The following is a 72089-nucleotide window of genomic DNA, read 5'->3' as shown; positions in this document are numbered from 1 at the left end:
TGTGCCTGCACGGGTGTGTTAGAGAGCCGCAACCTGGGGGCTGCCATGCAGCACAACATCCACCCCTCCAGTGGCTCTGGTGAAGACCGGATGCCCCCTTAGATCCTGCGACTCTTGTGTGCGGTCACACTGCTCCTGTATATGTGAGGACCGGTACCCAGCTACACCTGTTTAGTTGTTTCCACTGGCCCACTATAGATCCTGAGTTTACAGTCCCAGGTGGTCTTCTCCTCTGATCGTGACAATACTGCTCTCTGATTGGTCCAGAGTAGAGTAACCACTGCAATATCAGCACATGGGACACAATTTATGTATCTAGACTGGATTTATATCGATTCTGGGGTTCAGCTGGCAGCAAAGTGTTCATCTTCTTCATAGGTGTTGCGCTACCTAGGCACTTGGGGCATGTGTCTTGGGGTTCTTACCAATGGCCGGATCTAGCAAGATCTGTTGTCTGCTGGCTGTGCCGGGTGGAGGGATATGTCTGTATAGTCTCAGACCCAAGTCACTGAGTGCAGTCTCAGGAGATGGGAGGCAGCGGTGTGGGATCTCTGCAACTTGTCTACAGTAAACATTTAAACTTCCTCTAAATACCCATAATTTGAGTCCTGACCCTTATACTGTATATTATATAGTATATTGCATGTTACATATACCTGACCCTGCACTATATACTCTATGTTGTACATTACATACTCCTGACCCCTGCACTATATACTCTGTTGTACATTACATAATCCTGACCCCTGCACTATATACTGTATGTTGTACATTACATAATCCTGACCCCTGCACTATATACTCTATGTTGTACATTACATACTCCTGACCCCTGCACTATATACTCTGTTGTACATTACATAATCCTGACCCCTGCACTATATACTCTATGTTGTACATTACATACTCCTGACCCCTGCACTATATACTCTATGTTGTACATTACATACTCCTGACCCCTGCACTATATACTCTATGTTGTACATTACATACTCCTGACCCCTGCACTGTATACTCCATGTTGTACATTACATACTCCTGACCCCTGCACTGTATACTCCATGTTGTACATTACATACTCCTGACCCCTGCACTATATACTCTATGTTGTACATTACATACTCCTGACCCCTGCACTATATACTCTATGTTGTACATTACATACTCCTGACCCCTGCACTATATACTCTATGTTGTACATTACATACTCCTGACCCCTGCACTGTATACTCCATGTTGTACATTACATACTCCTGACCCCTGCACTGTATACTCCATGTTGTACATTACATACTCCTGACCCCTGCACTATATACTCTATGTTGTACATTACATACTCCTGACCCCTGCACTATATACTCTATGTTGTACATTACATACTCCTGACCCCTGCACTATATACTCTATGTTGTACATTACATACTGCTGACCCCTGCACTATATACTCTATGTTGTACATTACATACTCCTGACTTCTGCTCCCCCTCCCCCCACTGCTATATATACACATAATATGGACTCTCTTTTGTTACACCCATTTCCTCCCAGCTGGACATTTTATATCGGATGATGTGATTGGAGCACAGACTTTTACATGGTGATAATAATGTGATAACATCCTCCAACTTTGGAGCCTTAAACAGAAAGTGATAATGAGGGAGGAGTCAATACCCCAATGATGGTGGTCTTCAGGATCAGTCCAGTCTTCATCTTGGTTGTTCTCCCCCCATCCTCACTCTCTGACCTCTGGTGGGGCTCAGCCCCGCTGTTCTTCATGACTAAATCATGGACTAAATAAGGAAGTGCAGTACTTCTTGTGTTGGGAAGATGGCGATGAGTGATAGAGGGGGTGGGGACCCTCATCCTATAATCCCCTCATCACTGTCCCTCCTATAAAAGACAGTTCTGTTTGTTTCCTCACTCTCTGACTAAGGTCCATGAATAAAGAAATGATCTGGTAGGAGATCAGAGGAGCCATTTCCTAGTTCCCTTGAGGGTGGAATTGTAAGCTCCTCAGAGACCAAGCTGCCTGATGTGGGCGGAGTCCTGGTTTGGGGGAACCAATCAGCTCCTGTCTAGTAATCCTCTTTGTCTTTGTATTTTAGTCCATGGCCGGGAGATGAGGAAAACCTCCGAGGATTGTCTCACTTTGTCTCCAGACTGGAAAGTAGAAGATGAGGACATCACACAGTATAGTCCAGGAGAAAACCCGGCTCCCTCCAATGTCCATCCGGCACCACCCAGTGTAGATGGACCATCGGATTCCTCGTATCCTGAGGAACCTCAGACTGTGCGGGACCGGGCCGGCCTTCCAACGGAGAAGAGGTTCTCCTGTACTGAGTGCGGGAAGGGATTTAATTTTAAATGCCATCTTAATGTGCATAAAAGATCTCACACAGGGGAGAAGCCGTATTCCTGTCCTGAGTGCGGGAAATGTTTTTCAGTGAAGTCCAATCTTTACACACATCAGAGATCTCACACGGGGGAGAAACCATATTCCTGTCCTGAGTGCGGGAAATGTTTTTCAGAGAAGTCCACTCTTTACACACATCAAAGATCTCACACAGGAGAAAAGCCGTATTCCTGTCATGAGTGTGGGAAATGTTTTTCAGATAGGTCTATTCTTTACACACATCAGAGATCTCATACAGGAGAGAAGCCGTATTCATGTCCTGAGTGTGGGGAATGTTTTTCACAGAAGACCAATCTTTACACACATCAGAGATCTCACACGGGGGAAAAACCATATTCCTGTTCTGAGTGTGGGAACTTTTTTTCATTGAAATCCCATTTTCACAAGCATCAGAGATATCACACAGGGGAGAAGCCGTATTCCTGTCCTGAGTGCGAGAAATGTTTCTCAGAGAAGTCCAGTCTTTACAGACATCAGAGATCTCACACGGGGGAGAAGTTGTATTCCTGTCCTGAGTGTGGGAAATGTTTTTCACAGAAGTCCCATCTTTATACACATCAGAGATCTCACACGGGGGAGAAGCCGTATTCCTGTCCTGAGTGCGGGAAATGTTTTTCACAGATATCCCATCTTTACACACATCAGAGATCTCACACGGGGGAGAAGCCGTATTCCTGTCCTAAGTGCGGGAAATGTTTTTCAGTGAAGTCACATCTTTCCAGACATCAGAGATCTCACACGGGGGAGAAGCCACTTTCCTGTCCTGAGTGAGGGAAATGTTCCTCTCTGAAGTCCTGTCTTCCTGTACATCAGGGGTCCCACAGAACCCTGGAGGTGTATTAGTACCTTGAGTGCGGGAAATGTCTTCTAGATGAATGTTGCTGGACATCCCAGCTCTCATGTGGGGAAGAAGCCCCCCCTGATATACACCTCAGATATACTCCATGGCTGATCTTCATCATGGAAGGAACAGTTCATAAGGAGATCAGAGGTCCCCAAAGATATGTATGAAGTTTCTCTATTCCTAGTTCAGATTTGTAGCAGAAATCCCCAACATGTAGCAATACACGGACAATTGATATCAGACAATGAGGCAGAGGAAGGCCAATCATGAAGCTTTGGGTGGTGCAGCATAGACTGTAACAGGGTCCTCCAGGAGTGCAGCTCACACTGCGGGCAGAACTCCTCCTACTGGGACATTCAGGCTTCACACAGCCACAGCTGCACTCCCGGGACTGCCACGCCTGGACTGTATATGGGGCGGGTGTGGAGGGATGAGGAGCAGGTCTTGGCTAATGGAAAGTGGGAGCATCTCTGAGTTACTGATGGATATACAGTATATGGAGATCAAGGAGAGTTCATCTTCTTCCGGCTATAGATGGGGCCCTTCAACAGTTGGGGTATAGGGGGTGATAATGACTGGGTCAAATCTGCAGAGAAGATGGAGCAATGGGATCTCCTTGGATAAAGTGGGGTAGAGGTGTCTGCTAGCAGTGTCCACATGTGAGAAGTAGAGCGGAAGAGGGGGAGGGTAAAGGTGTCTGCTAGCTGTGTCCACGTGTGAGAAGTAGAGCTTAAGTGGGGGAGGGTAAAGATGTCTGCTAGCGGTGTCCACGTGTGAGAAGTAGAGTGGGGGAGGGTAGAGGTATCTGCTAGCTGTGTCCACGTGTGGGAAGTAGAGTGGAGGTGGGGGAAGGTAGAGGTGTCTGCTAGTGGTGTCCACGTGTGAGAAGCAGAGCGAAAGTGGGGGAGGGTAGAGGTGTCTGCTAGCGGTGTCCACCTGTGAGAAGTAGAGCGGAATTGGGGGAGGGTAAAGGTGTCTGCCAGCGGTGTCCACGTGTGAGAAGTAGAGTGGAAGTGGGGGAGGGTAAAGGTGTCTGCCAGCGGTGTCCACGTGTGAGAAGTAGAGTGGAAGTGGGGGAGGGTAAAGGTGTCTGCTAGCAGTGTCCACATGTGAGAAGTAGAGGGTAGAAGTGTCCGCTAGCAGTGTCCACGTGTGAGAAGTAGATGGGAAGTGGGGGAGGGTAAAGGTGTCTGCTAGCCATGTGGGTGGGTCTGCTCCTCAAGCTCCTGGGGAGATCTCATCTTTTTAAAATGGCGACTTTCCTAAAACTACTTTATCCACTTCAATCCATTCCTCTACTACTCCGGCATGGAGACGTAACCAAACTAAACACAGCTCTCTCACAATTTCTCTGGAGGGGTCGCCGTCCACGCATAGCTTTGCAAAACCTCTATCTCCCGAGGAGCGAGGGGGGATCGGGCCTTCCCAACATTCACATACCGGAGGAGCGAGGGGGGATCGGGCCTTCCCAACATTCACATACCGGAGGAGCGAGGGGGGATCGGGCCTTCCCAACATTCACATACCGGAGGAGCGAGGGGGGATCGGGCCTTCCCAACATTCACATACCGGAGGAGCGAGGGGGGATCGGGCCTTCCCAACATTCACATACCGGAGGAGCGAGGGGGGATCGGGCCTTCCCAACATTCACATACCGGAGGAGCGAGGGGGGATCGGGCCTTCCCAACATTCACATACCGGAGGAGCGAGGGGGGATCGGGCCTTCCCAACATTCACATACCGGAGGAGCGAGGGGGGATCGGGCCTTCCCAACATTCACATACCGGAGGAGCGAGGGGGGATCGGGCCTTCCCAACATTCACATATATTACCTTGCATGTCTCTTACACATCAGTCTAGACTGGCTATCCAAGTCGTCTATTTACTCCACCAGCTAGAATCTGACATGGTAACCCGCACAATGTAGCTGCTATTTTACACGGCAATATAAACCAGCTTCCAACTCCCCTAAAAAACAACCCTCTTTTACGTGACACTTTGGTGGCCTGGAGAGAAATCAGATGCAAATTGGGAGTGTCCCCATGGGTTTCCCTCTACCTCCCTATTCATGGTAATCCATCTTTCCCTCATCCACAACAATACGCGGCCTACACTAATGGCACACCCAAGACCTTACACTTGTTTCACAATCTTTGACTCTTCCTCCGGTAAACCTCCACCAATCCTGCGGACATTAGGGAGCCTGGACTTGCCCTCACACCATTTTATATATGCAATGAAAGTAATAAACTTTGTTAAATCACCAGCTCCTGACAAGCCTTCTCTTTTTCAAACCACATTGGTTGACACTCTGTTGAGCAGAGGCAGGTTCAAGATTTCAGATATTTACTCCCCACTTAACCTTTGCTTTACTAAACCTTTAGGCCCTGATTTACTAAGACGTGAGTCTACCAGCAGACTCTGACCATTCAGGCAGACTCAGTGAAATCAATGAGGACCTGTCAGTCTTCTGAGTGGCGTCTAGCAATCTCATTGACGAACGTCTACTTTGCTATTAGTAAATGTGGAATCGCGTCTGGCACATTTTTAGATGCAATACCGGATATGTTCGCTAGATGGCGCACAAGCGCGGGCTTTATAGTGTTGGCGTTTTTCTGTTAGCAAAAGAGAATACTTAGAATGTAACATAATTAGTACTCCTGTATTAGAATTGTTTTGTTTTTTTTGCTGTTTCTCCAAAATGATCAGACAACTAATGCATTTACTAATGAATGTCATACAGTCTATTTTCAAATGTTAAACATTTTCACACTTATATCTCAAATAATTTGGATAGTTCTAATTTCCCAATATAATGAGATATCTTCCTTCTCTGTAATCATGTAACTATTCTATGTTAAAGTCAAGTGCAGCGCTATAAATGCATGTGATCAATAATGAACGCATGGAAAAACCAAAAAGTGCAAATAATTGCAATAATGATGTAAACTGGTAAATCGTGCTAAAATAAGTTCCTATAATCATTCCTGAATAATGGAATGTCCTTGGTGTGAGAGTACCAACTCAGAGAGTGCCTATGAATGGCACGTGTGGTCTCTCCGTGACGGACAGTAGTGCATGAGCTCGTGAAAGGTAAACCACCCTTGGGACTGGTCTACACTCACCAGAACAAAAGCATTAATGTGCATGGGTTATACACATCACACATCTGGGGGTGCAGCGGTATGCTGGCAGCTATGGGTTAGTCATCCAGCTCCAGCCATCCATCCATCAGGGTGGGTGCCCAAATGGTCCTGGGGAGGAATTAGCTCAGCCACAGGAGCCAGAAAGGTGCTCAATAGTGTAGTACACTGTCACAGGGGTGGATGATCTTTCACGAGTTCATGCACTACTGCTCGTGGTTATATTTATCTTGTGTAATACCATTTTAGTAGTCTATATCATTTGACCAGCGCTCGCTCTATCATTTTTAAACAATATAACTATTCTACATTGTAGCTCAAACTGTGTCTCCCACAATGGTTTAGTGGTTAGAGCTCAGAACTTGGGTCATGGGTTCTAATCCCAGTCATGGCTGCATCCCAGTTTGCATGCTTTCCCTGTATGGATGTGTTTCTGCCAACACTCAAAAGACATGTTGTTAGGTTCATTGGGCCTGCATAAATGTTAAAAAATAACATTTATGAATGTTAACAAAATGGAGATCAATTTTCTGGGTTGTGTCAGCGCCAGGAATATTGATCAATCAATTATGATTTTGCCTAATGACTAGAAAGTGGATGAATGTTACCTGCGTCCTGTTCTTCCACCAATTTGGAAATGTGCAAGTTTCATGCTGTGTATATTTCATTGTAACTTTTTTATCTTCTTTTAAATCTGTCTCCTTATACAACTTAACCCCCTCCCCCACCCCATCATCACCTGTCCCATATGCAAATCTATGGATCACCGCCCCACTCTTTTTAACTATTTACTGATTAAGTGAATGTGTCTCATTTTCTATCAGCTACAGCTCAGATCTCACATTATTATACGATTGCTGATTGTATATCACCACTAGTCTGTTTGAATTCACAATTCCTGGTCAGTCCCGTTCCCTTACCTCTAATAATCTTTAGGACCAGTTCACCCTACATGTGTTTCAGTTGCTTTTTCGGCATCACAAACGCACAGAAAGAAGGTTATATGGTTGTCAATGTCATAGTTCACATCAGTGCTTGCATTTTCAGTGCATTGCAGGTGCTGTAAACAAAGTTGACCACGCTGCATTGTTTCTGCACAGAACTGTACTGGAACACATTGAAACGTCCTTGAATGCACTAAAACGCACACGTCCCTAATTAAATTGAATAAAACAAAAGTAGAAAAAACTAACTGGAAGGGATACAAAAATGCAATGCAACGTGTCCAAAACGCATCCAAAATGTACTGGAACACACTAAACATGCATGCCAAAAGGGCATGAAAAAAAATGCATCAGGAACGCATCTAGACTGTTTCTATAGTGTGAACTGGCCCTTGGGACTTGTTCACACCATTGGTGGTGCAGAAATGCATTCAAGAACACACATTTTCCAGCACAGCAAAGAAATGCAATGCCCTCTGTAGATGTGCACAGGTACTATAATGAAAACGTTATTGCACCTCCACACATCTATTAAAAACAGCCCCATTCACAGCCACAAAAACACATGGCACCACACTACTGTGCGGTTAGGTGTAACAGACTTTGAAAATAACATGCCTGCAGTATTTTGGCATGTTTCCACATGTTAAGCAGCCCATTGAATTCAATGGGCTGAGGACAAAAAAAACACAAAATGCCCCATTCACACAGGTTCCTTGGCCTGTACAACACTGTTTATGTGGCTGGAGCCACCTATTACACTATGGGGACACAGCAGCTGTATGAACACAGGTTGTCATCTGACAGGTGTGAAGGCGTGGGGAAGTGGCCCTGAATGCTCACTGTCTGTGTTCAGGGCTGTACACCTGCAACCATATGCTTGTCAAATTAGGATCTGCAGCATTCACATAGTGTAACATAGGTTGCATGCTAATGGCGACAGCCACAAAAACCAACCACTGATTCACACTCTACAGGCCACAGCACCCATGTGAATGAGCCCTCAATTACACAACGTTTGATTTATTAACTCAGTACAGTTTTATCATTTGGATTGAACAGGAATTTATTTGTGAATGTGTCCATGAAGAAAATGCTGTGTATTTTTACCATATATATAATTTGGATATTTTCTCTGGTGGTGGGGGCCTGTCAGGTATGCTGTATGGGGCCCCGTGATATCTAACAGTGGCCCTGGGTGTATGCTTGTGTCTGTGCCACCTGTATAGTTAGGAAGAACAATAAGTTCTTCTATGGAGTATCTTGAACCTCTGCTATGTTCCTCAATGCATCTAGGGATCGGCCACGTTTTCCTATGAAAAATAACAAAATTGGTTGTAATGTTTCCCCTGAAGCAAGCGTGAACTGACCCCTTCATATTATAAAACAGACCGAATCGGCATTTCCCACAATTATGCATAGGCCAGATCTGTGTGCCCAGATAGGACCTCCCAGTGGCCATTCTATGGACAAGGTACACTTTTCTGTATGCCTGATCTTTATTGAGCTGCAATAGTCAATACGCTGCAATGGGCAGAAATATTTGGAAACAAACCACATGAGCTCAAGTATCCAAACGTGAATGTTCCTTCATAGCAAGCCTCCATGATGTACTGTATGGGCCTGGCCCACTCCAAATGAATGCATTGTTCTGGTAGGTCCTCCTATGACAGACTTTAGCTACATGTGGAGGACATTGCACTGACTTTTCCTCACATTGCATATTATCTGGCCATCTGAAGTCTCGGGAATACAATCAAGAGGATCTGACACTTTTTTAAGGTAACAAAACGTAGTCTTTAATTGACTGAACATAAAAATAAGCCAACATGGCTAAAACATATCTTGAAAATATGGGGACTCTGATATCCGGCGACAGTCCGTTCACCAACAAGAAGCAATTCTGCACCCTAAAACCAACATAGAGGAAAGGGATGGTCAAATTGCTGTGCTGCTTCCAAACCACCTCTGGCATGCCAGGGTCTTCATGCAGGTCCTCGATGCCAGTTCTTGCCTGGGGCCACAAAATATCCACTGGCCACAAGTGAAGGTGAGTGGAGGACGTGAAGGTGGATTTCTACCAGCTTCAACCGCAAGCAGTACCACTCCTGAACAATGAGAGCAAATAATCATTGACACATCATCATGGCAGTCAATTCTCAGTGCAGGCTATCTAGAGGGTCTTTCCTTTTTAACCATTTCAAGAGTTCAAGGAAACATTCTTGGATCATCTACTGTGTTTGGAAAGGCCCAAGGTCCCCCCCTCCCCCAGGCACACTAATGCTTACTTGAAGTGGAGCCCCATCCTGATTTCATGATGTGCTTGAAAAGCTTGCCTCTCTGGTCTACGTGGCTCATGAAGGAGTGTTCTTGGGATCACACCAAAACAAGGTGCTTGTTCGGGGAGCAATGGACAGGAGAGAGGGGCCAAGGAATGCTGGCATAGGAGCAGCTAAATGAATGATTTTGGCTGCTCTGTGGCAAGCGGCTGTTCAGAGCAGATAAAGCAGTCCTTAGACGGGTCGAAAATTGGCTGATCTTCAAAATAAAAAACCCAAAAAGAAAAATTGATTGTTCGATGGGCCGACGTCATCTTGAAATCTATTTTCAGCTCTTTGTGACCTGGATGCCACAGATGACAGAAAATACGTCAACGCGTTTCGCCCCACCCACAGGGCGTTCTCAAGACGCTCCTTTCCTCTGCCAAGCCGTTTATAAAGCAGTGGGAGATCCCTCCCCCTCATCACCCTGGAAACAAAACACCGCCCACCACTCTATCACCGTTATCCCTCTGTATACACATCGTGAGGTCCCCTCACAAGCTGAAACACATACATTAAAACATACTCCTATCCATAACCTCATATTTTCTACCCCTTAAACATAAGGGTGAGGACAGGAAATTAAAATAACATTAAGTTCAAATGAATTAAAAAAATATTATTTTATTTTATATAAAATTAAGAAATACAAAAAAAAAATTTTTTAATTTTAAATAATAAAAATAAATAAAAATTTGTATTTTAATTTATTTTTATTTCTTTTTATTTTTATTATTTAACCACTTCCTGTCCGGACACTTTTACCCCCTTCCTGTCCAGGCCAATTTTCAGCTTTCGGCGCTCTCACATTGTGAATGACAATTACTCAGGCATACAACACTGTATCTAAATGAAATTATTATCATTTTTTTCAAACAAATAGAGCTTTAATTTGGTGGTATTTAATCATCACTGGGGTTTTTATTTTTTGCTAGAAAAATGAAAAAAGGCTGAAAATTTTGAAAAAAAAACATGTTTTTCTTAGTATTTGATACTAAATTTTGCAAATAAATATACTTTCTTCATAAATTTAGGCCAAAATCCATTGTGCTACATTTTGTTGGTAGACATAACCCAAATCAGTGTGTATTATTTAGTCTTTGTGAAAGTTATAGAGTCCACAGACCACGGTATATATATTTGATATATTTTAAAATGTATCAATCCTGATGCACGGACTACCTATATAATTTCTTGGGGCCCTAAAATGCCAGGACAGTACAAATACCCCCCAATGACCCCTTTTTGGAAAGTAGACAGTCTGAGGTATTTAATGAGAGGCATGGGGAGTTTTTTGAAGTTGTCATTTTTTGCCAATTTTTTAAGGAAATGATGAAAGTAAAAAAAATTCTTTTTTTTTTCCCACAAAGTTGTCATTTAACAAGTTCTTTCTCTCACACGGCATAGGCATACTTGCAATTACACCCCAAAACACATTCTGCTACTCATCCTGAGTATGGCGATACCACATGTGTAAAACTTTTTCACAGCCTAACCACATAGAAGGGCCCCACATCCAATAAGCACCCTTAGGCGTTCTAGGGGCAAAAATTACACATCTAATTTCTTGACTGTCTATCACAGTTTTGGAGGTCCTGGAGCACCAGGACAATTGAATTACCCACAAAATGACCCCATTTTCAAAAGAAAACACCTCAAGGTATGTTTTAAGAGGCATGGGGAGTCCTCTAAAGACTTCATTTTTTGCCACATGTTTTTGGAAAATGTGAAAAGAAAATGAAAATGTATTTTTTTTTACGCAAAGGTGTCAATCTATGAGATATTTCTATTACACAGCATAGGCATACTTAAAATGATACCTCAAAACGCATTCTTTAACTCCTGCTGAATATGGCGATACCAAATGTGTGAGACTTTTTCACAGTCTGGCCACATAGAGGGGTTCCACATCCAATAAGCACCTGTTAGTGTTCTAAGGGCAAAAATTACACATCTAATTTCTTGACTACCTATTGCCGTTTTGGAGGTCCTGGAGCATCAGGGCAATGGAATTATCCACAAAATGACCCCATTATGGAAAGCAAACACCCCAAGGTATGTTTTAAGAGGCATGCAGAGTCTTCTGAAGACTTCATTTTTTGCCACAAGTTTTTGGAAAATGCGAAAAGAAAATGAAAATGTATTTTTTTCTACACAAAGTTGTCAATCTATGAGATATTTCTAATACACTGCATAGGCATACTTAAAATTACACCCCAAAACACATTCTCTAACTCTTCCTGAATATGGTGATACCAAATGTGTGAGACTTTTTCACAGTCTGGCCACATAGAGGGGTTCCACATCCAATAAGCACCTGTTAGCGTTCTAAGGGCAAAAATCACACATCTAACTTCTTACCTACCTATTGCTGTTTTGGAGGTCCTGGAGCATCAGGACAATGAAATTATCCACAAAAAGACCCCATTTTGGAAAGCAAACACCCCAAGGTATGTTTTAAGATGCATGGGGAGTCTTCTGAAGACTTCATTTTTTGCCATATGTTTTTGGAAAATGTGAAAAGAAAATGAAAATATATTTTTTTTTATGCAAAGTTGTCAATCTATGAGATATTTCTATTACACAGCATAGGCATACTTAAAATTACACCTCAAAATGCATTCTTTAACTCCTGCTGAATATGGCGATACCAAATGTGTGAGACTTTTTCACAGTCTGGCCACATAGAAGGGTTCCACATCCAATAAGCACCTGTTAGCGTTCTAAGGGCAAAAATTACACATCTAATTTCTTGACTACCTATTGCCGTTTTGGAGGTCCTGGAGCATCAGGGCAATGGAATTATCCACAAAATGACCCCATTTTGGAAAGCAAACACCCCAAGGTATGTTTTAAGAGGCATGGGGAGTCTTCTGAAGACTTCATTTTTTGCCAAAAGTTTTTGGAATATGTTAAAAGAAAATGAAAATGTATTTTTTTCTATGCAAAGTTGTCAATATAGAAGATATTTCTAATACACTGCATAGGTATACTTAAAATTACACCCCAAAACACATTCTCTAACTCTTCCTGAGTATAACGATACCACACGTGCAAGACTTTTTCACAGCCTAGCCAAATAGAGGGGCCCCACATGCAATAAGCACCGTTAGGCATACTAAGGGCAAAAATTACACATCTAATTTATTGACTACGTATCACAATTTTGGAGGTCCTGGAGCAGCAAAGTCTTCTGAAGACTTAATTTTTTTACACAGATTTTTATAAAATGTGAAAAAAAGTAGTTTTTTAATGCAATGTTACCAATAATAACATATTTCTAACACACTGCATAGGCATTCTTAGAATAACACATCAAAACACATTCTGCTACTTTTCCTGAGTATGGGGATACCACATGTGTAAGACATTTTCAGTGTTTGGACTGATTACTGGTCATTGCAACCTGTTTATCACAAAAATTAGCAAACATTATATATCAATAAAGCATAGTGTAGCTTCACCTACGGCCTGTTCCTAAAAGCCTAACCTACTAGTACGTGGCTGTCCACATAGCACTATGTTCATTCACCAAGAAGTTGAACAAAAGATAAACCAAAGAGTACCTGTGGTTTCAGTGCAGAGGATGGGTGGCACCAGTGTCTTGCAGGAAGGTAGCCAGTGGGATGTGCAGATGGGTCAGTACCGGTGTCATGCATAGATGTGGTGAGCAAACAGGCAAAGCAGTGGTCCAGGAAGAAGACAGGAACATGGTCCATAAAAAGGCCACAGTCAATACAGACAGCAAGCAAAGACGTGGTAAAAGGATTGGTCCAGGCAGAAACATTAAGCTTAGGGCCTTGGTTAGGTAAGACTGGACAAAGGGGTAGAGGCTTCATCCCACCCAAATCTCTTCAAAGCCTCTGGTCTCCAGACCCTGATCCAGGAATTAAAAAACCCAAAGAAAACAAAAAAGTTTTCTCTTCTCGGAAACACTACTCTGGATCCCCTCACATACGTGAGACCCCTGTGTTGTCTTGAATTCCACTACTAAAGTGGGAGGGCAAAAGATCAGTCCAGGAGGCAGGCAGAGGCATGGTCAATTAACAGGCCGAGGTCAGTTCAGGCAGCAGGCAAAGGCATGGTCGATTAACAGGCCGAGGTCAGTTCAGGCAGCAAGCAGAGGCATGGCCGATTAACAGGCCGAGGTCAGTTCAGGCAGCAAGCAGAGGCATGGTCCATTAACAGGCCGAGGTCAGTTCAGGCAGCAAGCAGAGGCATGGCCGATTAACAGGCCGAGGTCAGTTCAGGCAGCAAGCAGAGGCATGGTCCATTAACAGGCCGAGGTCAGTTCAAGCAGCAAGCAGAGGCATGGTCAATAAACAGGCCGAGGTCAGTTCAGGCAGCAAGCAGAGGCATGATCGAGTAACAGGCTGAGGTCAGTTCAGGCAGCAAACAGAGGCATGGTCCATTAACAGGCCGAGGTCAGTTCAGATGGAAGGCAGGAAAATGAATTCAGGCAACAGGCAGAAACGTGGCAGGGAAATAGCAAACAGAGGACAAAGAGATATATCTTCACCGTACTTCACTAATAATGCAGTGCGGTATGGTAGATACGGAAGCACTCTTCTATACAGAGACCAGACTTTGAGGGACACTTGGGACAGTAGTATCGGGTGTCAGATCGAATTCTATGTTTGGAGCATACCCAACATCTCTTTTGAGGATTGCGGTCTGTTTCGGTAGGGGGGACGATATCGGGGAAATGTCTTTCATGCAATCGGCTCACTGCATCAGACCGAATTTGTTCAGGTATGGGTCTTCCTTGATAGATGGGGGATGTGATAATCTCTTCCTGATATTGTAAGAAGGTGACAGGTCTTTGTGTGGACTTCTGGAAAACGATGTAGGAATTGTACAGGGCCTTATGGAAAGGTAGAAGGATACTTTTTTATACCAGTAGATTGATCTTCTGTTGGGTATGTAGGAGTGTAACATTTGATCATTTAAATCCACTCCCCCCATGAACAGGTTGTATTCGTGTATGCATTGGGGTTTTCAGATGGGACCGCGACTTCCTTGAATTTCCAATGAGCTGCTGTTATGGATAGATGAAAGGACATACACATCCCGTTTGTCTCGCCACTTAAGGGCCAGGATCTCTTTATTTCTCAAGCTAGCTGACTCCCCCCTGTTTAGCCTGGTGGCAACCAATTGTTGTGGAAAGCCCTTCCGATTGGGTCGAACTGTGCCACAGGCTACAGTGTCCTTGAGATAAAGGTGGCGGAAACGGGGCAGGCTTGTGTAGAAATTGTCCACATAAAGGTGGTACCCCTGATTGAAGAGGGGTATACCAGGTCCCAGACAACTTTTCCGCTACTCCCCATATAGGCTGGGCATTCAGGGGGCTCTAGCTGACTGTCCTTTCCCTCGTAGATACGGAACTTGTACACATACCCTGTGGCCCTTTCGCAGAGTTTGTTCATCTTCACCCCGTATCTGGCCCGTTTACTTGGAATGTACTGTTTTATGATCAGCCTCCCAGTGAAATGGATTAGGGATTCATCGACACAGATGTTTTTTTCAGGACAATATATTTCTGAAAATTTTTGGTTGAAATAATTGATTAGTGGACGAATTTTATAAAGTTTGTCGTACTCGGGGTGATCTCTGGGGAGGCACAGGGAATTAACGTTGAAATGTAGAAAGTGCAGAATTGTTTTATAGCTGGTCCTGGACATAGTGGCAGAAAAGAGCGGCATGTGTTGAATGCGATTTGTCGACCAATAAGCATGCAGGTCTTTTTTTTTGTTAGTCCCATATTAAATGTAAGGCCAAGAAACACTTTAAATTCTTCAACTGTGAGGCATTTCCACTCAAATGTTTCAGCATAACAGGAGTTGGGATATTGGGTGATGAATTGCTGGGTGAACATATTGCATTGTGCACAACTGAATTCAAAAAATCTTCAGTGAAAAATAAATGGAAATAATCAATGGCTGTAAAATTTTGGGTTTCTGCCTGAATGCCTGGTTGGGCTATGAATGGGGGAATTATAGGTGCTCCTGATCCTGAAGGTAGCCACACAGGGTTTAAAAGAGCATCTGGGACAGCAGTATGGGCCCTAATCCTTGGTGGCTGATGTGACACCCGAGTACTAGAACTTGCACTTACAGTGCTGGTAGTAGCCATGTCAGAGGAACGTATTGAGCTGCTGGTGGTTGCTTGCTGCTCCTTGGAGTTCCTCATTCTTTTTGTTGGAACACCTTCTTCTGATTCAGAGAGTGAACTGCTGCTGTGTACTGGTTGATATACAGAATCTGAGTCTGACAGTGAGAGTTCTCCGTCACTCTCATCTGTCATACTCAGAATTTGAAATGCCTCCTCGCTTCTATATGATCTTTTGGCCATATGTTTGACACGGATCAGGACCCACTGGTATGGCAGTGATCAGGATGATGGTGTTGCAGTGAGGGACAGATATCTGACTGAAGTCACTGTTGGGCAAAAATCAGAGATACCGTGAGCTGGCTGGCAATGTTTTATGAGTGTGTGTAAACTGTGTGCCAAGGGTGAAATCTACTCACAGTTAGCTGTACTGGATCTCTCTCCTCACAGACGATGGCAGTGAACAGGATCCACTGGTGTGGCGGAGATCAGGGACACTGTATGAACAGGGACAATGTAAGGTTATCAGGGACACTGATTGGGCCACTGTATGGTGATCAGGGACACTGCTGGACCACTTGTGCGGTGATCAGGGACACTGCTGGGCCACTGTGGTGATCAGGGACACTGCTGGGCCACTTGTGTGGCAATCAGGGACACTGCTGGGCCACTGCGGTGATCAGGGACACTGCTGGGCCACTGCGGTGATCAGGGACACTGCTGGGCCACTTGTGTGGTGATCAGGAGCACTGCGGCAATCAGGGACACTGTGGCGATCAGGGAAACTGCTGGACCACTTGTGCGGCGATCATGGACATTGCTGGGCCACTGTGATAATCAGGACACTGCTGAGCCACTTGTGTGGCGATCAGAAACACTGCTAGGAACTGCGGTGATCAGGGACACTGCGGTGATGAGGGGCATTGCTGGACCACTTGTCCGGTGATCAGGAACACTGCTGGCCACTTGTGTGGTGATCAGGGACACTGCTGGGCCACTGCAGCAATCAGGGACACTGCGGTGATCAGGGACACTGCGGCATTCAGGGACACTGTGGCGATCAGGGACACTGCTGGACCACTTGTGCGGCGATCATGGGCACTGCTGGGACACTGTGGCAATCAGGGACACTGCTGGGCCACTTGTGTGGTGATCAGAAACACTGCTGGACTACTGCAGTGATCAGGGACACTGCGGTGATCAGGGGCACTGCTAAACCACTTGTACGGCGATCAGGGACACTGCTGGGCCACTTGTGTGGTGATCAGGAACACTGCTGGGCCACTTGTGTGGTGATCAGGAACACTTCTGGGCCAATGCGGTGATCAGGGACACTGCTGGGCCACTTGTGTGGTGGTCAGGGACACTGCTGGGCCACTGCAGCAATCAGGGCCACTGCAGCGATCAGGGACACTGCTGGACCACTTGTGCTGCAATCAGGGACACTGCAGTGATCAGGGACACTGCTGGGCCACTGCGGCGATCAGGGACACTGCTGGGCAACTGCGGCAATCAGGGATACTGCGGTGATCAGGGACACTGCTGGACCACTTGTGTGGCAATCAGGGGCACTGTGGTGATCAGGGACACTGCTGGACCACTTGTGCGGCAATCAGGGACACTGCAGCGATCAGGGACACTGCTGGACCACTTGTGCGGCAATCAGGGACACTGCGGTGATCAGGGACACTGCTGGACCACTTGTGCGGCAATCAGGGACACTGCGGCGATCAGGGACACTGCTGGGCCACTGCGGCAATCAGGGACACTGCTGGGACACTTGTCTGGCAATCAGGTACACTGCTTGGCCACTGCGGCGATCAGGGACACTGCTGGGCAACTGCGGCAATCAGGGACACTGCGGTGATCAGGGACACTGCTGGACCACTTGTGTGGCAATCAGGGGCACTGTGGTGATCAGGGACACTGCTGGACCACTTGTCCGGCAATCAGGGACACTGCGGCGATCAGGGACACTGCTGGACCACTTGTGCGGCAATCAGGGACACTGCGGCGATCAGGGACACTGCTGGACCACTTGTGCGGCAATCAGGGACACTGCGGCGATCAGGGACACTGCTGGGCCACTGCGGCAATCAGGGACACTGCTGGGACACTTGTGTGGCAATCAGGTACACTGCTTGGCCACTGCGGCGATCACGGACACTGTGGCAATCAGGGACACTGCTGGGCCACTTTTGTGGCGATCAGGGACACTGCGAGACCACTTGTGTGGCAATCAGGGACACTGCGGCGATCAGGGACACTGCTGGACCACTTGTGCGGCAATCAGGGACACTGCAGCGATCAGGGACACTGCTGGGCCACTGCGGCAACCAGGGACACTGCTGGGACACTTGTGTGGCGATCAGGGACACTGCTGGGCCACTTGTGTGGCGATCAGGGACACTGCTTGGCCACTGCGGCGATCAGGGACACTGCGATGATCAGGGACACTGTGGTGATCAGGAACACTGCTGGGCCACTATGTGGCGATCAGGGACACTGACAATCAGGGAAACTGCTGGGCCACTTGGGCGATCAGGGCCACTTGTGGGCAATCAGGACCACTTGTGGGCAATCAGGACCACTTTTGGGCAATCAAGGCCACTTGTGGGCAATCAAGGCCACTTGTGGGCAATCAGGGCCACTTGTGGGTGATCAGGGACACATGGGGCAATCAGGGACACTTGTGGGCAATCAAGGCCACTTGTGGGCAATCAGGGCCACTTGTGGGTGATCAGGGACACATGGGGCAATCAGGGACACTTGTGGGCGATCAGGGACACTTGTGGGTGATCAGGGACACTTGTGGGGGCGATCAGGGCTACTTGTGGGCGATCAGGGACACTTGTGGGGGTGATCAGGTGTCACTGAGGTGGAGGGCAGTTAGCTACTGCCTCTTCTTTGCTCTTCTCCTCTCACAGACAACTCCGTGTGAGGAGAAGGAGGCAGAAGCCGCACCATGTGGCTTTTGTTTACACTTAAGACTGTGTCCTTATTGGACACAGCTGATCACATGGTATGGGACCTATTTCATTGGTCCTATACCATGTCACGTAATCCACCGTGTCCATCGGACTCGGCGATCATCGGGTTCGCGGGTGTGCGCTCTAGGAGCCGCGCACGAGCCTCAGATACAAGCTGCCGTTTAGAAACAGCAATCCGCTCCTGGAGGTGTCCCGTCCTGCCGTTCATAAACAGCAATCCGCTCCTGGAGGTGTCCCATCCTGCCGTTCATAAACAGCGGCTGGACGGGACGTGGTTAAGGAAAAGAATAAGAAGCATGAAGGCTATTTCCTGGCACTAGTACTAGATTATAATAAAGAATGTAAAATAATACAGAGACATTGGACAAGTTTAAAAGCAGATAAATATTTGTGCAATACTGCAGACACATGACTAGAGCACCAGAGATAGGTCATCCAGATCCCCCCCCCTTTTGGCTATACTTAAAGAAAAACATAACACCAATTTTGGAGTAAATGGCCAACACGGCCTTTTATTAACAAATATTTTAACACACCAACCATTCCTTATAACAGAAACATGCAGAGTTGTTGGTCTTCGAAGGCCCCCCACAAAAATGATCTGAAATGCACCTGCGGACAACCATATTCCACTAGGCCTCCAGCCGCAACCAACCAGCTCGGAGACAACCATACCGTCCGCAGTGCAGCACCACCACCTTCCAGTTAAACCTTGGTTAACTGGGAATGTCCCCGGGCACACCATACCACCGATGGGTCCCACACCATTGTTGTTTACCTTCCAAGATAAGAACCGCCTCCAAAGACCAACAACCGCCCAAGACCGAAATAACCCCCCTTTCCCCCCCCCCCCGAGGAACACAATACTCCCTAAAATAGGGAGGGCGGGAGGGAAGCTCACTCACCAACGTCCAGCTCCGACTGATGCCCCCCCCCACCGGGACACCCCACCCTAAGGTGCGGCAGAGCCCACCCACGCTCTCCCTCTACCAACCAACACCCCCAGCTATACTTTTTCACACCCCCTGGCACATAATTAACCCTTTCTATTCTCCTTCCCACTCTAGGCCTAGTCATGCCTGCCCTGCGCTAATTTTCTTTTTTCCTTTCCACTACAGGCATTTCTATATGAATAATAAAAAATATGGTTAGCTAGCATCACAATAGAAATCATTCATATATATGTGGAGAGAATAGAATAATAAGACATTTGTGAGCCTTTATGGCTTCTAAATAATATTTGTGAGCTGTGGACATGTCATGTGGATATGGCATTGTATTTCATGAGAATGCTTTCAGGTTACAATAATATGGCAGCAGCAACCAGGTTCATATAAATGGAAAGTTACCATGACAAATGTAAACACAAGGGGGAATATAAAAGTGTTGATTCCTCCCCCATAGAGTCACGTGGTATAGTGACGTAACACATAGGGAGGAGCCGATGATGTCACGCCGCTCTGACCAAAACAAACAGAACACTGTATTGTGAAACACTGAGGGAGTCTGAATGCTGAAGGGGCAGTGCATGTGCTTTTCTGTGTGTACCAGTTTAGTGCACGTTATAATGCGAGTGTATTTTTTGTAGAATTGTTTTTAATAAAGGCCGGTATTTAGATGGAAAGCACTATGATGGCTCATTTTCTTGAGCTACTATGAGGTAATTGGAGGACATCTATCTGTGGGAAATACCTGGATGGAGGTGGATTGAGAAATCTGTGCTCCATGGAGGGCATCTGGTCGGGAAGGAGCATTAGATCTAAAAGTATAAAGCATACTGTCTGGACTAATAAAAAAAATAATCCAACACAGCAAAACACTTTTCTCCTGCGCTGGGAATGGACTCGGTAGAACCAGTAAGGATGTTCTGAAACATGCAATGCTTGCTGCCCTCAACAGACCGGGGTGATCCAACTTCACTGAATGCAAACAGAAAAACAAAAAGGGCGCACTAACCTAGTACATTATTGTTTAAAATATTTATTGGAAAAACAAGGTAAGAGGAGTGCAGACTCTTGAAGTGTTGGCTCTGAGGAAGAGGTTGTGGCCTCAAAGCGCGTTAGCCAGTTGGTCATCCAGAGTTCCATCGTATGGACTCAGATGCTGCTTGGATATAATATCTTGTCCGGTGTGATATGCCTGTGTTTTTATGTTCATTCTGAGTATAATACTTACCTTGTTTTTCCAATAAATATTTTAAACAATAATGCACTAGGTCAGGGCGCCCTTTTTGTTTTTCTATTTGCATTTAATAAAAAGAATAAACTGAGCATGTGGTTAAGAAAAGTACATTGGAATACATGCTGGATTTGCACATTTATGTGAATTTGATACATTTAGTTATCTTTATGAAATGCAGTTTGAAGGTAGAAGGCTGAATATTGAGTGACACTGAATTTGTAACTTTAATATTATTATGTATATGGGAAGACAATTAACCGTGGCCAGCAGTACCACATTTATTGTTTTTTCTTTGATCTTGCAGGACTTTTGTAGGTTATATTACTGTATCTTCAACACATATTTAATACTGCTGTTATCTCCAGTACTGTTCTATGTGTGTGATTTGTATTTCTTAGATCTGTGTCTGGCGATACAGAGACTAGTGGTTGGAGCGCCTTCAGATCCAAGTCCGGTATGTCCTCATCTGTCCACAGAGGGGAATTGGGATGAAGGATGGAGATCACCCCCCCTCTGTCCTCATTGTCCACAGAGGAGAATTGGGATGAAGAATAGAGATCACCCCACACTGTTCTTATCTGTCCACAGAGAAGAATTGGGATGAAGGATGGAGATCACCCCCCACTGTCCTCATCCGTTAACAGGGGAGAATTGGGATGTAGGATGGAGATCACTCCCCCCCACTGTCCTCATCCATGCACAAAGGAGAATTGGGATGAAGAATGGAGACACCCCCACACTGATCTTATCTGTCCACAGAGAAGAATTGGTATGAAGGATGGAGATCACCCCCCAATGTCCTCATCCATGCACAGAGGAGAATTGGGATGAAGAATGGAGATAACCACCACACTATTCTTATCTGTCCACAGAGAAGAATTGGGATGAAGGATGGAGATCGCCCCCCACTGTCCTCATCCATCCACAGAAGAAAATTGGGGCGAAGGCTCAAGATCGCCCCCCACTGTCCTCATCCTTTAACAGAGGAGAATTGAGATGGAGATTGCCTCACACTGTCCTCATCCCTCCACACAGGAGAATTGGGATGAAGGATGGATATTGCCCCTCCCCCACTGTCCTCATCCGTCCACAGAGGAGAATTGGGATGAAGGATGGAGATCGGCCCCACTGTCCTCATCCATCCACAGAGAAGAATTGGGATGAAAGATGGAAATCGTCCCCCACTGTCCTCATCCATCCACAGAGGAGAATTGGGATGAAGGCTGGAGATTGCCTCCCACTGTCCTCATCTGTCCACAAAGGAGAATTGGGATGAAGGATGGAGATCACCCTGCCCCTGTCCTCACCACACGGTAACTGTGTTTTTAGTGTCTTCTACTTCTGTAGGAGGAATCTTCATGTCATGAACAGGAATTTGAAGCTGGTCTCATCAGTGGTGGCAGTTTTGGTGTGAAGATCCAAAAATCACATTTTTATTTTGTAGTAATGAATACATGAAGGAGTAACAATACAATATAAAAATGGAGGAATTGGAGGAAGGACAAATCACTCATTCCAGAAGAACGTTCAGTAGAAATCAGTCAGTAGAATCATCATCTGAATGTGAAGGAAAGGAAAATGATGAATAATCAGTATCATGAACAGGTCAATCTGATATGATTCCATTCTGGACATTCTCTTCATATCAGGATCCGAGTATTACCTATATAGATCTAGTCGAGTTCCCAAAGACCATTTTCTAATCTTCTGGATATAGACACATTCCAGTAACCTCTACCCCTGCATAGAAGAATAAATGGAGAGTGTTAGAGGAGGAAATGTTCCTGTGATGATGGAAAAGGGGGAGCTCATAGTGTGCTCTGTAAGAAATGATGGTCATTTTTATATATGTATCCTCAGCCCATCAGGAGCGGCTGTTGAATTTGGGTTCCCCTATAGTCCTGCACTGCCAGTCCATTAGCATTCCCCACATCCACATTCATCCATGGTCAGAAATCAGCACAAGTGACTACGTACGCTCTAGACCTCTCCCGCACAATTCTTGCTCCACCACTCCTCATTCCCTTTTAAGACGTACCGTAAATCGTTGGCCCTGTATATGGTAAACGCAGCAAAACAGTGTATCCCAGTTCATTGGCGCTCCACACATGTCCCTACTATTCGAGAATGGTTTACCAGGATCAACAAAATTGAGGAAATGGAGGAACTGATTTCTGTGTTGCAGGAACACCCCATAGATTCAGGAAAACATGGGGATGTTGGAGTCACTTCAAAAACTACCACTACCTACCACACAACACTGCATGTCCAATCTAGACCCCCACACTGAATGGTTATACGTAATGATGTTTCAGAGAATGTCCAGTTCATTAACCTCTTGCCGACCGCGCATAGCCGAATGACGGCTTCACCGCGGCCGGCCAGTTCTGAGTGGACGTCATATGACGTCCTCCCATAACGCGCTCTCCTGCGCGCCCCAGGGGGCGCGCACCCGGCGATCTCCGTGATCGCTGTGTCCTACGGACACAGCTGATCACGTGATGTGGTGAAAGGCCGATCCCACCGGCCTTTTACCACGTGATCAGCGGTGTCCAATGACACGCTGATCACAGGGAAATGCAAGTGCCGGTTCTCGGCTGCACTTTCCTCACGCTGTCAGATCGTGAGGAAAGTACTGCCGAGAACCGGCAGTTGTCAGAGCGGGGATCGGCACCGATCATCAGGGCACTGATGATCAGTGCCCTGATGATCGGTGCCCAGCAGTGACACCCGCAAGTTCCGCCCAGCAGTGCGCCCACTAGCCCCGCCCACTTGTGCCCAGCAGTGCCCCCACCTGTGCCACTCTGCAGTGCCACCTAGCTGTGCCCAGAAGTGCCACCTACATGTGCCCAGCAGTGCCACCCACCTGTGCCCACCCACCTGTGCCCACCAGTGCCACCCACCTGTGCCCACCCACCAGTGCTGCCCACCAGTGCCGCCCACCAGTGCAGCCCAGCAGTGCTGCCAGTCAGTGCCACCAGTCAGTGCCCAGGGGTTGTGCCAGTCAGTGCCACCAGTCAGTGCCCAGAAGTGATGCCAGTCAGTGCCGTCTATCAGTACCCATCATCAGTGTCACCTATCAGTGCCGCCTATCAGTGCTGCATATCAGTGCCGCCTATCCGTGACCCCTAATTAGTGCTGTCTATCAGTGCCGCCTATCCGTGCCACCTCATTAGTACTGCCTATCAGTGCCCTTTAGTGCTGCCTATCAGTGCCCATCAGTGCCGCCTATCAGTGCCCATCAGTGCCGCCTATCAGTGCCCATCAGTCCCGCCTCATCAACGCAAATCAGTGAAGGAGAAAAAATACCTGTTTGAAAAATTTTATAAAAGAAACAAATAAACTTTTTTCTTTTTTTTTCAAATTTTTTGCACTTTTTTTAATTTATAGCGCAAAAAGTAAAGCGCCCAGTGGTGATTAAATACCACCAAAAGAAAGCTCTATTTGTGAGAAAAAAATGATCAAAATTTCATATGGGTACAATGTTGCATGAGCGCGCAATTGTCAATCAAAGTGCGGCAGCGCTGAAAGCTGAAAATTGGCCTGGTAAGGAAGGGGGTATAAGTGCCTGGTAGGCAAGTGGTTAAGGAGATTTTAGATTTACAATTAGATGGGTTGAAAACTTGTTGCATAACGGGCGTCGGAGTGTTTGACCCATATCTTGCCCTATTGATTGTCCATATGCATATTATCTGCTAAACTAAATTATGACTTCACCGGCTCGGCTCCTACATAAGAATATGATCCATTTAACCGCACTTATCTGTCCCTCCATTGCTTCTTCTCCTTCCCCCAAATTCATATTTGGAGGAGGAAAGGGGAGAAAGGAAAGGGTAGGAAAGAGAAGTAAAGGAATAATTTATTATCGTTATTGTTTTTTCCCACCCTCCCTTCCAATTACACCGCTTCACATTCCTTTCTCTACCGGTTCTGTTTTCTCAGACTTATCTTTATTCTTCCTTTAGTAAATACTCACATCATCCACATTTCCTCAACAGAATATAGCAGTTACTTCCTTACAGATGCAAATACTTCTAGGTAACACATTTTGTAATCACAACACAGAACACGCAACCTCTTCAAAGCTACCCTTACCCGACACTTCGTACCCCCCATCATAAAAGCTCATCATTACATGGGTCTAGTAAACTCTTCATATCTGCATACATGTAATATACACTTGTCTTACTGCATTGTTACGATATGATTGCATTGTAATCTATATGTCTGACCCGTCTGCGATACGGGACGCCGTTTATTGTGTCTATTCTCGGACTGCGATCCGTAGTTGTATTTGCTTTGCTATGCCTTTTTCTTTAATAAAATATTTTTGGAGAACAAAAAAAAAAGAAATCAGGCCTTAAGCATTGGTTTTGTTTTTTCATTAAGGGGATTGAACTTGGATGGGTAAGGGATGCATAAGATGCCCAAGGGAACTGAAATCTTGAAGACACACTTCCTGAACTATTAAACTGGCTGTAAAGGCTCAAGGTTTTTTTTACCATTATAAATTCTATGCATGAAGGTAAAAAACCCTTCTCTGTGCAGCAGCTCCCCCCCAGCCCCCCAATTCTCAGCTAAGCCCCCTTTTGATCCAGCGATGTTCACTGGAGTCTCGGCTATCCTTGGATTCCCTCTTTTCATTGGCTGAGACAGCAATGGGAGCCAAAGAGAATAGAGGGGGCAGGGCCGAGCCATGACTCCATGTATGAATGGACACATGGAGCAGCAGGTGCCCCCATAACAAGCTGCTTGCTGTGGGAGCACCTGACAGGGGAAGGGGCCAGGAGAATTTGTGGGGGAATCCAGAAGATCTAGGCTGCTCAGTGATAAACCACTACACACAGCAGGTAAGTGTCGACATGTTTGTTATTTTTAGAAAAGCAAAATGAAGCCTTTAGTTATGCTTTAACAGCTTCTCCTTTAAAGTACACAATCCTGGTCGAGTGCTAGCCAGCAACTCCAGTGGTGATGCCCAGATTCTAGATGAACTCCTCTTCCACCCCACAATCTAGTAATTCCTTTCCTGAGCAGGGGATCAGGCTCCTGTCACTTTAAGTTGGGGTGCACAGTCACTAGAACAGGACTGAAATGGTTCCCCACCAGAGTGTTCCTTCCCCTATCCACCCAGGGGGTGTTGGTGTACCCACTCAGATCCTCTCCTGCATGATCAGTGGAATGGCTGCTGCTTCCAGGCCTATCATCTGGGTGGCTCCCTCCTTGCCACACAGGTGGTCCTCTCTCAGGGGATCAGTGAGTCTTGAGCTTTCCTCCTCTCCAGTACCAGGCGTGCAGGCAGGACCCTCCCACCAGGCCTCCTGGCAGCCTTCCTCCCCCAGCTACATCTTCCTCTCCTCTCTCCATTCCTCCACCTGACTCCCCACACTCTTGACTAAGCAGTCTCTATCACTTCCAAGAGAGTCCCATCCCCTTGCTGAGCCTCCCACCAGGGATTGGCTGAAGTCCCTTTGAGAGTGCAGCCAGCTACTCTTCAGATACACCCACTGCCTCCAAGGCCCCCGATGAGAACCTCAGAACAGGGGAAATTCCAGAGAGGCTGTCCTGCAGAGTCCCTGAGCGCTGTCCCAAATGTGACGCATCCGGCTGTTACACCCAAGCTGCTAACCAGCTCCTGACTAACCATTTAGGGTGTAATTCCCTCTAGTGTATCTAGGAGGGTGTTACATACTAATGGGAAGTATTTTCTGTCTTCCTGGATATGTGTGTGATGTGTAATGTACAAATCTGCAGCCGTACAATGTATGTCAGAGGTCTCCTATGCTGGGAGGAGATCTGATGTAGATTGTATGTAGATGGTGGGATGTGTGATCTCTTCATACCTGACCCCAGTATGCAAATACACAAAACCATCCCCTCTGTCCTCACACTTTAGATGATTAAATGTCCCCCATTTATTGAGCCCTCCACCACTTTGTGAATCACCCACCTAATACTGAGGGGCCCTCACCATGGCAGGGGCCACACACTCGTGGCCATCCAACTATTGGGATAGCAGACTGTATGCCTGGTGTGCTGGGCTGTCATGTGTACAGGCTGAGGTCTGATCAGTTATAATGATACATTGCACAGACAGCTGAGGATGGGGGGGAGTGATTTTTCTTTAAAGGATAAGTTCACCTTTTGAGCAAAAATAATAAATGCACTTTTTTTGCATTTATTTTTTTGCAAAAAATGTGTATTTATTTTTTTTGTCTACAAGAGCCTGGAAAGCATTGTGCCAGCGGTCAGCAGATCACTCGTGCCATGCAAGTTTTCTGCAGATCTGTTAGTATATCAACTCCCATACGGGATGTACGAGAAAGCAGATATACTGACAGGAAGATTCAATGAACTACCATGGCGCTCCACAGCTCTGTGGCGGTTCATTGAAAACTGCAAGCCGACAGCCGCTAAGACTTGCAATTCATTCATTCACAGAGCGCTGTGAAGGAATGATGTGGTTGTGTGGGCAGAGCCCCACATAGCCACGTGGTTCTCAAAAACAGACTAGTATAGGGAACTTCTCCCCGTATTTCTGTCAGTGGGGGGGCAGTGGGCAGCGACTGCAGCATTAGGAACATGTTACATGCTCCACCCTAAAAGTGGGTGGAGCATGTAACGTGTTCCCAAAAGGTGAACTTATCCTTTAAAGGTAAAACCTTGTGGGAGTTTGTAGGACCTGGCTGATCTGATGTTCCTCATCCACTCATCTGTAACGATAAAACTTGGGATGAGGAATAAATTCTCAATCATCTGGGAAATCTGTGACTGGCACAGGAAATCTCAGTCATCTCATTATCTGTATAACTCCAGAGACCTTCAATGGGTTCTACAGACATTGTATAGAATGGTTGTCACCCCGTCCTTCCATTTTCATTACAGTGCAGCCTGGGTGTCAGAAGACCTCCCAACAATGTCCCCCTTCCATCATCTCATCACCATCCAATGTGGTCTACATTTTACTCTTCACATTCTAAGACTTAGTATGTGTGTTACTCCAAATATAACACTTCTTACCTTCTATATACAGTGAAGCCGGCATTTTGGAGGACCTCATAACAACGATCCATTTCTGAGTCTGACATCTTCTTATCATCATCCAATATTATCTCCAGTCTGGTCAGAGTTGGGTTTGTGGTGATAAGTGAGCGAAGATCATTACAGCACGATAATGTCACATTACAGGCAACAATACTGGTGAAAGAAACAGGAGAAGAGAGGTGAAATGTTCTTCCAGTGGCAGAAGTAGTCACATTCCAATGAATAATCAGTGGGCAGGTCTTAGAGAATGAGATGTTGGGACATTCGGATGGATGATTTCATGGAATATTGGTTGGACCTCTCCTGTGAAATGGAGGCGAGTTGTCACCCACCTGAAAAGTCTGGATTTACACTCTTGCGGGTACATTGCAGCATACGTGGTGATGTACACATTGGAGGGGTGAATGGCTCCATATAGATTCCCTTTCACACTAAACTGTGGCACATAGATGGGAACCGGCCACATAGGAAATAATAATAGGAAAACCCATGAGTATTGCTGCATGAAAACAATGTGAATAGGAGCTTAAGGCTGATATCACATGTATAAAGGAGACTTGACTCATCAATACTGAACTCTTTAACCCCTTCACACTGGCTCCTCCTGGCCCTTTAAGGGATTTCTGACACTGGGAGGCAGGGCAGGGTTTTGGGTCATGTGATCGCTGTCATGGCAATCACATGATTGGAAATGTCCTGATCGCAAGGAGAGATCAGGACCTTTCCATGAGATGCCTACCCATGTGCTGGGAGCTCACAGGGCATGCACTCTCAGCATGTGTTTGTTTACAAATGGTATGCAAATATGCGGCTGCTCGGCGTCAAGGCCCAGCCGAATTTATGTGTACTGTCAGTGTGAAGAGGTTATAGTGGTTCTAACGTTTTCTTTGACACTAACAAATTCTAAGGTAAAAAACCTTCTCTGTCCCAGGATCCTCCCCGGCTCCCTGTGGGCGGGGTTACTCGCTCTGCAGGCAGGGGTACTGCTCCTCTTCTGTGCACACTCATCAATGCCCAGGACCAGGTGGGGCTGTGTTAATGTGAAAGTCAATGGTTAGGCAGAACCCCGGCCTACAGATGAGTTGTACACCATGTGCAGCTGTGTAATATACATCCCATGTCACTACACACCTTCCTCATTGTATGTAGCATTAGGAGGGACACACTGAGCCCATGTTCTCTCCACCAGCCCAGCGATACCTCTGCCACCTCACTCCCAGTGACAGAATGGGGTTCCCCTGTACACCTAGGATGTATCTCATGTGTTCACTTCTCTTTACTCCTTCAGCTCTCCCATACCATGTGGCCAGGTACATGAGATCTCCGTACCATGGGTTTGGTCCCAGATACTTCTGGGGAACTGACCACTAGGAGAGAGGCAGAACACCAACCCCCTCACTACCAGTGACAGAATAGGGTTCCGCTGTGTACCTAGGACATATCTCATGTGTTCACTTCCCTTTACTTCTTCAGCTCTCCCATACCATGTGGCCAGGTACATGCGATCTCCGTACCATGGGTTTGGTCCCAGATACTTCTGGGGAACTGATCACTAGGAGATAGGCAGAACACCAACCCCCTCACTACCAGTGACAGAATGGGGTTCCGCTGTGTACCTAGGACATATCTCATGTGTTCACTTCCCTTTACTTCTTCAGCTCTCCCATACCATGTGGCCAGGTACATGCGATCTCCGTACCATGGGTTTGGTCCCAGATACTTCTGGGGAACTGATCACTAGGAGATAGGCAGAACACCAACCCCCTCACTACCAGTGACAGAATGGGGTTCCGCTGTGTACCTAGGACATATCTCATGTGTTCACTTCACTTTACTCCTCAGCTCTCCCATACCATGTGGCCAGGTACATGAGATCTCCATACCATGGATTTGGTCCCAGATACTTCTGAGGAACTGACCACTAGGAGATAGGCAGAACACCAACCCCCTCACTACCAGAGAACCTGTCACCTCTGCCAGGTATGATGCTTATTGACCAGCTACTATACTATATGTTCCCTTGTTCTCCCTTTTCCTGGCCTACCAATCTGCATGCTTGGATAAGGGTCTGGTATGTTTTTGGGGGGAGACCCTATTCTGTTTTTTAATTTTGGCACGGGGTTCCCCTCAAAATCCCCCTCAAAATCCATACCAGATCCAATGGGCTTGGTATGGATTGGGGGGGCCTCTATGCTGTTTTTTTATTATTTATTTTTTTAAACCGGCACTTGTTTTGTTTACATTCTGTTGACAGCGGGGATCCCTCTGTCAGGATGCAGCGGTTGCCTCCTCCTTAACAAGCTGCTACCTAATGTATCTGAAAATGTTGTTAGAACTTTTTTGGATTCATTCAGATTCATTACTATGTCTATTCGGATAGATGTACGCTGCCACCTCCTCTTCACTCCCTCTCTCTGTTGGGGTCCCGCAAGGTTCTGTCCTTGGACCCCTTCTCTTCTCCATCTACACCTCCTCCCTTGGTCACTTGATAACCTCCCACGGCTTCAACTACCACCTCTATGCTGATGACACACAAATCTATCTTTCTACCCCTCACCTCACCCCTTCAGTCTCCTCCTCACCTCACCCCTTCAGTCTCCTCCTCACCTCACCCTTCAGTCTCCTCTCGCATTAATAACCTACTAAGCGGCATATCGGCATGGATGTCACTCCACTTCCTCAAACTCAATCTTTCCAAAACTGAGCTCTTAGTATTCCCTCCAGCTAGAGACGGGAACAATCACAAGACATCACATTTCCCAATCACTGCAGGATCACAGATTATACTTACTCTAATTCCTGAATTTTACTCTCCAGGTTAATCAGAAAGGAAAGATTAACAGAGTTCATTTGATCTTGTGAAAAGGATTCTTCAGCTTCAGCTTTGTCCTCTCCTGGACAATCTTTACTGGAAATAGTACAATACTGAAATCTAAAGCACAATAATGAGATATTAATTATCACCAAGAATGGATTACCATTACAAGAAGAATAAAAATGTAACAATCAACATTTCCACATGGCTGCCTTCCCTCTGACTCTACAGTCCCATACGGGATCTGATGAGGACTTTTCACTGGTGGCTTTGAGCAGTGTTTGAAGTTACACTCCAGACAAAACTTAAAGGAAGCCCCTGATATGTATACATGGTCACCTGTCTACCTACACAGGGGTTTCTATACATCAACAGATTCTGGAAAATCCTGGAACACCACTTTGGTTCCAAATATATAATGCAATCCAGGCATTTCCATCTCCACCCACTTCTGCAGACAATTGGCCCTCTCCAATGTTGGGATGATGATGTCACACCCCTGGCATTATTTCCATCCCCAAAATCTCTGAATACTACGCTTTCCCTCCATTGGCTGGACAAACCCATTCCTTCCCACCAATGAATGACTGGCAGATCACACCTGAATGGCAGGAGGAGGGTGATATGTCAGACTGCACAACTGCTGAACACTGGACAAATTCTATGAGGTGCAGACACACTGAGAAGGTCATAGAATCTATTGCTGGGACACAATATCACAATCATGGGGGGTCTATGAAGGGAAATGTGAGGGATTGCTGTCATTTCACCTCACTGGTCATCTCATCCCCATACAATTTTAGGGGAACCCTCTGTATCTCTACTTATTACAAGACCCCATAATCCTTTCATGTTGGGGGTCTATTCTGTATATTAGACAATAGGAAAGGAAGACATGAAGAGGGAACCTTCTGACTTGTGATTTCCAGGGAGACAAGATTGGATTTGTAGTGGAGGAAAAAATGTCAAGGTGGAGGAATCTTAGATTCTCCAATTTCACCGACTTTTCTAAACAGAGGAATAACTCTGGGGATTCCAGGTTTCTCCAGAAGAAAACATCTCTTTTTATTACCACTACAGGTGGAACAATTATGGTGGGACAGAAAGATGTTGCACACAAGGCCATGGACACAATAGAGGCCAGAAATGTATCTATAAATGTGACAGCTGGATTCATTTCTTCTTGTAGAACTCCTCCCCTTCCTTGTAAAACCCCTTTGCTTGTAGAACCCATCCCCCTCCTTGCAGAACCCATCCCCCTTACTTGTAGAATTCCTCCCCCTTTGCTTGTAGAATAATTTCCCCCTTCCTTGCAGAGTTCCTCCCGTTTACTTGTAGAACCCATCCCCCTCCTTGTAGAACCCCTCTCCATTACTTGTAAAATCCCTCCCCCTTACTTGTAGAATCCATCCCCTAACTTGTAGAATCCCTCCCCCTTTACTTGAAACCCCCCTTCCTTGTAGAATTCCTCTACATTCCTTGTAGAACCCCTGCCTTTCAGATTTCCTTGATATGTAAGGTATTGGCCATAAAATGGGTATGGGGACTTGGGTACTGCCCTGAGGGACATGAATCAGTGAAAAAATAATTCAAAAAGTACAGTTATTAAAGCGGCAGTCATTTTTCATTGCTTAAAAGTACAAAACAATTGAAAAATTCCTTTAAATATCATGCCTGGGGGGGTCCCCTTAAACTACCTGCAAAGTTAGACATCTGTACAATGTATAGAACCTGCCGCAGGAGGACTGACTTTTTTTTAAAAAAACCCAAAATACAGAGTGTGGTCCCCCCAATCCTAACCAGGTGCTTTAGGTTTGGTAGGAAGGTTAGGAGGGAACCCACAGTGAAAATGTTTTTTTTAAAGTGCATGGGGTTCCCTCTAAAAGCCATACCAGGCCCTCTTAGCTGTCTGTGAGCATCTGCCTCTTCTTCTTGGTCTTTCAGACATGATGGGGATTTATATCACTTTATTTTACTGTGTGGGATGGGATTTTGGTGCTTTGGTGCAATATGTTTGTGCACCGCACCAGGCTACCGCTATACCATGGCACCGAGCTTCCGCTATAACACGGCACCAGGCTACCGCTATAACACGGCACCAGGCTACCGCTATAACACGGCACCAGGCTATCGCTATCACACTACACTGAGCTACCGCTATAAAACTGCACTGGGTTATATAAAAAGCTAATACACACTGACCCCTGCATTATCTATTCTATATTGTATATGACATACTCCTGACCCCTGCATTATCTATGTTATATTGTACATGACATTCTCCTGACCCTTGCATTATCTATGTTATAGTGTACATGACATTCTCCTGACCCCTGCATTATCTATGTTATAGTGTACATGACATTCTCCTGACCCCTGCATTATCTAAGTTATAGTGTACATGACATACTCATGATTCCTGTATTATCTGTGTTATAGTGTACATGACATACTCCTGACCCCTGCATTATCTATGTTATAGTGTACATGACATTCTCCTGACCCCTGCATTATCTATGTTATAGTGTACATGACATACTCCTGATTCCTGTATTATCTGTGTTATTGTGTACATAACATACTCCTGACCCCTGCATTATTTATGTTATAGTGTACATGAGATACTCCTGACCCCTGCATTATCTATGTTATAGTGTACATGACATACTCCTGATTCCTGTATAATCTGTGTTATAGTGTATATGACATACTCCTGACCCCTGCATTATCTATGTTATAGTGTACATGACATACTCCTGATTCCTGTATTATCTGTGTTATAGTGTATATGACATACTCCTGACCCCTGCATTATCTATGTTATAGTGTACATGACATACTCCTGATTCCTGTATTATCTGTGTTATAGTGTATATGACATACTCCTGACCCCTGCATTATCTATGTTATAGTGTACATGACATACTCCTGATTCCTGTATTATCTGTGTTATAGTGTATATGACATACTCCTGACCCCTGCATTATATATGCTATATTGTACAACAGATGCTGGTTGCTCAGCAGTCACTGGTAATGGATTTTTTACAGATCAATATGCTGAAGTTTGTTTTAATTGCTGTGCTACAAGTGAGAGTCTAAGGACTGACCTATGTTACTGTGTACACAGGGAACAGGGTCAAGTTTACACCCCAATTTGTCCCACCCACATTTTGTCACATCATGGCAGGCGTGCTGTCAAATTATTGTACCTTAGGTGCCCAAGGCTGAACCCCACCAGGAAAAAAAATTATCTACGGCCCTGATTAGAAAACATTTTGTGACTTCTTTGCAGGTTTGTTTTTAGGTTTCTTCAATTTTACACAAATATACAAAATATAAACCCCAAAGACCATCTTTGTATTCTCCAGCCCATCTGCTTTAAGAAAATGGGAAGTTTTGTGGGGTTCAAGTGTTCCTAAACCCCCAACAGTGACATCAGGCTGTAGATGCAGTAAAGCATGCTTGTTATACTCACTGTGGAACCTAAGGGGTTAATCCTCTGCATTGTGTAAAAACGCTGTTTGATCCTGTCTTCTCTGATCCTCCCCTTCTTCCGCAGTCCCCATTTCATCTACTGATAGAACACAGCTTCGGGAACACTCTGCACGTGCTCAGTTTGGTGTGTACTGCTAGAGAGGTTTTTTTTTCTTGGGAGAGTGCATGTGATCAGCACAGAGCCAATCAGTGCTGCCCAGACAGAGAGTCAGGGGTCATTCAATCTCATAGGGCAGTGAGAGACTGAAAACTCCTCCTACAAGCTTTAACCAGTGTTCAGCTGGACACTGATATAAGTCACAAGACTGCTATATACTGCAGATGAGAAAAGGTATTCAGCAGTTTATATTTATTAAAATAATTGCATTTCCATGTTGTGTGTACTGTGGGAGAGCAGATATGGAGAATGTGGGGTCTGGGGAGAGCAGATATAGAGAATGTGGGGTCTGGAGAAAGAGGAAATAGAGAATGCAGGGTCTGGGGTTTAGTAACACTTTCAGTAAATTTTGGTAAAATGTTATCATGTGTGTGATAAATGGTATAATTGGGTGCCAATGAAAGGGTTAATACAATATAAATAATGATTTTACCAGAAGTTGTGTATAAGGTGATATGTGGGGAAACACCATTTAGGACTGAGGAAAGCATGAGTTCCATGGACTTGTAATAAGTGTGGTAGATGGAGAACATGTCTGATCATCACCATTATACTGTATGCAGGTTCCTGCCCATTCTCGGAGTTCAGTTAGGATATCCTCACACTCACTTACCCAACTTTCTGACTCCTGTGTAGGAATGGAAATAGGTTTTTCTGGCACTCTGGACCCACAGTGAGTGAATCAAAATCTAAAGACTGAAAACATTCTCTCTTCAAAGCTTTCAAGCAATAGTTCAGCTGCTTGGAATAATTACTGTCCATCCACAAGTGATCAGTACGTGAGCCGTACAGCTTCAACCTTGAACAACCAGACATGACGTTCCTAATGAAGTCCTCATCCTGAGTCTCATACAGACAGAAGATGGTATGAGTACGGAAAATGTAATAGTTGTTCTTCATGGCCCATTTTTTCATTGCAGGCTTGGCTCGGAGTGAGATGTGGATGCCTGTGCTCTCTGAGAATGTCTTCACCTGCTTTTCATTTAAGAGACCAAACAGGAACTGTATAGCTAATACTAAATGTGGGTAATCTGAACTGAAGCCAAAGAGTGATTCCCCTTTACAGATCTCCGGGAGGAAAGTGCCTTTCAGAAATCCAAACTTATTATCCATCCCATAATACAGAGCAGCAAGGAACTCCTGTACACTCAGGTGGATGAAGCTGTAGCAGGTCTGGGTGCGGACGTCCCAATGAAAGATGTTCTCATTCAGAAATACAGACTCCACCTCAGACAGAGAAAGTCCATGTCTTTCTAGATCTTTCTTCTCAAATAGGATTTGTTGGTTCAGAACTCCCTGATTGGCCAGAGCACACAGCTTCTTCAGACAGGTTTGTTTCCTGCGTACTGACTGCTCCTTCTTGCTGTGATGGGTTATCAGAACCTCCAGGTATAGAAGGTAAATTAAAGTAATTGTATAACACCGAATTAATCCCAAATCTTTCTTTATTTCTTGTTTCATTACAGTGCAGACAATCCAGCATGTGATGGGGACGGCACACATGGTGTACAGAACTTCATTGTCTTTTATTATACTGAGAACCTTGTCTGCATCGTCTTTATTTCCAAAGTATTTATGGACATATTCTTCTCGATCTTCCCTTGTAAATCCCTGGATTTCCACATTGCAAGGATCATCAATGGATGTGTTAAGTTTCTCCATGGCCAGTGACCTTGTGGTGATTATCAGAGAAGACTGTTGGAGAACCTGTTTCCTGAGGAATCTTTGAAGAATTATCTCTTTATGGGTTTCTATAGTAATGTCAAGGCAAACCTCAGATGTCTCTTCCAGAGTCCACTTCAGTTCATCAAACCCATCAACTATAGTGAGAAGTTTTCTATGATTTCCAGGATCCTTCAGAATAGACAGAAGGTCATCTGAACTCGGCAGTCTGCAGTCTCTGGATAAAAGTCCTGCAAGGCTTATGTTTCCAGGGATGGTGTTGAATTCTCTACAGCTCAGATAAAACACAAATTCAAACTTGTCTTGGTAGAGTATCCCAGAGGCCCAGTCCAGCATGATCTTCTTGGAGGTCATTGTTTTTCCAATCCCAGCAGGTCCTTGTAACACCACAATGTTAGGGATGAAACCATCTTCATCAGGGTCAAAAAGAGCCTGGATTGTGGTTGGGGAGTATTCAGATCTTTTCTCCATGATCTGTTGATGTCTTGTGCCTGAACTCCTTAGTTCTTCTTCCTTTTCCTTTTTATTCTGGTGTCCTCTTCTCATTGATAACTTGGTGTATCTTATTTGTAGATGAACAGCCTCCCCCATACAGTAGTTATAGTCTTTAATCCTCTGGTACCTCTCTTTCACAGACTTTCTGCATTCCTTTCTGCGTTCTTTATGAGAGAAAGGAGAATATTTTATTCCTCATACATACATGAAATAGTATTTATAAGACAGAGTTGAAATATTGTATTCTAACTATCAATCCAAATATTAACCTTAAAAGAATATATTCCATCAAATACAGGAGGATGGTGGAAGCATGCAAACTTTGTACACATCATCTAAACTACAACAGAACAAAATGTTCATCCAGAAGAAATTTCATATCAAGCATGGATGTCCTACTAACCTGATGATCTGTTGTCTTGTGCCATCTGCTTCAGTTTGACTGGAAATAAGATTAGGAAACGGATTAGTCCTGACAAACCTCTGAAATGTATAACATATTAGGAGAGTTATTAATGTAGCAGATCCTCCCAGATACCATTATCCCACCAACCCTCTGGAGATTGGAGCCTCTCCTCTTCCAAATTCTACATGCAGGTGATGGGTAATGTTTTTGTCGCCTGGTAACATTTCAGCACATTGCAGTGATATTTGACCATAGTGGGGGGGACCAGAAAAGCACCCGATTCTCTTTGCAGGGTTTTACAGACACACACTTAAAATCTGGAGCCTCTGACTCCTCTTTCTGATGGCGGTTCAGGTGGATGCATGAGACACAAAGCTCAGAACACCGAACAACAGTCAAGAGGGTCCCCCAGGAATACAGCTATAAATGTAGAGGTTCTGTATAATAGGCAATAGTGCAATTGTTCTCTCAGTTGATGGGCTTCTATCCATGTAATAGCTGTGTAATGTGTAAAGTAGAGTAAGGTGGAAAAAAGCCACTAGCTTTTGTTCCATTGGTACAAGGAAAGACTATGAGATTGCATTCTTCCTCACATGTAATACTAGATTTATAGTTTACTTACTGCAATGTCCCTGCAGTAAACAATATGCACACAGGCTGAGGAACATATTGAGAGAGCACATTTACAATATTTCAGGAGGACACAAGGCACACAGTTTATCTGCCCACTTTTGGAAATGCCACCACAGAAATCCAAAAGGTTTGCAGTTTTGGGCTATAGACACAATAGATCCACATTGGAGGGGTTCAAGTAGGGTACAACAGGTGTCTAAATTAGAGACATGGTGGGTATATGAGATGAATTCAACCGCACCATTGGGTCTTAATGTGAATATTGATATTAATTGTTTATAGACACTAATTTATGTATTTATATATTTTTCAAATAATATTTTTTATTAGTTTCAAAATTTCAAGTGTGCATAGATGGTAAGCATCAAAATGTTTTCTCTTCAGGGAAGTCCATAACATACAACACTACTAACACTTGGAAATAAATAATTTCTCTGTTAGCAATCCAAAACTTAAGTAACGTAGTTAAACAGTAGTACAGTGGTTCAACACCAATCTGACCACGGTTTCCATATTTATCAAAGATATCACATTTGCCTTAGCTAATGGCTAGGGAGCCTTCATATGAATAGTTCAATTTGACTAAGGCTATAGCCCCCAATGTATTAGGGGCCTGGCACTTTTTCTGTTGTGTGTCTATCAATGTTTTTGCTGAGCAGTGGTTGTTAGGAACGGCGGAGGAATTTCATAAATTTTTTAGTTCAAAATGGCTAAAGCAGGATTGGACAATAACAGTGCACCTGTTGTGGCAGATATTTGCTTAAATATCACATTCCAAAAATGGGTAAGGTCTAGAATATATGCTATATGTTACCTACCTGGTCTCCAGCAGAGGGCTGAGTTCTTTGGTGAAAATTTGGACAGTTGGTAGGGAGTAAGGTACCATCTAGTGGTTCATTTTTGAAGTAATTCCCAATGATTCATGCAGTAGGGAACTTTATATATATTATTTACTGTAAATGCCCAGAGCCATTGAGAAGGAGTAAAAGATTGATGAAGGTCTGATTCCCATTAATAAACATAATTTTGTGTTAAAGGAGATTATAAAATAAGGAGAATTCTCTAATGTTTGAGGAGTTGGAAGAAGGATACTGTATGTCCATGATGATATTTCAATGGAATCTTTGGGAGGGTGGTATTTACATAGAAAATTGATTATGCAGATATATTTTTAAGTTATCGATCTTGGCAAGCCCATATTCTGTTCTGAGCTCCAATATGTCTTTTAACGTATTGCCTTTGAAGAGGTCTTCTATCCATTTAATTCCAAGGTCCACCCAATTTCTAAGTTTCAAGTAAGGGATGAGAAGATCCAGAGTTTCTAACAGGACCTTGATGATATGTTTTGGACTATTTGGGGAGGTGTTATGTAGAAGTGTTCTCCAGTCTAGCAGGCTTGGTTGTGCATTTGGAGGTAGTAAGACCAGGTGAATTGCTTTCCAAGTATCTCAAATAAGTAGTAGTAAGAGATTGGAAGATTTTGTCTGATATTTTTCTATTGCCACTCATAGGGTCTTGGAATGAAGTTGTGGCCAGTATTTTAATTGAGACAAGTGGGTGGCTTTATAGTAATCCTGAAGGACTACCAAACCTATTCCTCTCACTTTTCAATGGCAGATAAGATGTACATGTCAGTATCTCACCCTCTTGCATTGCCAAATGTAGCAGGGAAGTATTTTGGATAGAAGTCGTAGTATTCCTGTTTAGGAGGAATTGGTAGAGTGTGAAAAACACAATATTTTAGGAAAGATTACCATATTAAATCTGGCTATTCTACCTGTCCAGGATATTTCAAAAGGGGATAATCTTTGAAGTTCTGTTCTGATATCTTCCATAAGTGGGTTATAGTTGGCCTCCAATAAAGATGATATTGAGGGTGTCAGAACTATACCTAAATAAGGAATGCTATGATCAATCCAGGAGTAAAGTGGTTGGCTTGCTAGTGTTGTGAATGAATTTATGTACCCCATAGGTTTAAGATCAAGGATTTGGTGAATTTGACCTTATAATATGAAAGGGTGCTAAAGTGTGTTCAAATCTGGTGGGCAGCAGGTAGTGAAATAAGTAGGTTGGTTAATAAAAGGATCACGTCATCCACAAATAGGTTGATGACATGGTTTGTGGTGTTCATGCGGAACCCAGAAATAAGAGGGTTGTGACAAATAGTCTCTGCTAGCGGCTCTATCATTAAATTAAATATAGATGGTGACAATGGGCATCCCTGTGTACCATTTGAGATCTTAAATGGTTTAGCTAATAACCCTAAGGTACAGTGGGGATCGAAAGTTTGGGCACCCCAGCTAAAAATTTGTATTAATGTGCATAAAGAAGCCAAGGAAAGATGGAAAAATCTCCAAAAGGCATCAAATTACAGATTAGACATTCTTATAATATGTCAACAAAAGTTAGATTTTATTTCCATCATTTACACTTTCAAAATAACAGAAAACAAAAAAATGGCGTCTGCAAAAGTTTGGGTACCCTGCAGAATTTATAGCATGCACTGCCCCCTTTGCCAAGCTGAGACCTGCCAGTGTCATGGATTGTTCTCAATCATCGTCTGGGAAGACCAGGTGATGTCAATCTCAAAGGTTTTAAATGCCCAGACTCATCTGACCTTGCCCCAACAATCAGCACCATGGGTTCTTCTAAGCAGTTGTCTAGAAAACTGAAACTGAAAATAGTTGACGCTCACAAAGCTGGAGAAGGCTATAAGAAGATAGCAAAGCGTTTTCAGATGTCAATATCCTCTGTTCAGAATGTAATTAAGAAATGGCAGTCATCAGGAACAGTGGAAGTTAAAGCAAGATCTGGAAGACCAAGAAAAATATCAGACAGAACAGCTCGCAGGATTGTGAGAAAAACAATTCAAAACCCACGTTTGACGGCACGATCCCTCCAGAAAGATCTGGCAGACACTGGAGTTGTGGTACACTATTCCACTATAAAGAGATACTTGTACAAATATGGTCTTCATGGAAGAGTCATCATAAGAAAACCTCTTCTATATCCTCACCACAAAAATCATCGTTTGAACTTTGCAAATGAACATATAGACAAGCCTGAGGCATTTTGGAAACAAGTTCTGTGGACCGATGAGGTTAAAATTGAACTTTTTGGCCGGAATGAGCAAAGGTACGTTTGGAGAAGAAGGGGCACAGAATTTAATGAAAAGAACCTCTGTCCAACTGTTAAGCATGGGGTTGGATCAATCATGCTTTGGGGTTGTGTTGCAGCCAGTGGCACAGGGAACATCTCACGAGTAGAAGGAAAAATGGATTCAATAAAATTTCAGCAAATTTTGGATGGTAACTTGATGCCATCTGTGAAAAAGCTGAAGTTAAAGAGAGGATGGCTTCTACAAATGGATAATGATCCTAAACACACCTCGAAATCCACGGGGGATTACATCAAGAGGTGTAAACTGAAGGTTTTGCCATGGCCTTGACAATCTCCTGACCTCAACATCATTGAAAATCTATGGATAGACCTTAAAAGAGCAGTGCGTGACAGACAGCCCAGAAATCTCAAAGAACTGGAAGACTTTTGTAAGGAAGAATGGGCAAAGATACCTCAAACAAGAATTGGAAGACTCTTGGCTGGCTACAAAAAGCGTTTACAAGCTGTGATACTTGCCAAAGGGGGCAGTACAAGATATTAACTCTGCAGGGTGCCCAAACTTTTGCAGACGCCATTTTTTGTTTTCTGTTATTTTGAAAGTGTAAATGATGGAAATAAAATCTAACTTTTGTTGACATATTATAATAATGTCTAATCTGTAATTTGATGCCTTTTGGAGATTTTTCCATCTTTCCTTGGCTTCTTTATGCACATTAATACAAATTTTTAGCTGGGGTGCCCAAACTTTCAATCCCCACTGTATATGCCTGGGTGGATGGAGTTGTGTGTAACACCAGGATAGCTGATAATATTGGTCCTTTAAAACCCAATTTTTCTAGTACCAGTCTCATATATTGCCAGTGTACCCTATTGAACACCTTCTCTGCATAAATAAAGAGAAGCAGAGAAGGCATTTGATTTGTCTCTGCATGGTGTAGGACAATAATAATGCACCTAGTGGTGTCTTCTGCATGTCTATTTTTTTGTGAAGCCCATTTGGTCTGGTTTTACTAAAGTAGGGATAATATCTATCAGGCAGTTTGCCAGCAACTTAGCATGGATTTTCATATCTGTATTTAATAAGGATATTGGCTGAAAATGTGCTGGTGAGGTGGGATCTTTACCCAGTTTAGAAATTGTGACCACATAGGCTTTCAAGGATCCTCCAAAGTGCATCTTGGAACAATAGTCTTAAGTAAGGGGAGAAAGTCTGTTTATAGAGTTTATAATACTTGGTAGTGAACCCGTCCGGTCTTGGAGATTTACCAGACGGAAGAAAATATACAGGTGAAACTCGAAAAATTTGAATATCGTGCAAAAGTTCATCTATTTCAGCAATGCAACTTAAAAGGTGATACTAATATATGAGATAGACTCATTACATGCGAAGCAAGATAGTTCAAGCCGTGATTTGTCATCATTGTGATGATTATGGCTTACAGCTCATGAAAACCCCAAATCCACAATCTCAGAAAATGAGAATATTCCATGCAATCAATAAAACAAGGATTGTACATATCGGACCTCTGAAAAATAGAAGCATGCATATGTACTCAGTACTTGGTTTGGGCCCATTTTGCAGCAATTACTGCCTCAATGCGGCGTGGCATGGAAGCTATCAGCCTGTGGCACTGCTGAGGTGTTATGGAAGACCAGGATGCTTCAATAGCGGCCTTCAGCTCTTCTGCATTGTTCGGTCTCATGTCTCTCATCTTTCTCTTGGCAATGCCCCATAGATTCTCTTCTGGGTTCAGGTCAGGCGAGTTTGCTGGCCAATCAAGCACTGTAATCCCACAGTCAATGAACCAGGTTTTGGTGCTTTTGGCAGTGTAGGAGGTGCCAAGTCCTGCTGGAAAATGAAGTCAGCATCCCCATAAAGCTCGTCTGCGGAAGGAAGCATGAAGTGCTCCAAAATCTCCTGGAAGCGTCTTACCTGGGCTAAAGAAAAACAGACCTGGTCTGTTGCTCAGTGGTCCAAAGTCCTCTTTTCTGATGAGAGCAACTTTTGCATCTCATTTGGAAACCAAAGACCCCGAGTATGGAGGAAGAATGGAGAGGCCCAAGGACCCCGAGTATGGAGGAAGAATGGAGAGGCCCAAGGACCCCGAGTATGGAGGAAGAATGGAGAGGCCCAAGGACCCCGAGTATGGAGGAAGAATGGAGAGGCCCAAGGACCCCGAGTATGGAGGAAGAATGGAGAGGCCCAAGGACCCCGAGTATGGAGGAAGAATGGAGAGGCCCAAGGACCCCGAGTATGGAGGAAGAATGGAGAGGCCCAAGGACCCCGAGTATGGAGGAAGAATGGAGAGGCCCAAACTAGATTGTGGATTTGGGGTTTTCATGAGCTGTGAGCCATAATCATCACAATGATGACAAATAACGGCTTGAACTATCTTGCTTTGCATGTAATGAGTCTATCTCATATATTAGTTTCACCTTTTAAGTTGCATTATTGAAATAAATTAACTTTTGCACGATATTCCAATTTTTCAAGTTTCACCTGTATAACCTTTTAAATTGCAGGTACCATGAAAGGGGTATTAAGCAGTTCTAATTGATCATTTGATAGAGTGGAGATGTATAGCTGCATCAGAAAAGAGTGAATGGAGGTTTCTGAGGGCTGAGGGGTAGAGGTATCCTCTTTCAAGTTATATAGTGAGCTCTAGTAGTCTGCAAAAGTGTCCGCTATGGCTTGAGGATTTAAGAATTTCTTGCAAAAGGATGGTATAGGTATGGAATCCAAGCTATAGCTCTCTGTGCTTTAATTCTCTTTGCTAGGAATTTGTCTGCTTTGTTGTGATGGGCGTAAAAATTAAATCAAAGAAATTGGAGTAGTTTATCATGGTGTCTGTCAGGAGCCGCCACGATCCGCAGCTCGGCGCAGGTGCACTGTGCCCATTCACGCTAGTGTACGGGCACTAGGTTCTGGCCGGCCGCGGCAGAGACGGAATCCGTGCATGCGCACTCGAAGCCGAGGGTGCGAGCCTGGCACCAATGACAGCGCAGGGCGTGATATTTAAACCGCCCTGCACTGTCAGTAGTTGCCGTTTGGTCTCCCTGTGTTCCTGATTTGCTGTTCGTGATCCCTGATTGTTGCTGACTGGATTGTTCCTGACCTTGCTGTATTCTCCTGCTCTGACCCCTGGCTTGCCTGACCTCCCTCCTGGATGCCCCCTATTGGACCTGATATTCTGTTGCTGACCTGGCGTGTGACCTGACCATTCTCTGCCTGCTGCTTTGTACCGCACTGCTCCCACGGCTACCGACTCGGCTTGTCTGACCACGATCCTGCTCATCCATCCATCCACCTCGCTTTGGCATATCCGCCTCTTCACATCAGGCTCTCCCCCTGCAGAAACCTCTGGCGGATCCCTCTACCATGGGAGGGTGTACTCAGGAGCCGCGACCTGGTCTCAGTTCGCTCCAAGTCCATCCCCACCATCAGGGGCCCTGGTGAACCAGCGTACTGGGACTTAGACTCCGCGCTCTGGGGAAACCTAACCAGTGGGCTGCTACAGGTACCACCAGGCGGTTCTTTACAATACCAAATGGCCATGACTGAGCCTGGGAGAGGACCATCCCCATTGGAAGATATATGCCAGCACCTGGCAGCCCTGACCCAAGCCGTCAAGATGCTGCAAGATGGATATACCCATCTAGAAAACCGTATCCAGACATTGTCTGCACCTGTCGCCACCTCCCAGGGCCCGGCCTCCCCTGCCCCATCCGGGTAATCCCCAGGACCATCCACAGGGGCTTCAGCCGCACTGCCTACTTCTGAACCTCGCGTTACATTACCAGAATGCTTCCGCGGGGACCGAGCACCTTTCAGGGCCTTCCAGAACGCATGCCTCCTCTATTTCAAATTGCAGCCACGCACGTTCTCTACAGAATAAGTCAAAGTGGGGTTCATAATATCCTTGCTCCAGGATGAACCCCAAGATTGGGCTCATCGATTGATGGAGAACCACGACCCACACCTGGAAACAGTCACAGATTTTTTTGAGTCAATGGCCATAGTTTATGATGACCCGCAGCGGGCAGCCTCCGCAGAATCAGCCCTATACTCCCTTAGACAGGGCCGCTGGGCAGCAGAAGAATATGCATTGGAATTCAGACGGTGGATGGGGGATACAAGGTGGAACGCCGCCGCCCTACGCCACCAATTTCACGTAGGGCTCTCCGAAGCTCTTAAGGACGAACTAGCCCGAGTAGGTCTACCCGAGTCCTTGGAGGAGCTCATTGTCTTGGCCATTCAGATAGACCGCAGGCTGCGGGAATGCAGGTTTGAAAGAACCAGCCAGGGTCAGAGAACAACATGGGCACCCTTCCGGGGAACAGTCCAACCTACGCTAGAGGGGAACCGTACTCCAGAATTTTCCCAACCTCACCAAGGATGTCACACACCAACACCTGAACAGGAAGGACCTTCTGCCACAAGGAGACCTGACACCGTGCATTCCATGTGTAGTAACGGGTCACTAGACAAACTAGAAACAGTGTATTCAATTCAAAGCCAGCATGACTTTCCAATGCCCCATACACCCACTCTGCATAAGACATGCAGTGCAGGAAGGGGATGCCTAGAGCCCTCCCCACCTCTTTATACACCTCTACATTGAAGGGACATTGAAGTAAGAAGTGGTCCATACACTCCACTTCACCCCCACACTTCATCCTCGGACAACCACGGTCATCCAAAGGACGGTACTTCAGATTTTCCCTCACGTAGAGCCTGCTGTGGAACGCAAGCCAGGCCTGATCCCTAAATTTTAAGGCAATCCTCTCCATATTTAATAAACGTAGGCCCTCCCTCATAATCTGACCTGGGCAATCCTTCAAGGCCATGAAATGCAGAGGCCACGATCCTCTCCCTCAGGAGTCTCCCAGAGAGCGACCTGACCTCCTCCGCAGTCACACACCACCGCCTAAGAATCCTCAAGCAAGGGGTGACATAAGCCGGAAGCTTACCATGCTTGACCCGCAAGCTTCTCACTGGCCCGCCTCTCTCCCAGCAGCCCAGAAAAGGTCTAAACCAGATTTGAAAAAGGCCTACCCATGCAGGCGGGTTCTCTATTAGCATACTACCAACATTATGTTTTATAAACATCAAAGAGAAAAAAACAATCGGGTTGACCATAGCCTCACAATCCCTCTCATTAAGGGATTTGCAAGCTGTGGCCACCGACATAAAGGCCACACTAACCACTACACTGACCACTGCCCTTAGTGACCTGCGTGAGAATATCCGCACTATGGGCTCAAGACTAGACCAAGTAGAGTCGGCTGCCAGACAAAATAAGACCGCCATACTGCATTTACAGCGACAGTCAGAGTCGCACACCTCGACTATCCGGGAGTTTTACAGGCATATCGAGGACTTAGACAATTGTGGCTGCAGACACAATATTAGAATCCGTGGCATACCAGAATCCGTGGAAACCACTGACATTCCTAAGGCAGTAGTTACCATCTTTAATGACCTCTTAGGCCGCCCGTCAGTAACCCCGATTGACATTAAGCGTGTGCATAGGGCGATCCAGCCTAGAGGGGGTGAAGCTGACCCACCCAGAGATATTGTCTGCTGCATTTTCAGCTTCACGCTCAAGGAGGATATTCTCAGATGTGCTAGGGACAGAAGATTTCTGACTTACGAAGGGGTGGAAATAAAACTGTACCAGGACTTATCCAGAATGACCTTATGCCAAAGGCAAGCTCTGCGTCCATTACTTGACACGCTCCGCACCCGCAAGGGTAACCAATACCTCAGGGGTCAGACCCGCAATCACCGACCGGCGGATTTCCGTGGGGTCTCTATCGCTCATCTTTGCACCACTGACAGACAAGCCCTATCCATACTACAAATGGCCCCTCCTCCTGGACAGAGGACCTAATCTTCAGCTCGCCCACCGCGGTTTACACCCGGCATCTCGGTTCTCCCAACAGATCCCGCGATGACCCACTCTACGAGCTGGACCCCCACACACCACAATTGAATGTGGGCTTCTTAGTAGCTTGTCCCCCATTTGCTTCGTCCACTTTGTACCCCCAGAACCTCGTCCCACTAAATTGGATGTCGACTTGCTAATCCTGCAGAAGAGTCCAGATGAACTCTGCTCTCCTTTGTTCATTCCGACTGGCTCTACACAGATGGTGTCCTCAAACAAGACTACAACGGACTTAGTATAGTATACGAGGCATTTGGGAGTGTGTGGGGGACCTGGTACCTCTCACAGGGGGGGTCTGGGGGGTGGGGAGGCTGGATGCGGGGACTTAGCCGTGTTTTATGAGGGAATGGTTTAGATATTACTGCATTAAATTTGTTCTGGCCTGATGGGAGAACATCATCTCTCTCTGCCTCCTGCTGGGCTATCCCGTCCGGTCCTGCCTTCGTCTCCTGGCCTGTTCCTGCATTTTGACTTGGCTGAGAGGATGAACCAGGGGATACCCACACTGCCGATGCTTCCCCGGGGCCTGCCTTCCCCATGCCCCTGTGTTCTCCCCGGCCTCTCAGGTGCGCGAGAGGTGATGCTTGTCCCTTTTGATGATATAGGGCCCATAGAAAGCTTATTTGTACCTTTATATATAATACTTAGCCTTTCTAGTCTGAGATATATTGATTGGCGTTGACCCCAGGGTGATCCGAATGTTATCGTGGGATGTTTGGGACTCAATGTTGGGGTTTTTTTTAATGTTTTTTGCACTGACCTTTGTTGGTATTGCCTATGTTAACATGCTGATATTATGTTTTTTGTCAAGGGATGCTTGTAATACTCGTCTAGGCCTCACACAACCCCACGTAACGCCTTTTCCCCCTTAATTGTCTTGTCATCGTCTCAAAATGCTCTGATGCTTCATAAGCATTTGTCTCCTCTTCACCCCGATACTCTAGGCACATTTGTGGTGAAGGTAGCCCCTGACTGGCTTTACTCCACTCATACTGTATCCTTACCCCTGCACACCCATTTGTGTCCCACGTGTCTTTTTTACAACCTACTACTTCACTTCCAGGATCTATTCTACATAGTATTCCCCAAGGATATTCTGCTTTATAGGTCACTGTCGATTCCCTCCTCTTCAAACCCTACTTTTTAAATTTTTTTTTTTTCACGTTAGTGGCTACCGGCCAGAGGTGGTTCTTCTCTCGATTCGTCGTCTACCTCGTTCCCCACACAGTAAGCTCTGTGAGCTCTTACTGAACAGTTTTACGGCTAACATCACTGTCTCGACTCTTCCCTTTTCTTCTTTCGTCACCTTTTACGTTTCTTACCCTTCTCCTCTCCGTGTTCTTCTTTTCTCTCTCTGATTCTTCCCTTATTTACTTCTATCTTCATTTCTCACGCAGAATAGCGGGTCTCTTCCTCCAGCTGTTCACTCTTAGTATCTCAGCCTCTTGGCCTTTCCTTCTTTCCCCCCTGCCCCCCCCCCCCTTTTTTTTCCCTTCCCTCTCCCTTCTCCCTATTCCTCACCCCCAGAGCACTGCGTCCTCAGATTCCTGCAATACTGACTGGTTAACATGCTGTCCCCCACCTCTGTTGCGGGACAACTGTCTCTGAAAATCCTCTCACTTAATACCAAGGGTCTGAACACACCCGAGAAGCGTTCCATGTTACTCTCTTACCTGCATAAACAAAAAGCAGATGTAGTCTTCCTTCAAGAGACGCACTTTCACCGGGACTCCATTCCCAAGCTCTTTAATTTCCATTTTCCCATAGTCCACCATGTCACTAACCCTTTGGCCAAATCAAAGGGGGTGGCTATTTTATTCGCTAGACATCTTTCCTTCACTATGTCCGACTCCCTTGCAGATCCTGAAGGCAGGTACCTCTTCATAAAGGGCTCTTTTGCCAATAGACCCATTACATTTGCTCCTAACACCAAACAGGTCTCTTTCATACGCTCACTAACTACCACTCTAGCTGCTTTCCACTCCAGAGTACTGATATTAGGGGGCGATCTGAATGTCCCACTAAGTCCTCTGCTAGACTCCTCCTCAGGAAGCTCCTTCTTACCGTTTAAGGCCCTCAAACAAATTAACATACAACTTCAACACTGACAAGTGCACGACTCCTGGAGAACTCTCTATCCCACGGTGAAAGACTACACATTTTATTCCGCACCACATGACAAATACTCTAGAATAGACTATTTTTTTCTATCGCAATCAGATCTCCCGCTCCTCCATTCCGCATTTATAGAACCAATGGTTCTTTCCGATCACCACCCTATTACCATGACCTTATGGTTCCCAGATAAATACACACGCTCAAAATTTTGGTGCCTGGATGCCTCCCTTCTTGCAGACTCTGCAATCGAACAAGAGATCCACTCCAACCTAACAGAATACTTCTCCTTAAACTGCTCTCCAGATACCTCCCCCCTCACGCAGTGGGAGGCCCATAAGTGTGTTATTGGGGGTGTCCTCATAGCAGCTGCGTCGAAACGTAAAAGAGTTAGACAAGAGCGTTTGAGACGCCTCACGGATAAGATCCATTTATTGGAGAGAGCACATAAGCGGTCTCTGGCTGCATCGACCCTATCAGAACTTATGAACACGCGCTCACAACTTCTTGCAGAACTGGGGAAAGTGGTTAAGAAACGGTACGTTCTCTCACAAAAGCTATATTATGAATTTGCTAACAAGAGCGGAAAATTCCTTGCCAGAGCTCTCCGCGAGAGACGATCTAATATGACAGTACATAAAATTAGAGGTCCCAATGGTACTATGGCCACATCCAATCCTGATATTGCCTCCCATTTTGAGCACTTTTATAAATCCTTATACAACCTCCCCCCTGAATGTCCCCCTCCACACACTGTCCAATCCAGGTCTTCCTTGATTTCTGAATTCTTCATCTCCACGGCCCACCGGCCCTTTCAGAAGACCTGGTTAACTCTTTGGAAAAAGACCTGACTTTGAACGAGCTGCAGTGTGCTTTGAAGCAGATGAAGCCTGGTAAGAGCCCGGGTCCTGATGGCTTCTCAGCAGCCTATTATAAATCCTTTTTAGACATCTTGGGTACCCCTTTTCTTTCTGCGTTTAGTACTTTCTCTCATTCCCCCCAGCCCCAACACCGACTTTTAGAAGCCCACATAACAGTCATCCCCAAGGGTGACAAGGATAATACGCAGGTCTCTAACTACAGACCCATTTCCCTGCTAAACATGGACATTAAACTATTCACGAAGATCCTGGTCAATCGACTCCTCCCCATGTTTCCCTCCTTGATCAATTTAGATCAAGTGGGATTTATACCAGGTAGGGAAGCAAGGGACAATGCCATTAAGGCCCTTAATCTCCACCATTGGCTGAGTAAATCTAACACCTCCGGTTTTTTCCTTTCTCTGGATGCAGAAAAGGCCTTTGACAGGATTGCTTGGGATTATCTAAAGGCATCTTTGATGGCACTAGGACTGGGTGAGAAGATGCTCAACTGCAATATGACCCTGTACTCTGGCCCCACCGCTCGAGTCGGGGTCAATGGATACCTGTCGAATTCTTTTCACTTAAGTAACAGAACACGTCAGGGCTGTCCCCTCTCCCCAATCTTGTTTGTCCTATCCCTAGAGCCCCTACTACGCAAAGTTCGCTCAAATTCCGACATCAAAGGGATCAGGGTAGCGAATGAAGAATACAAACTCGCTGCTTACGTGGACGATATCCTCCTCATCCTTGCTGAGCCTCGCAACACTTTGCCTAATCTATTAAAAGATTTTTCTCTCTTTTGTTTCTTCTCAAATTTTAAAATCAACTTCTCCAAGTCCTTTGCCCTTAACATCACCGTACCCTCAGAATCGGTTTCTTTCTGTGAATCCCATTTCCCGTTTCATTGGGAAAAAGATTCCCTTTCCTATCTTGGCGTGCAGTTCACCCGCAACCTCGACGATCTGTATGCAAAAAATTTCCTTCCCACTCTCCGTTCTCTTCAAGAGGACCTCCATAAATGGCATTGTCCTTGCTTTTCATGGTTTGCAAGGGCAGCAATAATTAAAATGAATATACTCCCCCGCCTCTACCTTTTTCAAATGCTGCCAATCCACCTACCTGTTGCTTTTTTCACATCTTGCAGAAAACTCTACACTCAATTCCTATGGAACCATAAGCGCCCGCGCATTGCTTTCTCTCAACTGACTCTTCGTAAACTTAGATGTGGAATTGGGCTCCCTGACCTTCACCGGTACTACTGGGCATGCCACCTTACTCATATAATGGACTGGCACATTCACTCTACCTCGAAAGAATGGGTCCGCCTAGAAAATGCCTTCTCACACTCACCCCTGACATTGATTCCATGGTTCCTGCCGAAGCATACACCTCAAGAGCTCCACACCCACCCCTTGGTGGGGCCCAGCTTAAATATTTTCCGTCTGACTTGACTTGCAAATCTGCATCCATCTCTGAGTCACCGAATCTCTTAAACTCTATTCGTCTCAATCCTGACTTCTCCCCAGGCATGTACAAAGCTTTCCCATCTGAACAATGGCCACATGACCAGGTCTTGGTTAAACACTTTATCCACGAAGGCAAAGTGAAATCGTTCCGCAAACCGCTTGAGAGCCTGGATATCTGTGATTTTCCTTTCTGGGCCTATCTGCAGATAAGACACTTTCTGCTCTCACACAAACCGTTTCTTGATCAGACTTGTCCCCTCACTCCTTTTGAATCTCTATGCTCTAAAGCGGAACCACGCAAACATTTGATTTCGGAGATTTACCCCCTCCTCGTTGAGAGCAGGACTTACGACTCTTTACCCTCCTGCCGTGCATGGAACAGAGACCTGGAAGAGAGTCTGTTGGACTCCGACTGGGACCAAATATTCATGTATGCCCATAAATGCTCCCTCGACCCAGGAAAACGGCTATAAATTGGCTTCGAGATGGTACCGTACCCCGTCGAGAATCTCTCATTTCAACCCATCTTTCCCCAATAGCTGTTGGAGATGTGGAACATCAGATGGGTCCTTTCTCCACATTTGGTGGTCCTGTCCGAGTATCCAACCATTCTGGCAGGAGGTCCACAGGCTTGTAGTGTCTGTAACCACCTTGCCCCTAGCTCTGTCTCCTCCCAGTTCCTTCTCCATCATTCCCCCCTTCCCAGGGGACAATACTTCAAATCCCTAGCCATGCATATGGTCAATGCAGCCAGACTCTGTCTTCCAGCTCTTTGGGGCTCCACTCGCCCTCCCTCCATACGTGACTGGCTGACCCGGGTGAGTAAAATTGCAGAAATGGAGGAACTGATTGCGACTGCACTTGACTCCCTCACTAAATTATCCCACATCTGGGCCTGCTGGACTTATTTTACTACTACCCCTACATAGCAGTCCCTCATGGACCAACCCACCTGATTTAACTTAGTTCTTTGGTGGGTGCTGCTCCATTACATTAGACCATATGGTAGGCAACTTCCTCCCCTTCAGGGTTTTACCCCCATCCATCTGCTCCGGTTGATAGACTAATGCTTAATTCCACCCACATAAGACCCTTGGTATTGAGGATAATACAAATTCCGTCCATTCTACATTTGAAGGCCAGATCACTGTAGGAAGCTTGTTTAGACCTGATGGATAATGTGAATATCTGCCACAGGATACGCCATAAAAAAATAATATCATCTGCAAATAGAGCTACACAGAGTGGAAGCCACTGGTCTACCATTAATAAAGCCAGCCTGGGCAGTATGGATAAGGGAGGGTAATATTGCAGCCAAGAGGGATGTGACTATTTCAGAGAGTATTTTAGTGTCTACATTTAGGAGGGATAAAGTTCAGTATGACCCCGATTCAGTGGGGTACTTGCCCTTATTAGAAATCAATTTCATAGTCTTGGTGACCCATCAGAATTTGTGGGTCCCCCTCCTAAACCCCGTTATATACTGTCAGTAGCTGAGGGATGAGAGAGTCCATCATCTCATAAAATGCTGGTGTGTAGCCATCAGGACCAGGTGATTTCCCACTAGGTAAGCCTTTAATCACCTCAGACTCTTCCTTTAATAAAATAGGGACATTTACAGATTGCAGGTGGGAGGGGCCAATGGTGAGTAAATTAAGTGAGTCTAAGAATTTTGTGGTCACCTCAAGGTCTTGGATCTAGATATAGAGTGGCACAAATATCTTCCAGTATTTTATTGGTTTCTTCTGAGGAGGAGACAAGGGTAGCAGAAGTATCCTTTAGGGAGGCTACATGAGTTGGTTGGAGACCCTTTGCTTACCCACCTTATCACTAGAGATGAGCGAATTATTCAAAAATTCAATTTGGCTGATTCGCCGAATTTCAGGAAGAAATTTGATTCGATGCGAATTTATTCGCTACGAAGTTAACTTATAAAAAGGGTTTCTAGGCTTCAGAGAGCCTTTAAATTAGTGCAGAACACTGTACCTTTAATTTAAATGCCCTTGGAGATGAGGAAGGAGAAGGAGAAGGATGAGAAGAAGGAGAAGGATGAGAAGAAGGAGAAGGAGAAGGATGAGAAGAAGGAGAAGGATGAGAAGAAGGAGAAGGATGAGAAGAAGGAGAAGGAGAAGGAGAAGGAGGAGAAGGAGAAGGAGAAGGATGAGAAGAAGGAGAAGGATGAGAAGATGGAGAAGGAGAAGGATGAGAAGAAGGAGAAGGAGAAGGATGAGAAGAAGGAGGAGAAGGATGAGAAGAAGGAGAAGGGTGAGAAGAAGGAGAAGGATGAGAAGATGGAGAAGGAGAAGGATGAGAAGAAGGAGAAGGATGAGAAGATGGAGAAGGAGAAGGATGAGAAGAAGGAGAAGGAGAAGGATGAGAAGAAGGAGAAGGAGAAGGATGAGAAGAAGGAGAAGGATGAGAAGAAGGAGAAGGATGAGAAGATGGAGAAGGAGAAGGATGAGAAGAAGGAGAAGGATGAGAAGAAGGAGAAGGAGAAGGATGAGAAGAAGGAGAAGGATGAGAAGAAGGAGAAGGATGAGAAGAAGGAGAAGGAGAAGGATGAGAAGAAGGAGAAGGAGAAGGATGAGAAGATGGAGAAGGAGAAGGATGAGAAGAAGGAGAAGGAGAAGGATGAGAAAAAGGAGAAGGATGAGAAGAAGGAGAAGGATGAGAAGAAGGATGAGAAGAAGGAGAAGGATGAGAAGAAGGATGAGAAGAAGGAGAAGGATGAGAAGAAGAAGGATGAGAAGAAGGAGAAGGATGAGAAGAAGAAGGATGAGAAGAAGGAGAAGGATGAGAAGGATGAGAAGAAGAAGAAGGATGAGAAGAAGAAGAAGGATGAGAAGAAGGAGAATTCCAAGCCGGCAAAAAGTGTATCTGCAGAGCTCCGCTATTTCTTAGGCTATTTCTGACAGTTCTGTGACATTCACTTCATACAGCGGTTGAAACATTGTATCTATTTGTTTCCATAAATGGATACATTTATGGAAACAAATAGATACAATGTTTCAACCGCTGTATGGAGTGAATGTCACAGAACTGTCAGAAATAGCGGAGCTCTGCAGATACACTTAGCGGAGCTCTGCAGATACACTTTTTGCCGGCTTGGAATTATTCTTATTTTCATCCTACTTCTTCTTCTTCTTCTTCTTCTTCATCCTCATCCTCATCCTCTTCTTCTTCTGAGGATGAGGATGAGGATGAAGAAGAAGAAGAAGAAGTAGGATGAAAATAAGATTAATTCCAAGCCGGCAAAAAGTGTATCTGCAGAGCTCCTCTAAGTGTATCTGCAGAATAGAGGAGCTCTGCAGATACACTTTTTGCCGGCTTGGAATTATTCTTATTTTCATCCTACTTCTTCTTCTTCTTCTTCTTCTGCTTCTTCATCCTCATCCTCAGAAGAAGAAGAAGAGGATGAGGATGAAGAGGAAGAAGAAGAAGAAGAAGAAGTAGGATGAAAATAAGAATAATTCCAAGCCGGCAAAAAGTGTATCTGCAGAGCTCCTCTATTCTGCAGATACACTTAGAGGAGCTCTGCAGATACACTTTTTGCCGGCTTGGAATTATTCTTATTTTCATCCTACTTCTTCTTCTTCTTAGAAATCATGGAGGGGTCTGAAATTCACATTGTAGGTGCATTCCCACTCTGAGAGACAGAATTTAAAAAACAATTCAGGAAATCACATTGTATGATTTGTAAAGAATGTATTTGTCTTCCACGGCTGAACAGAAGTATTTGAACACCTGAGAAACAGCAAGAATTCTGCCTCTCAAAGACCTGTTACTGCACCTTTACAAAGTCCACCTCTACTCCACTCATTCATCTAACTTAGCAGCACCTGTCTGAGATCTTTAAAGACACCTGTCCACCCCACAGTCAGTCAGACGCCAAATACTACATTGGGCAAGACCAAAGAGCTATCAAAAGACACCAGAGACAAAATTGTGGACCTCCACAAGGCTGGAAAGGGCTATGGGGCAATTGCCAAGCAGCTTGGTGAAAATAGATCAACTGTTGGAGCAATTGTTAGAAAATGGAAGGGCTAAAGACGACTGTCAGTCTCCCTCGGACTGGGGCTCCATACAAGATCTCACCTCGTGGGGTATCACTGATGATAAGAAAGGTGAGGAATCAGCCCAGAACTACAAGGGAGGAGCTGGTCAATGACATGAAGAGAGCTGGGACCACAGTTTCAAAGGTCACTGTCGGTAGAACACTATGCCGTCATGGTTTCCAATCATGCATTGCACGGAAGGTTCCCCTGCTCAAGTCATCACATGTCCAGGCCCGTCTGAAGGTTGCCAATGACCATCTGGATGATCCAGAGGAGGCATGGGAGAAAGTCATGTGGTCAGATGAGACCAAAGGAGAACTTTTTGGTCTAAACATCACTCGTAGTGTTTGGAGGAAAAAGAAGGATGAGTTGCATCCCAGGAACACCATCCCTACTGTGAAGCATGGGGGTGGTAACATCATGCTTTGGGGGTGATTTTCTGGGAAAGGGACAGGATGACTGCATTGTATTAAGGAGAGGATGAATTGGGCCATTTATTGTGAGATTTTGAGTAACTTTACACCTTCTTTCATCTTCCTGGAGCTGATTGTTGGCTGAGTCCGTGCCATTTTGGCTATTCTTCTATCCATTCCAATGGTAGTTTTTCGCTTTCTTCCACGACTTTCAGGTTTTGGTTGCCATTTTAAAGCATTTACAATCATTTTAACTGAGCAGCCGATCATTTTCTGCACTTCTTTATATGTTTTCCCCTCTCCTATCAACTTTTTAATCAAGGTACGCTGTTCTTCTGAACAATGTCTGGAACGACCCATTTTTCTGAGAATTTCAGAGAGAAATGCACTGTAACCAGCATGTACAACATTTGCTGCCTTCCTTCCTTAAATAAGGGCAATAATTGCCACCTGTTTATCAAAGAATGAATGACCTCACTAATAGAACTCCACACTGCTATTATTTTGAACACGCCCCTTTCAGTGAGTGATTCAATGACACAGAATCAGCAGCATGCATGTCATGACTGTGGGGTCTGTTGGATTTCTATGACTCTACTACACCTGCTAGGAAATTATTTGCCATGTAGAAATATCATTTCCACCAAAAACAGTGATTGATCCGGTTAGTGATGTCTGACTGCTAGTATTTTGAACACAACTGTATATTAATTTGGTTCTTGCTGGTGAGCACTCACTTTATGCAGCTTGCTCTGGATTCGGATGTCCTGAATAGATGCCAATATCAGAAGGCTCTTCTATTGAAGGGACCACATCTGATGATAGAAGATCGCAGAGCTGATACAATACATAGAGCTTGTATGTGGTTTATAACTGATGCAGCCATACCTTCTGGTGAGTGCAGTGTGGAGGTGGTGGTGGACACAGTGGAAGCGTGTACAATAGTATTTGAATCACCTGGATGTCACTTAAGGGAATAACACCCACAAACTTGAATTTATATTATATATGATTCATAGTTCTTCCTCTCACAGATATTGATCAGGAATTGGTAGGAAATGGTCATTATAGATGGGAACTCACCATTTTGTGCTCTGCTTTCATGGAGGTCATTTGCAGGTCCCATCAGACCAATCAGTGTAAAGACTTTAATGGAGACATCCAGAGCCTCTTCTTCTCCATATGTGTCTATCAGGAGGTCCTTGGTGGTGATCCAGTCTGCATTCTCTAGTCTTCCTCGAGGGATGGGATGTTTATCTCCATAGGAGAAATCAGACAATCTGTTCCTAAATCTCTTGAAGTCACATTCTTTCAGATCCTCCAGAGAATATATGATAAGATCCCCGGGGGTTACATTCTTCTTTCTCCCAACACCAAGAGCCATCCCTGCAGACAGGAAAATTCCTAATCATAAACATTCATCCTGATTGGACGATTTCTGACACATGACAGCAGAAAAGTCTGTAATGGCAGCCAGCAACACTATAAAGAGCATATAGAAAGGAAAGGAAAATATCCCCCAATATAGCTATATGTATATTACCCTATGGAGAGATTGGCTTCTTGGTGATAATCCTACATGCCTACCTCTAGAATGGTGACTTTCCACTCTGATGGATGAATATTGGCTGCAAACACCTACAGTCAGGGTCTATTGATAAAAACATTATCTTCACAAATAATCCCCATAATGTGTCTAACAGGCTTACTTCCTATGATCATCTACTCCATTTGGTGGCCAAAATACAGTATTTTCTTGAAATACCTCATTCAGGAAGATCTGGCTTTAAGACTGCTAGATGGAGCTACTGATCATATGAATTATTATCACCCCAATATTATTTTCATTTTTTCTTTATGTAATCTTTTCCAGCAAGTTACAGGTAATAGGTAATAAAGGTTTAGGTGTCACATAGACAACAATTAGTGGAATACATTGTAATTGAGATGTCATCATTAGATATACAGCATGAATACCAGGGATTATACATAGTAACATACGACAGTGTAATATTTCTATTTGTCAGATCTGTATAACAATAGTCAGTGCCTAGGGTAGGTAGTGTGAAATATCAACTGTAACATTGGGAGAAAAAGAATTTCAAAGAAGCAGTCATTTTCATCAAGCCCTGTTCACATCCAATGATTTGGGATCATGGGCTGAATTGCTCGATTCTGCCTGCGATTCCAAATCACACTGCAGTGCTGCACACGTTTGTCTGCCATTCACTTTTAATAGTACAAGAATGCAGTGTGGTGTTTCCATGATTGTCACACAATTTATCATGTAGCAATCAGAGCAATGGAGAACCCAGAAGTAGATTCAATGTCAATCACGATGAACGCCAACCACCAACCTGAATGAAGAGAAAAAATCTTGATGTTTACTGAACACATCCTTTCCCATGTCCCATTGTGTCACTGAATGATACCACCTCATGTTTACCTGTCATTCAGCACTCTCAAAAAAGGTAAAAAATAGGAAATAGGACAGGATAGGAGAGCAGACATGTTTGGTCAAAGGGGGCTTCCATATTACAATAAGCTCCTCCCCCCGCAGATCCCCACCACCACAGTCCAGGGTTGTGGGGAAGAGGCCCTTGTCCCCATTAACATGGGGACAAGATGCTTTGGGGGAGAGTCTCCCTCTTCCAAAGCCCCCATGTTGAGGGCACATGGCCTGGTATGGTTCAGGAGGGGGGCTGCTCACTTGTCCCTCTTTCCTGGCCTGCATTCTTGGATAAGGGCCTGTTATGGATAGGGGGGGCCCATGTTATTTTCTAATGCCGGCTCTTCTTTTGTTTACATTATGCTGTCAGCAGGGAATCCCAGTGACAGCAGAGCAGTCATAGTTGTTAAGGATGCAGCTCCGTAACAACAAGCTGTTCACAAATCAGTTTGGATCATTTGTTATTTCAGATGTTTCAAACATCCAAATGAAATAAATTAATTGTGTTGTTTCATTATAATTTATTTTGGCTTCATTGTAATTTGTTACTATTGTTTTTCAGATATTTGGATACATCCGAATCTACAAGTAACAAAAATTTTGTACGAATTTCGATTCGTACCAAAATTAAAAAAACAAAACCACATATGTCTACACAAACTCATAGCAATTTTTTCATGCGTAGACATCCTACTGTATATGTATGGATGACCATTTTTTAACATCAGGTTTAATAATTGTTTCATAGTAAAATAAAAAAAACTATCAGTTCATAAAAAAACCTTATCCCTTGAATAGTAATGTGTTGGATCAGTGTGAACTCCAATTACCTGCAAATTTCCCAACTGAAGAAGGCTCCTGAACTCTTCTAATGGGTGGAGTGGCCAGATGTCTACAGGATATGTCCAGACTACAGAGATATAGGACATCCTATCATCTAATTAAAGTCTATGGTGATGTGAGATGAAGAAAAGACATTGGAAAGGATTGTCAGGATCAGCATTCATACCTGGTGAGGAGGAGGATGCAGAGGAAGAGGTCCCCAAGGAGATTACCTGAGATGACATCACCTGGAAGGAGCACAAGCATTAATAAACCCATTTGTAGAGTGATGAATAGAAACAATAAGGAGGATTTTGTTCCCTTAAGTGGATAACAATTGGCTGCCTGGTTGTCCAATCAGAGAATAGCAGATTTGGATAGGCTTCTGTCATTTACAACCCATAACTAGGCGTGTCAATCAGTACCTTCATTCTGGCATTCATCTGATTGGTATATTGTTTAGGGCCAGACATGAGTCTGTTGTACTTGTAGAGACCAACTCCACAAATCTGTGCCATTCATAACTAAGACTGGTACTAATCAAAACCAAAGTATCAGCCAGCAAGTTGTCTGCAGAGATGTCAGGTGATACGTCAGGTTTGTGGTCACCTAGGAGAAGGGAGGTGAAGATTTAAGGGACAGTTAGGGTCAGGGGGTTGGGAATAAGATTAGGCATGAAGGTTGGGAGAAGGGACGTAGTACGTTTCAGGGTGATAATAAGAGGACATGGGGGATAACAGGGAACCCCAACATCTAACACTTGGATCTGGGTGTCTAAATTACCATCTTGTGATATATTCGGGTTCCTCTCTTCATCTGGATCTACTGAGATGTTGGATGTGTAAGGACATTGTAAGTAGAATTCTGTTCTACTCAATCAATTTATTTCCAACATTTTGTAATACTCAGAATTGTACAGAATCCACAGAGTCGTCTGAACATCCATCCCTTCCACTCTATATTATGTCCCTCCAGTAATTGGAATAGCATAAGAAAGGATAGGCTGGGATCTGCAGTTCCCCACAGCTAGAGAGTTTACATAGCTGGACACATAGGAGATATTAGATGGATACTGTGACTTGTAGTTCCCCGTGGTCAAACACCCAGGGGATATCAGTGGAGGGAAGCTGAGACATGTAGTTTCCCCATGGTCAGATATCGAGGGGATATCAGTGGAGGGAAGCTGAGACATGTAGTTTCCCCATGGTCAGACATCGAGGGGATAGCATTGGAGGGATGTATAGAATTGTACAGACCCTCCTCTCTATTGAATACTATCTATAAGATGGAAAGTGTTAGCTTTATTATAAAATAAGGAAATATATCAATATTTGCATCATTTTATGATGGTTCTGGTTCTCCTAGGTGTTTGGACTCATTGTTTGGTGTCTACTCAACAGCTGAACCTACAGAATTACACATACTTTTGGATTCGTAATTTATAACCCAATACATTATGAGTGTTTGAAGACTATAATTACCAAAATCCTACCTGTACTACTTATATAAGATGCAGCCACCAGTCCCTTCTATCCATGTGGTCAGGTCAGGAGGGTGAAAAATCCACGACGATCTCTAAAAAAATTACAATTGAGAAATGCAATCATATTATTATCATATCTGAGGGGTCTCATCTATCCTAGTGGGTATAATCCATATGTTTTATCCAATCCCAGGCCAGAAGAAATAGTTTTTATTATCTATGCCATGTGCCTGTGTTTATGTGTGTCTTACTTTTTAACTTCTGTTGTTTGTAACTGTTATTACCAAAGTGCACTGCCCACCTAGAGATATCAAATATAAAATGAATACAGTCCTTGATTTCTCTGAATATCACAACGATCTGTAGAGGCTGTGACTGGAGCGATCATACTAACTTTAGAGGTGATACTGGCTGCTTTATCTAACCTGTAGCTGCTAGTGAGAGTAGTGTGTGTGGTCTGTGATAACCTGTGTGCCTTTTTTTTTGATGGCCGAGTGTACTGATCAGTGGTGTATGGAGGAAGGCTCCTCAAAAGCCCATAATTATGTAGGTTGTAATAACCTGAGTATTAGGTGTGTGTTGTTTATGGTTACTATCTGTGTCCACTTTGGGTAAATTTAGATTCCCATGAAAATTTTCCAGCGTGCTGGTGATTTCCAAGAACACATGATGGATGGTAATACATTGCTCTTTGGGCCTTTTATCACTGTACCTCTGTACCTTAACGTCTGACCAAATCCCCCTCTATTCCATGTAACCATCCTCACAGTGATGAACCTCCACCATTCCATATACTAATCATACAGAGGAGCCCTTACCATCCCACCAGCTATTGCAGCCTATGGCCATAGATCATCCCCTCCAGTGTCCTGTTTATAATGAAATATATACATATGATAAAGCCTGCCCCAATCCCTTCTCCTCCTCTTTCTCACCTCCAGCACCATCATATTCTGATGTACTTAGCAATCATACTGCCTACAACCTAACCTGACATCTTTTGTTTAACAAAGAAACTCCTTTCAGGGATCCTGAGATCAGAGACAGGTTGATCATTAGAGAGAATCCTGACACTATCATGAAATGTGGTGAAGAGCTCCTTACAAAGAATGTCCTCAAAGTGGCACATTTTGTGCTCCATATTGGGATGGAGGCCATGGATCGGTCATTTTGTCCTTGTATAATAGTCTATTAGATGGGCAGTGTTGTCCCGGTCTTGGTGTAGCACACACACATGGGCAGTGTTGTCCCGGTCTTGGTGTAGCACACACATGGGCAGTGCTGTCCCGGTCTTGGTGTAGCACACACACATGGGCAATGTTGTCCCAGTCTTGGTGTAGCACACACACGGGCAGTGTTGTCCCGGTCTTGGTGTAGCACACACACACGGGCAGTGTTGTCCCGGTCTTGGTGTAGCACACACGGGCAGTGTTGTCCCAGTCTTGGTGTAGCACACACGGGCAGTGTTGTCCCGGTCTTGGTGTAGCACACACATGGGCAGTGCTGTCCCGGTCTTGGTGTAGCACACACACGGGCAGTGTTGTCCCGGTCTTGGTGTAGCACACTCACGGGCAGTGTTGTCCCGGTCTTGGTGTAGCACACACATGGGCAGTGCTGTCCCGGTCTTGGTGTAGCACACACATGGGCAGTGCTGTCCCGGTCTTGGTGTAGCACACACACACGGGCAGTGTTGTCCCAGTCTTGGTGTAGCACACACGGGCAGTGTTGTCCCGGTCTTGGTGTAGCACACTCACGGGCAGTGTTGTCCCGGTCTTGGTGTAGCACACACACGGGCAGTGTTGTCCCGGTCTTGGTGTTGCGCACACACGGGCAGTGTTGTCCCAGTCTTGGTGTAGCACACGCAGGCAGTGTTGTCCCAGTCTTGGTGTTGCGCACACACGGGCAGTGTTGTCCCAGTGTTGGTGTAGCGCACACACGGGCAGTGCTGTCCCGGTCTTGGTGTAGCACACACACATGGGCAGTGCTGTCCCAGTCTTGGTGTAGCACACACACGGGCAGTGTTGTCCTGGTCTTGGTGTAGCACACACACATGGGCAGTGTTGTCCCAGTCTTGGTGTAGCACACACGGGCAGTGTTGTCCCGGTCTTGGTGTAGCACACACACACGGGCAGTGTTGTCCCAGTCTTGGTGTAGCACACACGGGCAGTGTTGTCCCGGTCTTGGTGTAGCACACACATGGGCAGTGTTGTCCCGGTCTTGGTGTAGCACACACGGGCAGTGCTGTCCCGGTCTTGGTGTAGCGCACACACGGGCAGTGTTGTCCCAGTCTTGGTGTAGCACACACACGGGCAGTGTTGTCCTGGTCTTGGTGTAGCACACACACGGGCAGTGTTGTCCCGGTCTTGGTGTAGCACACACGGGCAGTGTTGTCCCGGTCTTGGTGTAGCACACACACACGGGCAGTGTTTTCCCGGTCTTGGTGTAGCACACACACGGGCAGTGTTGTCCCGGTCTTGGTGTAGCACACACACACGGGCAGTGTTGTCCCGGTCTTGGTGTAGCACACACACACGGGCAGTGTTGTCCCGGTCTTGGTGTAGCACACACACACGGGCAGTGTTGTCCCAGTCTTGGTGTAGCACACACGGGCAGTGTTGTCCCAGTCTTGGTTTAGCACACACAGGCAGTGTTGTCCCAGTCTTGGTGTAGCACACACGGGCAGTGTTGTCCCGGTCTTGGTGTAGCACACACGGGCAGTGTTGTCCCGGTCTTGCTGTAGCACACACACGGGCAGTGTTGTCCCGGTCTTGGTGTAGCACACACGGGCAGTGTTGTCCCAGTCTTGGTGTAGCACACACGGGCAGTGTTGTCCCGGTCTTGGTGTAGCACACACGGGCAGTGTTGTCCCAGTCTTGGTGTAGCACACACGGGCAGTGTTGTCCCGGTCTTGGTGTAGCACACACACATGGGCAGTGTTGTCCCGGTCTTGGTGTAGCACACACATGGGCAGTGCTGTCCCGGTCTTGGTGTAGCACACACACACGGGCAGTGTTGTCCCAGTCTTGGTGTAGCACACACGGGCAGTGTTGTCCCGGTCTTGGTGTAGCACACTCACGGGCAGTGTTGTCCCGGTCTTGGTGTAGCACACGCAGGCAGTGTTGTCCCAGTCTTGGTGTTGCGCACACACGGGCAGTGTTGTCCCAGTCTTGGTGTAGCACACGCAGGCAGTGTTGTCCCAGTCTTGGTGTTGCGCACACACGGGCAGTGTTGTCCCAGTGTTGGTGTAGCGCACACACGGGCAGTGCTGTCCCGGTCTTGGTGTAGCACACACACATGGGCAGTGCTGTCCCAGTCTTGGTGTAGCACACACACGGGCAGTGTTGTCCTGGTCTTGGTGTAGCACACACACATGGGCAGTGTTGTCCCAGTCTTGGTGTAGCACACACGGGCAGTGTTGTCCCGGTCTTGGTGTAGCACACACACACGGGCAGTGTTGTCCCAGTCTTGGTGTAGCACACACGGGCAGTGTTGTCCCGGTCTTGGTGTAGCACACACATGGGCAGTGTTGTCCCGGTCTTGGTGTAGCACACACGGGCAGTGCTGTCCCGGTCTTGGTGTAGCGCACACACGGGCAGTGTTGTCCCAGTCTTGGTGTAGCACACACACGGGCAGTGTTGTCCTGGTCTTGGTGTAGCACACACACGGGCAGTGTTGTCCCGGTCTTGGTGTAGCACACACACGGGCAGTGTTGTCCCGGTCTTGGTGTAGCACACACACACGGGCAGTGTTGTCCCGGTCTTGGTGTAGCACACACACACGGGCAGTGTTTTCCCGGTCTTGGTATTGCACACACACGGGCAGTGTTGTCCCGGTCATGGTGTAGCACACACACACGGGCAGTGTTGTCCCGGTCTTGGTGTAGCACACACACACGGGCAGTGTTGTCCCAGTCTTGGTGTAGCACACACGGGCAGTGTTGTCCCAGTCTTGGTTTAGCACACACACAGGCAGTGTTGTCCCAGTCTTGGTGTAGCACACACGGGCAGTGTTGTCCCGGTCTTGGTGTAGCACACACGGGCAGTGTTGTCCCGGTCTTGGTGTAGCACACACACGGGCAGTGTTGTCCCGGTCTTGGTGTAGCACACACGGGCAGTGTTGTCCCAGTCTTGGTGTAGCACACACGGGCAGTGTTGTCCCGGTCTTGGTGTAGCACACACATGGGCAGTGTTGTCCCAGTCTTGGTGTAGCACACACACGGGCAGTGTTGTCCCAGTCTTGGTGTAGCACACACGGGCAGTGTTGTCCCGGTCTTGGTGTAGAAATTCTGAAGGCCCCTCTGCACACTGGTATATACCCTTTCAAGCAAACTATGCAATAAATAGGGATATTTGGTTCACACATATTGCAATACATGCTTAAGCTGCCAACTGCGTCAAAGTAATCCCTCTATGGCCAGTCCTACTCCGCTCTGCCTACGCAAGTGCTACTGTGGACACAATGCTAACATAGGGGAAAAGACACAATGGGGAGAGCTACTGTACAAGGTTCAGGTCTTGGTGTAGCACACACACGGGCAGTGTTGTCCCAGTCTTGGTTTAGCACACACGGGCAGTGTTGTCCCAGTCTTGGTGTAGCACACACGGGCAGTGTTGTCCCAGTCTTGGTGTAGCACACACACACGCAGGCAGTGTTGTCCCAGTCTTGGTGTTGCACACACATGGGCAGTGTTGTCCCAGTGTTGGTGTAGCACACACGGGCAGTGTTGTCCCAGTGTTGGTGTAGCACACACGGGCAGTGTTGTCCCAGTCTTGGTGTAGCACACACGGGCAGTGTTGTCCCAGTCTTGGTGTAGCACACACGGGCAGTGTTGTCCCAGTCTTGGTGTAGCACACACGGGCAGTGTTGTCCCAGTCTTGGTGTAGCACACACGGGCAGTGTTTTCCCGGTCTTGGTGTAGCACACACACGGGCAGTGTTGTCCCGGTCTTGGTGTAGCACACACACGGGCAGTGTTGTCCCGGTCTTGGTGTAGCACACACACGGGCAGTGTTGTCCCAGTCTTGGTGTAGCACACACGGGCAGTGTTTTCCCGGTCTTGGTGTAGCACACACACGGGCAGTGTTGTCCCGGTCTTGGTGTAGCACACACACGGGCAGTGTTGTCCCGGTCTTGGTGTAGCACACACACGGGCAGTGCTGTCCCGGTCTTGGTGTTGCGCACACATGGGCAGTGTTGTCCCTGTGTTGGTGTAGCGCACACACGGGCAGTATTGTCCTGGTCTTGGTGTAGCACACACACGGGCAGTGTTGTCCCGGTCTTGGTGTAGCACACACACGGGCAGTGTTGTCCCGGTCTTGGTGTAGCACACACGGGCAGTGTTGTCCCGGTCTTGGTGTAGCACACACGGGCAATGTTGTCCCAGTCTTGGTGTAGCACACACACGGGCAGTGTTGTCCCGGTCTTGGTGTAGTACACACACAGGCAGTGTTGTCCCGGTCTTGGTGTAGCACACACACGGGCAGTGTTGTCCCGGTCTTGGTGTAGCACACACAGGCAGTGTTGTCCCGGTCTTGGTGCAGCACACACAGGCAGTGCTGTCCCGGTCTTGGTGTAGCACACACGGGCAGTGTTGTCCCGGTCTTGGTGTAGTACACATGGGCAGTGTTGTCCCGGTCTTGGTGTAGCACACACATGGGCAGTGTTGTCCCAGTCTTGGTGTAGCACACACGGGCAGTGTTTTCCCAGTCTTGGTGTAGCACACACATGGTCAGTGTTGTCTCGGTCTTGGTGTAGCACACACATGGGCAGTGTTGTCCCGGTCTTGGTGTAGCACACACGGGCAGTGTTGTCCCGGTCTTGGTGTAGCACACGGGGGCAGTGTTGTCCCAGTCTTGGTGTAGCACACACGGGCAGTGCTGTCCCGGTCTTGGTGTAACACACAGGCAGTGGACATGTACAAACACAAACAGGTTAACAGTCCCCCCTCCCCTGTCACTCCTGAGCACTCCTTTATGTTCCCCTCACCTCCCTTCACCCCGGCTATAATTCTTCCAGCATGGCAGCAGACCAAGCATGCGGGTTAGGGAGAGGGGAGGTGGAGAATGCACAAGGAATGAAGCAGCACACAAAGTTTTGAGATTCCTCTTCCAGACACTCAGTGTGTGATGGGGACAGCGCTGGTGCTGGCCCCTCCATGCTGTGAAGGCTCAGGTGACCCAGAGTAGTGAGCTCCTGGGAGGTGAATGAGAGGTGACTCCAGCTCAGGTCTGCGGGATGCAGGGAATTAGGCCCCCTAATGACCCCGGCCAGTCGGCCCCTGGTTAAGAAAATTAGGCGGCCGAAAAGCCCCCAGGAGTGCGAGGTCTTAGGCAACTGCCTCATTTGGCTAATTAGAGAACTGCCTCTGATAATATTAATATTATGTGAATGTGGGGGAGGGGACATTAGAGTGTAAGCTCCTCTGGTACAGAGACTGATGTGACTCTAGGGGAGGGGACATTAGAGCGTAAGCTCCTTTGGTGCAGAGACTGATGGGACTGTAGGGGAGGGGACATTAGAGTGTAAGCTCCTTTTTTGCAGAGACTCATGGGACTGTAGGGGAGGGGACATTAGAGTGTAAGCTCCTCTGGTACAGAGACTGATTTGACTCTAGGGGAGGGGACATTAGAGTGTAAGCTCCTTTGGTGCAGAGACTGATGGGACTGTAGGGGAGGGGACATTAGAGTGTAAGCTCCTCTGGCTCAGTGTTCTCTGTACAGCACTCTGGTATATGTATATATAACTGTATACGTGCTCAGAGATCAGTATTACCTGAAGAATGTTTGTGGTTTTCAGTCTCCTTATCTCTAGAAGTATCTCTGTAGATGAAGATTTGTGGTAGTGAACCTCTCCGGGTCACACGTTTCTCTCTCAGGGTGTGTAGTGAACACAATATAAGAGGAAATAGTCCTTTGGGATAAATGTTTGATTGGTGAAGGGGGGAGGGGCTCTCTTTACAGGTAAACATTGCTGACAATGGAAAGGGCTTGGCAGGTTGTTGTGGAATTTCCAGATCAGGAGATGTAAGTTGGTTCCTGCAGCATAGAGCCTTGTGCATGGTGAGGGGGGCTCCAGACATCTTTTGGGGTTCTATGCTGGTGCTTGGAGAATACATGGAAAGGCTTAGTCAGAAATGAACAAAGCAATGTTATGTAGAAACCATTCACAGTGCAATGAGAAGACGGTCCCTCTTGAATATTGTTAGGTGAGTGCCGAGGGCAGTTGTCTAAAGCATCCCTAATATTGATGGGATGAAGAGCAACGCCTTGAAGGAACTGAAAAGAAAAAAGTGGTGCCCTATGCATGCTGCTGCCCACTGCTTTGTAAGGTATTAGCAAGAAAACATTTGGCTCGCATAGCACGCTTCCTATACATGCTTGTGGACATGACTGAAAAAGTGGCCATAGTCAATAAACTGGGTGTTGCTTCACATGGTATGGTGTGTATGGTGCCACCTTCCCTTCTGGTGTATTGCTATGGTAGAGGCGGAATAGGACCTTGGGGTACACTGACGAGATTGTCCTTGGGGTACACTGAAGAGATTGTCCTTGGGGCACACTGAAGAGATTTTCCTTGGGGTACACTGAAGAGATTGTCCCTGGGGTACACTGAAGAGATTGTCCTTGGGGTACACCGAACAGCTTGTCCTTGGGGTACACTGAAGAGATTGTCCCTGGGGTACACTGAAGAGATTGTCCCTGGGGTACACTGAAGAGATTGTCCCTGGGGTATACTGAAGAGATTGTCCCTGGGGTACACTGAAGAGATTGTCCTTGGGGTACACTGAAGAGATTGTCCTTGGGGTACACTGAAGAGATTGTCTCTGGGGTACACTGAAGAGATTGTCATTGGGGTACACTGAAGAGATTGTCCTTGGGGTACACTGAAGAGATTTTCCTTGGGGTACACTGAAGAGATTGTCCTTGGGGTACACTGAAGAGATTGTGGGAGTAAAATAAGCCCCATTGTTGGTGTCGGTGGTAGCATTACTAAATTACCCCAGCAAATGTCAGGGCCACAATAACCACATCATTTTGCCGGGGCCAACAAGAGCAACCTCTAGCATTGTGCCAGAGCCCACAAGAGCAACCATCAGCATTGTGCCAGAGCCCACAAGAGCAACCATCAGCATTGTGCCAGAGCCCACAAGAGCAACCACCAGCATTGTGCCAGAGCCCACAAGAGCAACCATCAGCATTGTGCCAGATCCCACAAGAGCAACCATCAGCATTGTGCCAGATCCCACAAGAGCAACCACCAGCATTGTGCCAGAGCCCACAAGAGCAACCATCAGCATTGTGCCAGAGCCCACAAGAGCAACCACCAGCATTGTGCCAGAGCCCACAAGAGCAACCCCCAGCATTGTGCCAGAGCCCACAAGAGCAACCCCCAGCATTGTGCCAGAGCCCACAAGAGCAACCACCAGCATTGTGCCAGAGCCCACAAGAGCAACCCATAGCATTGTGACAGGGCCCACAAGAACAACCCCAATCATTGTGCCAGGGCCCACAAGAGCAATCACCAGCATTGTACCAGGACCAATAAGAACAACCCTGTCTCCTGGAATCTCCTCCATGCTCTTGAGACCGTGCTGGGAGACACAGCAAACCTTCTGGCAATGGCACATATTGGTGTGTCATCCTGGAGGAGCTGGACTGCCTGTACAACCTCTGTAGGGTCCAGGTATGGCCTCATGCTACCAGTAGTGACACTGACCCTAGCCAAATACAAAACTAGTGGAGAACAGTCAGAAAAGATGAGAAGGGAAAAAATGTCAGTGGCTTCCACCTGTAAAACCATTCCTGTTTCTAGTGCACCTATTGTTAGTTTCATTAACACCAAAGCAGCTGAAACTGAGTGTATGTGTGTGTGCGCACGTATTCCTATTTCATATTCTATGAAAAGATCTCCTCCTCCATATAGATATCCCAGAGTCCATCCATTTTGTGGCTAAGTGACCATTCAGAGTCCATGTCAGACATTAGATAAAGGTAACAAATCCACATATGATGAAAATAACCTGCACCCAATATATCCTTAGAGGGCTCCCAAGAAGGTCTAGAAGTCTCAGTTGTTACATGACATGATAATAATTAAATCATTATATAAAGTTCTCCCAACTGTGTAGATTAACCAGCAAATACATGAGCTGGTTCCTTCACTTCTGGTCATTATTCCCATGTAGGGACTGCGGTGACGGCGTTCCTCACCATCCGTAGAAGGACTCCATTCCTGGATCTTTGGGCTGCACTGTACCTGTGTAATATTGATGACAATCAATCACTTTTCTACTCTCTTGTGTGTTACTTACCTTTGCTGAATAACCCATACACCGATACTACACTCAGTGGTGCCTCCATTGCTGAATAACCCATACCCTGATACTACACTCAGTGGTGCCTCCATTGCTGAATAACCTATACCCTGATACTACACTCAGTGGTGCCTCCATTGCTGAATAACCCATACCCTGATACTACACTCAGTGGTGCCTCCATTGCTGAATAACCCATACCCTGATACTACACTCAGTGGTGCCTCCATTGCTGAATATCCCATACCCTGATACTACACTCAGTGGTGCCTCCATTGCTGAATAACCCATACCCTGATACTACACTCAGTGGTGCCTCCATTGCTGAATAACCCATACCCTGATACTACACTCAGTGGTGCCTCCATTGCTGAATAACCCATACCCTGATACTACACTCAGTGGTGCCTCCATTGCTGAATAACCCATACCCTGATACCACACTCAGTGGTGCCTCCATTACTGAATAACCCATACACCGATACTACACTCAGTGGCGCCTCCATTGCTGAATAACCCATACCCTGATACTACACTCAGTGGTGCCTCCATTGCTGAATAACCCATACCCTGATACTACACTCAGTGGTGCCTCCATTGCTGAATAACCCATACACTGATACTACACTCAGTGGTGCCTCCATTGCTGAATAACCCATACCCTGATACTACACTCAGTGGTGCCTCCATTGCTGAATAACCCATACCCTGATACTACACTCAGTGGTGCCTCCATTGCTGAATAACCCATACCCTGATACTACACTCAGTGGTGCCTCCATTGCTGAATAACCCATACACTGATACTACACTCAGAGGTGCCTCCATTGCTGAATAACCCATACCCTGATACTACACTCAGTGGTGCCTCCATTGCTGAATAACCCATACACTGATACTACACTCAGAGGTGCCTCCATTGCTGAATAACCCATACACTGATACTACACTCAGTGGTGCCTCCATTGCTGAATAACCCATACACTGATACTACACTCAGAGGTGCCTCCATTGCTGAATAACCCATACCCTGATACTACACTCAGAGGTGCCTCCATTGCTGAATAACCCATACCCTGATACTACACTCAGTGGCGCCTCCATTGTTCTATCAGTATTTTTCCTGCGGTGCTATGGGGAGCGTTCTTTAATAATTGGCCAATTATGGTTTTATTTTGGGACATTTGTTTTTTTGTGTAATGTAGGTTTTTCCATAAAATGTTCACTTTGCAATTTATGTGTGTTGATCCATTAACTGGGTCTTTTACCATTTTCAAGGATACATAACAGAATCTATACAGTATGTAGCACTACCCTCTTAGGGGCCACTGAGTTTTGGGTCCCCCTTAAGATTTGCACAGCCTGGCAACATGCATTTGTCCACATCTTCACACATGGAGTCAGTAATACAGTCCTTGAGCTTGTTTTTGTAGTATTTTTGAGGAGTTAGGAACTTGGATGGGTTCTAGGAGTATATGGGATGCCCAAGCAACTGTAAACGTGAGGACAAACTGAATAGAAACCTGTACACTGTGGAAAGATGTGTATTTGGAAAAATATATCCATCTCTTTAACCCCTCGCCTACAGGGCACTTATACCCCCTTCCTGTCTGGGCAAATTTCCAGCTCTCTTACACTTTGAATGAAAATTGCGCGGTCATACAACATTGTACCCATATGAAAGTTTTAGCATTTTTTTGTGACAGATAGAGCTTTCTTTTGGTGGTATTTAATCACCTCGGGGATTTTTTTTTTTTAAACAAACCAAAAACCACTGAAAATTTAGAAAAATTGTTTTTGTAAATAAGTGATTTTTCTCCTTCACTGATGTGCGCTAATGAGGCTGCACTGATGGGCACTGATAGGTGGCAGTGATGGGCACTGATGAGGAGGCACTGGTAGGTGGCACTGATGGGCATTGACAGGCATCACTAACGGGCACTGAAAGGCAGCACTGACACATGGCACTGATAGGCAGCACTGATAGGTGGCACTGATAGGCGGCACTGACTGGCACTGATTGGCATTGATAGGTGGCACTGACTGGCACTGATGGGTGACACTGAGGGGCAGCTCAGATGGGCACTGATATGTGGCATTGATGTGCACTGGTAGGCACTGATGTGGCACTGATGGGCACTGGCAGGAGGCACTGATGACCACTGACAGGTGGCATTGCTGGGGCTACACTGATCATCAGGGCACACTGATCATCAGTGCCCTGATGATCAGTGTACATGTCCCCTCTGTGGAAAGCTGATTACCGGCTCTCCTCTCCTCTGTCAGCGTGACAGCTCGAGAGGAGAGAAATGCAGATAACCAGCATTTCCCTGTTTACATGTGATCAGCTGTGATTGGACACAGCTGATCAC

General features: G+C 45.8%; 1 protein-coding gene across 1 annotated transcript; it reads right to left on the bottom strand.

Moving 5' to 3' along the window:
- Positions 1-22497: 22497 nt before the first annotated feature.
- On the bottom strand, positions 22498-59440 carry LOC149441639 (NACHT, LRR and PYD domains-containing protein 3-like). Its single transcript, XM_089657128.1, has 8 exons — positions 59348-59440; positions 59110-59170; positions 56735-57037; positions 37036-37074; positions 35068-36796; positions 30777-30917; positions 27962-28138; positions 22498-22501 (listed from the first exon to the last, which is right to left on the bottom strand). The coding sequence occupies exons 1-8, from the start codon at positions 59438-59440 to the stop codon at positions 22498-22500; spliced, it is 2547 nt and encodes an 848-aa protein (XP_089513254.1).
- Positions 59441-72089: the final 12649 nt, after the last annotated feature.

This window comes from Staurois parvus, unplaced genomic scaffold (genome assembly GCF_062004578.1).
Source record: "Staurois parvus isolate SC_StPar_1 unplaced genomic scaffold, SC_StPar_1.0 ptg000965l, whole genome shotgun sequence".
Lineage (NCBI taxonomy): Eukaryota > Metazoa > Chordata > Amphibia > Anura > Ranidae > Staurois > Staurois parvus.
The sequence above is the reverse complement of the archived record's forward strand: the minus strand, read 5'-3'. Positions and strand labels throughout refer to the sequence as shown.

Excerpts from the sequence above, each read along its gene's own strand:
- LOC149441639 (XM_089657128.1), bottom strand. The coding sequence starts at position 59,440 with ATGGCACAGATTTGTGGAGTTGGTCTCTACAAGTACAACAGACTCATG. Across the intron at positions 37,075-56,734 it reads TGAAAGCAGAGCACAAAATG|TCAAACTGAAGCAGATGGCA; the intron begins GTGAGTTCCCAT and ends TCTTATTTCCAG. Across the intron at positions 28,139-30,776 it reads AGTAAAATTCAGGAATTAGA|TATTGTTGCCTGTAATGTGA; the intron begins GTAAGTATAATC and ends TTCTTTCACCAG.